The sequence below is a fragment of the Tympanuchus pallidicinctus genome, unplaced genomic scaffold, assembly GCF_026119805.1.
Source record: "Tympanuchus pallidicinctus isolate F22 unplaced genomic scaffold, pur_lepc_1.0 scaffold3, whole genome shotgun sequence".
Taxonomy (NCBI): Eukaryota; Metazoa; Chordata; class Aves; order Galliformes; family Phasianidae; genus Tympanuchus; species Tympanuchus pallidicinctus.
The window spans coordinates 62,306,301-62,365,480 of NW_026294747.1; the positions used below are offsets into that span (position 1 = coordinate 62,306,301).

The 59,180-nt window shown below is 40.4% G+C and overlaps 1 long non-coding RNA gene across 1 annotated transcript; it reads right to left on the reverse strand.

The window, feature by feature from the left end:
- Positions 1–30,326: 30,326 nt before the first annotated feature.
- LOC128086921 (uncharacterized) lies at positions 30,327–58,394 on the reverse strand. The gene is made up of 3 exons (XR_008209597.1): positions 58,122–58,394; positions 42,490–42,661; positions 30,327–31,728 (listed from the first exon to the last, which is right to left on the reverse strand). It is a non-coding gene; the product is annotated as an uncharacterized LOC128086921 (long non-coding RNA).
- Positions 58,395–59,180: the final 786 nt, after the last annotated feature.

A 59,180-nucleotide genomic window follows, 5' to 3' on the forward strand; every position in this document is an offset into this window, starting at 1 on the left:
TGTGCAATGTAGGCTGCAGAATATGAAACAAAACATGCCTCTGATGCTACCTCATGATTTAAATAATTCAGTATAAATAATTCTAAGTAACTAAACCATCTTCCACTAAGGGCCTCAAGTAAGCCATTCTATATTATAAGGCACTGGATATCTTTGATCAAAGAGGGAGGGCAGCAGCACAGAACACTCAAACAAGTACTGCATCTAAAGAAACGTTGAGTGTGAAATTTCTAGTTATTACCCAATTAAGCTTGCATCTAAGTTAAAGCACTTTCATTCTTTTAATGAAGAAGACCACAAGAACACTACAAGCCAAGCTACATAACCACAATCCTAATGGTATGTGAGCACTTCACAGTCATGGAGGTCAGGATGAAAGAAGGTATCCTTACTGAAGTGGTTAACTTCAAGAGTAGAAAAATGGTCTTAATGTCTAAGGCTGCACTGGAAATCTGTAACTGGGCCTAGCAATTAACAACAGCCCTTAAAGTCATGCATAGTGGGATCTAACTCCAGGCTCCTTAGGACATGACTTCTGAGTGAAGTATCACATTACTTTTCATTTATGTGGTGAAAATCATCGGTCCTCCTGGCCTCTTGAATTTGACTCAATTAAAATAGCTGTATTTTTCAACAATGAAGATTACTGAAGATTACTCAGTGCATCTAATTTTATTCATAGTAAGGGTTTTTTGACTATATTTAGGCAACTCCCAAGCTTCCCAGAAGAATCAACACATCAGTGAAAAATTCGTAATATTTTAAATTGTCATGAAATATTTTTAAATTAAATAATAACCAATTTGCCACAGAGCAAAATGTTGTATTATTAAGAGTAATATATTCAATGCCCTTATTCTAGGAGGCCTTTTTTTAATCTGAGCTGTCTACTATTGTATGTTATTCTTGGTAGCAGTTCTGTAGGCTGCTACTATTGTCTCCAAGTTGATAAGCATTTTTTTAACAGGAATACAGATGCTCCTCCTTTTATATCCTGTTATCTTGACATGGCATGTCACGGTACAGCGGTGTGTCTTTTGGCATGGGTGCACACCCTTTCTCTTATCTGGTTCTCAAACATAAGCAAAAAGTGGAACTGCTTTGGTTCCCAACACCAAATCAATTGTTTTACTGATTGTGGTCAGGTTCTCTCCTCAAGAGTTGTGAATACAGCTGTCAGAGCTGGAGGATAGAAAGGGTGTTTGCAGTAATAACACACCATTAATAGGCTAATGCCCTTAGCATTTTTCAGATTTTGGATTATTTTTCTTGAGCTCTGATACATATTGTTCATAATGTTATGATTTCTAAAGTCATTTATCCTCTTTAAACCAATGTCCACATCTCTAAAGTCAAGCATCAACAGACGAAGACTTAGGCTAACAAAACAACTAGTCATTGACTGTTCTCCAAGAGAATTCACAGTCCACTGTGAGCTGACCTTTTATTTCCAGTGTTCACATCATACAGCTGGCTGCTTCAGCCAACTGAGGAAACGCCAGCCACAGACATTCACTTGCTGCCTTCATTGCCAAATGCTTGGCCTGTCAACTAGAAGCTCCTTTGCCAAGCTCCACTTGTGATGAGTCCTCTGGCACTGATCCAAGCTGAAAATAGGTGCATTTGGATCCGTAGGCCTCTTTCTTTGTTTTTATTTAGTGGGGGAGGAGAGCAGGAGAGCAGGAAACGAAGATGAGTTTTATGCAGACATTGTTAGAGTCACAGGAGGACCTCCAAAAGACTGGAAGGAGAGTTTGACTCAGACAGGAAAATCCAAGAATCCGGATGATGAAGCCAGAAGCCTTTGATCTATCAGCATGGAAAGTCTAGGTCAGCCTTTCAGGCTCTTCTTTTTCAGTCCTGTTGGACTCATTCATCTTTGGGTATTTCTGCTTTTCAACAGAGCTTATAAACAAGGAAGGCAAAGAGTAACTAAAATGTCTGAATGGTCATTCAATTTCTGGGTGTCTTCTGAGATTGTCTCTGATTTTGTAGCTAATTCATCTTATTTTTTACACGGGGTTTCCCAGGCTGAAGAAGAATAATAACCATTCTAAAGCCACAATACAATTGCTGAAAAAGTGTAATGTGTTAATTAATGAATAGAGTTGATGGATGAAGAGAAAAAGAGCAAATGTCATTACTGAGACTTCTGTAGTCATAATGAGGGATCAAAGATCTTTATGCATGATCAGGATTTGTATTCCATTGGAAAGGATGATGGTAATCCATCAATTGTTATTTCAGAGACCTCAGTAATAATTTAAAGGAAAAAAAGTCTGTGCTTAAGGGATAGAAAAAGAAAGAGAAATGGAGGGAAGGAGGGAAGGAAGAAAAGAAGGAAGAAGGGAAGGAAGAACATCTGGGATGTGAGAGATGGGGTACAACACTGTAACACAGAATCATAGAATGGTTTGGGTTGGAAGGGATCTTTAAGATCATCCAGTTCCAACCCCCTGCTATAGGCAGGGACACCTCCCACTAGACCAAGTTGCTCAAAGCTCCATCCAGCTGAGTGCTTCCGGGGAGGGGACATCCACAGCCTCACTGGACAATCTGTTCCAGTGTCCTACCACCCTCACAGTGAAGAATTTCTTTATAATCTCCAGTCTAAATCTACCCTCTTCCACTTTAAAGCCATTTTCCCTCATCCTGTCACTACATGGCTTTATAAAAAGACCCTCTCCATCTTTCCAGGCCCCTTCAGGTACTAGAAGGCTGCTATAAGGGCCTCCTGGAACCTTTTCTTCTCCAGGATGAAAATTTCCACTTCTCTCAGCCTGTCCTCATGGTGGAGATGCTCCAGCCTTCTGATCATGTTCATGGCCCTCCTCTGAACCCACTCCAACAGATAAATGTCCTTCTCATGTTGGGGCCCCGTCACAATCATATATCACATGATCTAACTGTGTGTATTGAGACAGAAAACAATAAGGTGGCCAAGATCATCAGAGATTTCACCATAATTCTATAGTTTCCATGCAGATAGGCTGATTTTCTTCTTTCAGCTGAGGGTAACAAAACCAGAACTGAAAGAAGAGAAAGTGTCACTCAAACTGAAAGAGAAATCATGTAATCTGCCCCAAATTAGACAATGTCTTAGGAAGAGGTGGCAAGTAGAGAAACTTGTATTGATCTTTCCTCTACCACTCCAGTAGGTTATAGTTTTTGTGTCCTGCATGACAGGTGGGAGGTGAGATGCATGGGCAAGACAGTTCTGAGGAAGTGGGAAAAGTGTTCTTCACATGGTCTTCTCTTCTCTAGCTTTTGGCTTTAAGTCTCTGGAGTTAAGCATCTGGACACAGCACTCCAAGTGAGGTCTCACAGTCAGAACAGAAGGGCTGGATCACCTCCCTTGCTCTGCTTGCTACTCTTCTTTTGATGCAGCCCAGGATACAGTTGGCTTTCTGGGCTATGAGGGCACATTGCTGGCTCAAGTCCAGCTGCCATCTACACTACCACCCATTCTTTTTGGCAGGGCTGTGCTCAATCCACTTAATCCACCATTTTCTAGTAGCATGGTAGCTTCCAACTCCTCTTGTTTACTTCCCAAACTGAATGTGTTGGTGTAGAGGCTTTTCAGCTGGGCAGCTGGCCTTGTCACTTTCTTGGAAGATAACTCATTAATTCATTTGAATTATTTCTCTTGTGTTTCCCTGATGCCTTCTCCTATTTCCTCAGCAGTCTCTGGTTCACTGTCATAAGATTTTAAGTGTTATAGTGTTGCTAGCACATCTCAAGGCAGCAGGTTGGGGGCCGCTGATAGCACCTTGTCCATCAACTCCTTCAAACTTAGCTTGAAGCCCTGACAATGAAGGGGAGGGGAGGAGAGGAGAGGAGAGGAGAGGAGAGGAGAGGAGAGGAGAGGAGAGGAGAGGAGAGGAGAGGAGAGGAGAGGAGAGGAGAGGAGAGGAGAGGAGAGGAGAGGAGAGGAGAGGAGAGGAGAGGAGAACAGTGCATTTGGAAGGACCTTTAAAGATCATCAAATCCAGCTGCCTGAGCATTTCATGGCTAGTCAAAAGTAGAAGTATGTTACTGAGAGCATTATCCACCTCATTAGGAAGCCTATTCCAGTGCTTGAACATTCTCAAGGTAAAGAAAATTTACCTAATATTCCCTGGCAAAGCTTTGTGCCATTCCCCTGTGTCCTTGTCACTGGTTTCCAGGAAGAAGAGACTGAAATCTCCATCTCCACTTTTCTTCCTCAGGAAGTTGCAGAGGGCAATGAGGTCACCCCTGAGCCTTCATATCTCCAGACAAGATCACCCAGGGTCCTCAGCTTCTCCTTGCAATGTGCCTTCATTTTCTGTTTCTGGAGAATTAAATGAATTATTCCTATTCAAAGTAATCACTTGAAAGCTTCACCTGGTATATTTATTCTTTATCAAAATTAAGCATTGTTTTCTCAATGTCTTGATCCGAAGAAGGAACACAATAATAACAGGTCTCCAGACTCAAGCATCCTTCAAAAAACAAAAAAAAACCCTTCTTTTAATAAAATGCTGAAAAAGAAAGAAACAAGAAAAAAAGAAAAGGTCAGACATTGTCCAAATAGAAGTAGAGAAAACTAAAAATCCTCAGTGAAGGGTTTTGATTTAACTGCCAATTGTAACAAAAACAAATGTTCATAAGACTGTGCTTGTTTTCTTGGATATGTTTCTACAGTATTAAGTCAAATTTTCATTAACTGCCAGTTGGCTGCCAAAGTTATTTCCAGAAGTTCAAGCTTCTCAGGGGCTGCACTGTAACATTAATGTGTGAGGAGTTTACCCAAAGAGCCTCATCAGAGGAAGAAGGAGTGGGTTGGATCTTAAATTACTGCACTTATAAGGTCTTTAAGAGGAAAATTATGTATGGGGAGGTGGTGGAATGTGTTGAAAAATTAGCCCAGTGAGAGTGTGCTGATGACATCCAGGATTGGGATTAACAATGGGGCCCTGTTGTAATTTGGAAACACTCTACTTCACTCTACTTCAAGTAGCAGTGAAACTAAGGAAGTCTGGCTTACAGTGGCTCTTTCCTGTGTAGATTCTCCAATGCTTATAAAGGTTAAGATTATTCTACTTTACGCTAGGGAAGTTATTAGTGATATTTCTCTCCACTTTCTGGGGACCTCTGGGCAGTCAGTGTCTTTGAGATTACATCTATCACATTCAGTTGTCAGTTTCTGTTGTTTTTAGGAAGCTGTTGCGCAGAAGGATATAGAGGTAAGATGAAGAGACATGCAAACAGATAAGCAGACACAATCAAACAGTGTAAATGGGCACTTATTCCTAGGAAACTGGAAAAAAATTGAAGTACTGCATGACAGGTAGTGTTCATCTTGTGTTTTGTGTGAACAAGCAGACAATATACCTGAAAAGTGTACAAAGTACTCTGCACAGAGATGCTACTATAAGCAGTGAAGAAAGTATGTAAGTACTGTCTGCCTTAAAACAGAATTGTCTTTTGCTCTGGATCAAACAGTGCCACCTGACGTGCCCTCCCATCACAAGGAGCATTTGTCATTTCCTCAGGGTATGATGCAGAGTTTTTCAAGCCTTGGTCGCCTCCAAAAGCTCCTCAAGCAGAGGGACGTTTCATGGAGAAATCTGAGGTAAGGTGCCAAGGAAATCTAGCATTTCCCTGTTTTTAGTAGCAGGGACTTGATCCCCTTCCAAAGCATATGGCTATGAATGTGACGATTGCTGCTAGTTCCTATTTTAGAGCAGTCAATCCCAGATTGAAAACTGATAGGATGCAAGGAAATGGTCTCAAGTTGTAGCTGGGGAGGTTTAGACTACATGTTAGGAAGATATTTTGGTCAAGCATTTGAGTGAGCTGCTTAGGGAAATGGAGGAGTCCCCAGCCCTGGATGTGGGACTCATTTGGTAGGTTTATGGTGGGACTTGATGACCCTTGTGAGTGCCTTCCAACTTGGGATACTCTAACATTCAGTGATGTGATGATTCTATGACTGCAAGGTGATGCTACAGGTGACGCAGGTTTTATGTTGGAATTTATAACTATTTAAGGCCATAGAGGTTTTAAGTGATATTTTTCTCCTGGAAGCCAGGGGGTGGAAGAAGACGACATTTTTGGATGTAGAGGTGGAGACTTAACTGCAAGATAAAAGAAATCCCCACTTATCAGCACGTTGCTCATAATTGCATCAAGGCATTTTCAGGAGGATGTTGCTACATGGAAGACTATAATCCCAAGGTAGGGTAAGGTTTAATGGCCAAAGCAAGACTTGCAGCTTCCTCGGGATAGGATTTATCAAATAAAGATATGAGACCCTCAGAAAGGAAACATAAAGCTCTGCCACTTTAAGGGTTCATTTCAGAGAATAACAGCCATAGCAGGCTGTTATTTTTGTGCTCATAATCCACATTTTAATAGTCTGATATGTCCGTGTATGCCAGCAGGAATGCTGCTGCATTAGTCTGCCAGTCCTATTTAGGGGTACAAAATCCCCTTCACTGATGGGACAATCATTAGCAAAACAATTTCAAATGCTTCAGAAGATTATTATTATTTTTTTTCCATAGCCAATCTAAAACGGAAAAAGCATCACTAAAGAGATTGGATCAGATTCCTCACTCAGCAAAGGAAAAACAAGATGACATCCAAGCCTCTTAAGTCTTTTCACACATGGAAGGCCAGGCAGCCAAAATTCTCCTTCATCATTTCCACATTCAGCTTTCCACACACAAAGCATTACAGAACAGCACTTTTTACATAACAAATATCCCTTCTCCAAAGGAAAGAAAAAAAGAAAAAAGAAAAATAGAAAATCACGTACATCTGCCTGTATTTTCAACAATTCCTGGTTTCTTTTTAAGCTTCTTGGAAAATAATTCTATATGAATATGAAAAAATGGCATTGCCTCATGTTGTCCAGTTACCTGACCTTACCCCGTGTTCACTGAGTGAACTTCACACAGCCTGTATATTGTACCAAATTCCATTCTTTCCAGTTATTTCATTTATACTGGCTAACAGGCTTCAGAGTTCTCAGTATCCTTATATTATCCCAAATAATTTCATATTTGCATTTTAACGATTCAAAGCCTACAAATTCTTCACATCTACACTGACATTTTTGGAGTATTTTAAATGATTGGCAAAAGCTGAGAGAGCGTAGAGAGAAGATTAGGCCTGATGTCAAATGTGCTCATTTGTTATTCGTATCAAATGATTTCCAATGAAGTGACTACTATTTTTTGTCCTCTGACAGCCTGATTAGAATTGCCATTATATGTCATCAGCAATGGGCAATGGAGTGAGTGAGAAAGGCTTTTGCTCAACATCTTATTGCAAGGAGGTTGGTTCTGATCCAAATCAGCAGGAATCCCACGTAGATTTATAACAACTGACAGCCTTGAATCTTCACACAATAAAAACTTCTCAAGTCCCAACAGAAGAGGTAGAAAATTTGGATTGCTTGAGTAGAATACTGAAGTCTGAGATGAATCCTTGCAGAGTGGGTAATCATAGGATCGGAATCATAGAATAGTGTGGGTTGGAAGGGACCTTTAAGATCACCCACTTCCAACTCGCTGCTATAGGCAGGCACAGCTCCCACTAGACCAGGTTGCTCACAGCCTCCCTGGCAACCTGTTACAGCGTCTCACCACCTTCACAGTAAAGAACTTCCTTCTGTAGTCTAAACCTACCTCTTTCAGTTTAAAACCATTTCCTCCTGTCCTGTTGCTACACGCCCTTGTAAAAAGTCCCTCCCCATCTTTCCTGTAGGCCACCGTCAGGTAATGTTTCTTCCCCCACCACATTGAGGGGATACAGCATACAGACAAGTTCATACATCCCTCTGCAAACGTTTGTCAGCAATGAAACAACTGCAAAACTCAGCAAGCAATGACTAAATCAATGGCTCTTCAAAATTAAAAACATATTTGTAACATTGGCCAGGCTTTATAACAAAACTTAAATTCATATTTAAATCTAAGAAGCTTCTGGAAAATCTGGCACGGCTTGTAAATTGGGATTTATTGTACTTTCTTTTTGAGTGTGTGTTTCAGCATTGAATTCAATCACCTTTACATGTTCTTTCCATGGATATAAATCTCTGCTCCCTTCTAAACCCAAAGAGATTGGTAAGCTTCAAAAAGTTCAGCTTAGACTGACAACAGCATTTTTTGGAAACTTTACAGTATGTTTTCAATCTTGAGAAATCATCCTGTATGTTTTTGCTCTGAGAAATCATCCTGATAAGCAGAAAACACTGATAGATTTGGAAAACCAAGCTGGTATTTAAAGCACAGAACAGTTAGCAAGCTACAGTAAGCTTTTGTTGCTTTTCCCATGTTGCCCAGCACTGTGTTGCTGGTATTGATGCAATTTTTGTGATTGTGGCACCTGCTATGAGTCCTGGCTGTGTTCTTCTAAGCAGGAAAACTAATGCAGTGCCTGAAATAGAAATAGATATTAAGTTAAGCAGCATTTTTGGATTTTCTGTGCTACATCAAAATTAACTCTCATGAGAAATGTATCCAAAGCAAATCAAAGTAGCTTAATTGGAGTGCTAATGACTCTGAAGTCACTGGTTTAAATACCAGAGCAGCTTCTGGGTATATTTTCAAGTGGCAGATCTGACTGCAGAACTAAAAATGCAGAATATTTTACAGATTATATCTTCAAGAACATTTCAGAGAAAGATGACAAAAGGAAAAAGGCATATGCTGGAGTTACTTTTTGATTAAGGAACTGTAGTTAAGATGTCTTCATGTATCAGTGATATATGAGGTTCAATTAGATTTCAGATCCAAATAATACCACGAGCAGAGCCAGCAGTGATTCAGTTCATTCATGACTTGGCATTGAGGCCACGCAATTTCATACACACAGATATTTGATGGTACTAGAAATGCATCAATGTACCTGAGATGTCACACTGAGTATGTACACATGACACCACACCCTACCAAAAGGAAGCTGGAGATCTGACAGATGTCCTAAAACTTTTCAATTAGTTCAGGATATCTTTGTTTAGGTAAACATACTCTGTCAACCCTGTCTGTGATATTGCAACAGAGCTCTTCGTTTTTGCTTGAATAAGTTCTACTACTCTGCTCACATCCTGCTACATCTCATTAATGTATTATGCTGGAAATGAGTTGGAATGGCTGATGGATTTCAGTGGAACACTGTTTCTGTCAAGTGAAAGCTCACTATGAGCTGAATGGTTTCCAGGCTCCAACTGCTAATAATAAGCATTTTTCACCAACTTAATTCACTGAAACAAGGACCTAAGACACAAAAGAAGTTGCAGCATAAAGAAGAAAATCTGTCTTCCTTTTTTCTTTCTGCTGGAGCCTTCACATCTTCTGTCACTGTTTTTTTTCTCTATGAACTTTGATAATGGGGTGAGTTTGGAACAACGTGAACACTCAAAGATCAGCAGCCCTGAGTGAGCACAAGGGTACAGCAGGGAAAGCAGCCTGAACCTGCAATTAAGGGCAGTGCCTAATCTGGTGCCATCTCTTTCTGATAGCTCCTGATAGACATGTCAAAAGCCCTTCCTGTAAATAAAGACTACTTTGCTGAAAACAGTCTGACCTTTGTGAAAGGAGTAACTTCACAGATGGTCCTCTTGCCTTGCAGAGGCAAGAGAGAAACAGCAAAACTTCTCAGAGAGGAGGAAAAATCCATCTATTTCTAACACGTCACGTATCTACCTCATTATTTCTGTCTCAGCTCTCGAGTGCTTGACTCCTGTTGCTCGCAATCAACACAGGAAGGAAGGCACACAATGGGAGCAGAAGGGAAAAACACTCTCAAATCTGTTAAAATTCTAGGTTTGTGCCTATCATTCTTCATTTTTCAGCTTCTCCAGAGAAGTTACTTCGTAAAGCAAAATTGAAGATGATTCTTGAGGCACGAAAATATCTTGAAAAGGTCTTTATGAAGGCTGAGCCATTAGATATAATCCATACATAAAAATCCCAGAAGCAACACTTCCTTTCCCAGCCTTGGAGTGCATTTCAACGCAGTGTATTTTTGTAGTGAACATTCAATTTTTTCAGTCTCACCATTTATGGTGAAATTTAAAACCCTGTCTTCTGGACTCAGGTGGTTGGAAAAGAAACTCAGACTCAGTGTCAATACAGTGGAGCATACAGAACGAAATTAACACCTTGGCTTCTAACACTTGCTTTATTAAGGAGACTAAGTGCTTTCTTGGATCTAAAATTAATTTTTAGGTGTAACCAATGCTGCTTGGCAATATGACTTTTTGAAACTCAAAATCTAGAAGCAAAAATAAAAGCAAAAATAACAGTAAACAATCATCATATGAGGGGGGAAAAAAATAACACAAAAATGTAACATTTTATTTTTTACATTCACATTACTTATTTCCCAGAGATGATGGATGACAGCATTGTGAGAATTTAAGATAATGAGCCTCTTTTATAAAGCTGAACACTTTTATGCCACAGTGCTATTACTATTCAAAATAATAACTTGAGAGCCACAAGCAATGGAAATGACTGGATGACATTTAAAAAACTCCAAGGTAAACAGATTTTTCACTTGGATCTGTTAACTTTCTCAGTTTAAACTGTATAGAGCTGTACTTCAACCTGACAACCACAGCAGTAAACCAAGAATTGGGCTCTAAAACAGAAAGGAAACTGAAAAAATGCAGCTTTCATCTGGGACCTGTATTCTGTGCAAAAGCAAATGTTGCAGAGGCCCAATGTGCTGAAAAAAAAAAAAAAAGCACATCATAAACATTTCACATCAAACATTCTTCTCTTCCACTTCCTCTTATCTTGGGAAATTGTCGACATTTTCTGTGCGTGCTGCAGTCTCCACATATCCAACATTTAATAATGCATCCTTTTCTTTATCCACCAGTTAATGCTAATGAAGTACTTCAGATATCATGAGTCTGATGTTTCCTTTACAACTGGGGAGTGAAACAAGAAAAAGCAATGGGTCACATCTGGCTTGGAGCACAGCTTCTTGAGGTAGAGCAAGTCAACATATCAACTCTCTGTTTCTAGATGGGTGAGGTACAACTTTTTGCTCCTACAACCCCCCACTACCCACCCACACTACTGGCCACACATTCATGCCTCTTACCTTGCACTAATCTTGCCTTTATCAGATTCCTCTAGATAACACACAGAAAAAAAAGTCAGAAAATTAAGCAGGAATGGAAGAGATGATAATTACTGTGCCTTGTTAGTGAGTTAAATAATCTCAGCAGAGAGCTGAAAGCAGCAGCAAGGATGGAGATGACCAACTGGTTGACATTGAACAAAGGAGCTGGGTTAGAGGTGCATAACCACAGCAGTGAGTGTCAAGCAAGTCTATAGCTGCAAGATCCAGGGTCATGCCAGGAAGCTATCTCAGCATGCCAGTGTCTGGGTGAACATTGTATATGGTCAGACACATGCCTACAGTGTTGGCTGAGGTCCCAGATAAAATTGGGATCTTGTGGATGAAGATGGAATCATAACATAAAAAGGGTTTTTTTCTGTGGTATTTCCGGACTTGCAGAAGTTTGATGCTCCATCCAGTCACATGAGCATGGCAATGTGGTCTTAAGCTAAATGCTCAACTTAGTGTTCTCATCTTTCATTGCGTGTGCTTTTAAAAATTGTCATTGTACTGAAATGGAATATTTCTGCAGACTAATGTGATGGAATTCTTGCAGTTCCTATTAAATCTTCAGAAGTGAATTCTAAGGAAATAAAAGAGTAGACCAAATGGAAATGACAGGAGAGAAAAGGAGAAAGAGCAATCTGAATTCAAGCAGAACGTTTAAATTACCATTGAATGGATGATAATTTAAAAGAAAAGCCAAGCAATCAATAAGAGTCACAAATAAACGGCAGAAAGGATCATTTCACGTCATCAGAAAAGCAGTGAGATGGTGGTGCTGTGTTTTGTGTGCGTTTTCACACAGTGAATAGAAGAATGTGCTGAACAAGCCCTGTTCTCTGAAAGCTGGTGCGATTTGCACCCGTAATTCTCAGGAAGGATCAGTCCTGGTACTGGCAGAGCAGTGGGATGAACTAAGGCCCCTGGTATGTCAGCCCCACCTGTTGGACTGACCATCAAGGAAAGTTGCCAAAGCCTTACCAGAAGGGTGACTAATCCATGCTGGAAGCGTCAGATAATTTTCCAGGCTGTGCTGTTTTTTAGTTGCAGAATGGGAGTCGGTACTGTATACATTTTTGAGTTGAGATCACGCTTAGTGGAGACTCTAATAAAGTACACAGGTACACAGAACATCACATCAACAGAAATTTGGGCCTGGCTTTTTCCCATGCATTTAGAGTAAAGCAACCACCTTCTGCTTTTCTGTCATCCTTTCATGCAGTATCATGTCAGGCCAAAGAATGGGAAGATGTCCAGAACAATCAACAAATCTATCCAGAGAAAGAGTGAGATGCCAGCAGGGAACATGCCATGTAAGTGGCCACTGCAACCTGATGAGCAATCTGTGGAGCACAAGAAGAAATGGGCAGTGTGCCTTTCCTATCCAGTATGTGGTCTATCTGAGGTACCAAGGCCTAAAAGAACATACAAGTGCAACAGAAAGGCCTTTGCTAAACTTCTGAGAGAGAGGAGCCACTGTCCAGATGCTTCACTTCAGGGAGGGGATATGAAGACCCAAAGGTCACTACATTGGAGTGATGGACAGCAAGGAATTGATGTTCTCCTACACTATGTACGTTCAGTGAAATAATATTCATTTTCTTGGTTTTCCTCATTTCTTTAATTTATCCTCTTTGAGTAGCTTCAGAGGAACAGCTTCCCTCAGGAATACAACATTCTTGGAAGAACGTTCTCAAAATGATTCTGAGCTAGATGGTGTGCCAAACATACAGGCACTGAATGGAACACCACTTCAGGTCCCAGAGAGCACTTTTTCCCACTTCTGCCTCTGCTGAAAAGTCAAGATGTGCTTTCATTGAAGTTCTGCAGGCTCACTGTGCCTCTGCTCCCTTTTAACAGCCCCTCTTCAGGGGTTATCAATATAACCTTGAAGTATGGAGGCAAAGACAGAAAATAGTACAACACTGAGACACGATGAGGGGCAGAAAATGTTTGACAAGTACTGAGGAAACAAGATAACTTCCTCAGCTGGATTTGACAGGCACAGGCCAGATGACATCCAACCAATCCCACTCTTTTTAATGGATTCACTTAAATAACATTAAGACCTTAATAATCAGACAAATGATGGTATCACAAGTGGTTATAGAAAACTTGCTCTTCTCTTGATATTTCCTGTATTTTTGTGCCCACATGTATCTATGCAGTTGGCTTGTCAGTATAACACATGTTCAGGGAAAACTGTCAAACACAGGCCATGAATAATCTAGGGGGAAGTAAAGTAGACATAGATAAAAATCAGTGTACATTCTTGCAACTAAACTGATCTTTCATTACTTATTTTAGAGTTGCATTCCTGCTCTCATCTCTCACAATTCACATAAACTCCAGAAAACTCTTGGATTCGTACTTCTTCTCTATCTTAGACATTCCAAAATGTGGCTTCCTGCAGATTGCTTTGGCGCACCATGATTTATTTACTCCATGCTGGCTTTAGACATGTTTTCTCTATTATCGACCATTTTGCCACTATTGTGTGCGGGGTTACAGAGTGTCAGCTAAGCCCTAAGAAACAGACTGCGCATCTTCTTCATCTGTTGCAAGCATAACGCAAGGTCCATTATATTTAATTATATTTTAAATATTCTGTGTTTGGAATGCACACACTAAAGCTTGAGAGAACATCCCAGTGAGCTGCTTCTCGTGAGATAATGCACAACTTGTGGAGGTTTCTCAATCATATGTAAAGCTTGTGAATATAGATTCTTTGTTATTTGGAGGATATGAAGTTGGGAGAGAAACACACAGCTGGTAAAAGACTAGTCTTAGAGTCTGAGGATGTGGTGCTTGCTATTGCTCCATCAATCACAGCTTATAAAGTTTGTTGGGTCTCTTAATACTTTTACCCTTGACTACTTTCACCCATAAAATTAAGACAATGGTATTCATTCATGCATTGTTGCAAAATATTGGAAGACCTTTCAAATTAAATAGTTGGGTTACTGTCTCAGCGAGACGACAAATACAGCTGTCTCCTCCTAGCCCAGAAAAGAATATACAGTGCTTACACATAGACTAGCAAATAAAACAGGACCCAGACATAGGCACAGAGATGATTTTGTGAACTTATGGAAATCCCTTGCTCAAAAGGTAGCAGGAGCCAGGAGCAATTCCCAAAGGACAGCTTGGATGTGGCCTTTTTCTTTATAAGATGGAGACGAGGGAAAGTTTCTGTGTGAACATGAATCATCCTGTGTTACTTGGCCTCAGGGAGTAGGGCCTGACATGTTTTAATTTACTGCATAATGAAGTGGCAAAGGGAAGGAGAGTGGGTCATGCATGAGAACTGAATTCCATGGCCTTACATTACAATGATGGTGTGATTGCATACTGCTCTGTTTCACTGACCTTTCCTGTGACAACAGCTTATGTCTACATTCTTCCTTCTGCACTTTGTCCATCCCATGTCTTGCCTGTCTCAGAGAAGAAAAGCTGGACATTTAGCAGCTGAGTCTAAGAGCCTCCATTTCTTCTATTTACATCCAATAACTCCCGTGCTCTCCTTTCCTACCAGAATGGCTTGTGAAGGTGCACAGTGATGGAAGACACTCTGAAACTGTGTGTTGTTTCCCAGTCCCATTTTGACTCTTCTTCCTCTCATCCCCTGCACTCACAAATCTCCACACATCACTCTACTCCACGCATATAAAAACAAAATTATTTTCCAGATTGGTTGTTCTTTGCTTTGGATGCAAACACTCTCCAATGCACATTTGCTTGTCTCATCATCTAGGAGGAAGTTTTTCACACAGAGGGTGGTGACACAGTGGCACAGGTTGCCCAAGGAGGCTGTGGATGCCCCATCCCTGGAGGCATTCAAGGCCAGGCTGGATGTGGCTCTGGGCAGCCTGGTCTGCTGGTTGGTGACCTGCACATAGCAGGGGGTTGAAACTAGATGATCATTGTGCTCCTTTTCAACCCAGGCCATTATATGATTCTATGATTCTATGATCCTCTCCTGTAGGGCTTCCTGCTGTTATAGGAAAGCACACACAGAGGTGTAGGATGATATTTGGGAATGACATTCTCCTTTCTTCCTTTTGGGAAGATACGATGCCTCTTTCCACGCACCAGCAGAAACTGGCAGAAATAAAAAATATCTTCCCTCATCCAGGACCCTTTCTTCCTCCTGCCTTCTTCTTCCTTATTGCAGCTTCTGGTATATTCCTAGATTTTTATCTTCCAGCAGGAATAAACACTGCATCCATCCAGTCAGAACGGATATGAAATCAATTCAAAAGGGGTTCTCTACTTGCTATTTATAAATCAGGCAGGGTATTATTATTATTATTATTCCTGAGGTTGAAAAAACAGAAGAAATTATGCCCTATTTGTACAGCTCTGCTGTCCTGGAACCTTTTGGGTGTCGTTCACAAATCCTCCCACATCCAGCAGACCAAGCCTCCTGTGGCTGCAGCAGAAAGAAGAGGCAAGCTCAGTTAGAAGTCAAGTCATGATAAATTTTCTGTTGCCATTGGCTAGCAGACTTGGATGGGAGAGCCAGCCAGCCCCAGTGCCAAGAGGAAATCTGACACAGATGACAGTCTGACTTCCAGTACCTAGAAAAAAGGGGCCAGCCAGCACTGTGCGTGCATGTGCTTTTTCTCAAGAACCCTTATACGCTTAAAGTGTGGAATCCAAGCCCTACTGCATTTTCACTTCTGTGCATAGGAACAAAACAGAGCACTATCTCCTGCTGCTGGCAGGGCTCAAGTAGAAACACTTCAGACACTCTGCTGTAACCAGGATCCCCTTGTACACCTGCCCAGTCTGCCTTTTTTTCTTTTTTTTTAATTTTTTGCATGAAGTGACCTGAGAAGAACTTGCCTGGTGATGCTATTTTCCCTCTCTCTGAGTGCATGGCAGATTTACAGTGGCTCGAGTTAGACTGGGACATGGTGTCTGGCAACTGTTCCCAGCTGCGCCATGTTCCTAAAACTCATGTCTGTAGCTGGATGCTATATTCCAGGAGCTGTCTGATGTGTCTAAAGCTATTTCCTGTCATCATAGGTTATCTGCTTTCAAAACTCCTTCAAGGCTCAGAGCCCAGGGTCCAAGCCCCAGAATATGGGGCCAAGTTTCAATCCTTGTCCTGTCTGAGTAACCCCAAAACTGGTGCAAAGACAAATTCATTGAATAAAGATCAACTTTTTGGCAGTAAAGAGGAAAATGTTTGACTTGAAGTATTTCTTTATTATTTTACTGAGATGTTTATGGCTCCCATTCAGAATTCTGAATTGGTATTGCCAGATGCAATACCAATATATAAATAGAGCATTTATAAAACGTTATGTGTACATTTATATGGATGTATGTACGTATGTAAAGCTAGCACAAACAGATCCACAGATAGCTAGATATATCTCCTACAGACATAATTTTCTTTCCTAGTAGCTTAACCTAGAAAAAGCTGCAATGAATGGGAAGGGTGAGGGTTTTTTCTAGATAGAAGATTTCTGGGCAGAAAATGCAGTCCTTCAAAATTAGTACATCTTGAAGAAGATGATGAAAGTGATGATGAATGTTTTTGAGGTAAACCATATTGGAACATTCTTGTTTTGCCGATCTGATGTGCTTTGTTTCCAATCAGTTCAATAGTATTGTCCTATCGAGGCAATGATTTACAGGAACTGTAGTTCAAAATCTCATCAGTCTTGTGAAATGAATAGCCTGGAAGACTTTGCTCACCATGTGCTTACTATAAGGCATGCATTCTTTTCAGAGTTTTACTTGGTACATGACAAGAGATGTAATCTGACCATACAGCTTTCCTCCTACAAAGGGAAAAAGATTTAAACCATTTCGGAGACTGTAGCCCTAACACACCACATCACAGAAACACAGCTCAATGATGAAAAAGCCTACAACAAAGGTTCATTTCAGCAAGTCCAACTAGAACATTTCAACTGGGGCAGAGTTAAAATATTACTCCTAGTTAAATTCTTGAGGCAAAACAGTCCTATATTTTTCATTGAAATTTCTAATAGCTTCTGTGACAAAAAAGAAAGAAAGAAAGAAAGAAAGAAAAAAGAAAAAACCTCAGTTTCTTCTCTTAATAATGGCTCAAAGCAAATAGTGAATGGAAATCTCCAAATTTCAATTTGAGGATTCACTAAATGAGAATAGATCTTTCATGTAAAATAATTTATATGCTTGAATGGCTTCATCACTGGCGATTCACCACCAAACAATGGAAGTACAGTTTCTGTTTATTTCAACAGAAAAGATGCTGTCTCCCCATGATGACCATCAAACACCCTATAGAATGACTGCAAACCATGCTGTTAAAACTGTGAATTCATTTGGAAAGTTTGTTTTTGTTTGTTTTCCCCATTAAGGTTTGTAGCCTAAACATAATTATCCTTTCTTATTATTTGTTTCTAAGCAGAATGGAATTGGAAAGAAAACCATGCTGAAACTTAAGAGGAAATATAATCCCTTTTTGCTTCTTTATGCTCTTAGTATTCATTGATTACTTTTATCAGATGCCCACTTATTTACAAGCTGGTGTCCCTAATATTGTTTAGAGTTTTGTATGGAAGATTTCCAATTAACAAACCAATTAGCATCTTAAACTGCCTAAAGAGAAGTGCTTGCCGTCGGTAAAGAGGATCCTCCACTTCGAAATGCCAGAAAAAGAGAGAAAACAGAAGAAATGAATCCTGAAAAATATCAGCTTTCCTCTTAGAGCAGAGAGTTTAGGATCCTCTCTTAGATGAACGATAACAAGCAATTTGCAAATATTTGATAGGGAAGTAAAAGCATTATTCTACTCTAGGATATTTGTCCACAGTGATAAAAAATAACCTGGCAAAGAAGAGGCTCTGCCTTGCCATAAACATGTATGGGCAATTTTAGAGTGATTAGGCTGTGAACATTGTCTAATTGCCTTAAACTAATTTCCTTGTTCCATTAAGTACTAGAGGCTGTAAAAGGCAAGGCAGTCTAATCATTTCCTAGAAATACAATGGAGATTGAAAACTGTACTTAGCCTCACAGCTCAAACAGGTGCATTAACAATTTGCTGACCAGCATCCAAAATGCAGCTGATCTCCCTCTGGGTCTCCCTTGATCTGCAGGGAGATGAGCCCCTAAAAGGCCTTATTTTTTGTTGTTCTTTTTGTTTGATTGTTTGTTTCTTTTTAATGGTAGGCCTATAATTAATTCCTCTGATGTAGAAAGAGAGCTAGAGAGTAAGCCCTGGTCATGGCCTTCTGCAAGGTGTAGGGTCTCTGAAACATGTAACGTGATCAAAAGGTGCTTGACTACATCTCAGAGGAAGGCAAGATGAAGGCAAATGAATGCAAATAAATGCAAGCAAACTAATAGAAGAAAAAAAAAAAAAAAAGACTTTTACTGCCAATCTGAACTGGAAAGAAAACACCTTCTTGATTTCAGATTGCTTATTGGCATGATGAGGAACGTGTAAGCAAATTCTGTTCATCAGGTGACTGCAAGGTGTTAACAGTACTAAGTGCATCCCATGGTTATCTGTAGCAGTTCTTCAGTGCTTCAAGGGAGTTAAAACTGACGTCTTTCTTCAGTCAAGAGCCTATGGAGAGGAGGTTGGTCCCCTTCTGACTCCTAAAGGGAACAAGTGGAATCCTGGGACAATAAAATTAATATGACAGTCTATGTGACAAATAAATAAGGTTAACAAAAACCAATGTGATCACTCTTCAAAGTCTACACCAAATCAGATGGTTAAGAAGTTTTACCACAGATATCAAATAGCATTCTGTGTCTTCCATAGACTTTTCACACTCCTTTTCTAACACACTGCAGGCAGCTTGCCCCTGTTATTCCCTACTACTTCACACTGCTAGTAGCTGCAAACCTAATTTCCAGTTTCAACCTTTCTGATGGTTTAACACAGGGGTCAGTGGGTCCAATGTCATCATTTCATCTGGGAATCATGAATGTTTTCAAAACAAGACCCAACGATCTAGCTGTGGAGCTGAATCCTGATGTGTAAAGAAAGTACCTTCATCAGAATTCACTTTGCTTCCAGGTACCTGGGCAGATTGTCACGTTTCACACTGCTTTTTTGAGGTGGCATGAATGCAGTGGAGATCTATGTGCTCCACTGAACAAACACTAAAGGGGTCATTGCTTCTAGCACCATCAGGGAGCTGTGATTGCACATTTCTCATCAGTTTCAATTGAACGCCAGCACTGATTAATTACACAGGGGAAGAGCCATGCATACACACTGCCCCAACATGTGTTATGACTGAAATAAGGAGGAGAATAAACATTTGTCCTTCCTTGCTTGTTAGGAATGAGCTGGTTTGTGTCACATAGCACTTGGCTTCAACCACAAAAGCAAGGTCACCATTGTTCCTATCACTGTAATGGTCAAGATATCTTCTATGGGAGAATGAGTAGCATTCATGCAGGTCTCCTGGGAATGAAGCAGTGTGCTTTCTCATCTGAGTTAAGGTGAACTTCAGCAAGACACCCTGGAAGAACTGGGAAGTAACAGGTATAGAAAACCATAAGGAAGAGAACAGCTTTTGCAGCCCACTCCTCAACTCCTCATTTTGCATTTGAATTACTGCAAAGAAGAGGTAGACAACTTATTACGTAGGAATTTCCTAATAATTTCTTATTGGTTGACATGTCCAGGGATCGTAAGATAATTGTATTTTATTTTATTTTTTTTCCTCTCTCTAAATTTAAGAATAAAATTCAGTTTATTTAATCAGTGGAAGAGATGTACTCAGGCACCATTCTCATGTGATGATATGCAGATGTACGTATTTGGGTTTCTAAGCCTAGACATTAATCTTAAGTGATGCATTTCTCATTTTCCCACCTGCTTCCAAGCTGAAGCATTGTATACTGAAGTTGCATCAAGCTCATCTATATAGAGTTGCTGTATAAGCATGTGTGACAGTCAAGAAGAATTGCTGGTGAGGCTAGACCCTGTACTGACAGGCACTGCAGCACCCATCCTTTTTGTAAATTAGTCATACTCCATTGTAATAATACTCAAACTTTCTGCCCACACAATGCAGCATTTCGCTTGGAGGCCGGACTCATTTCTATGTCAGCAGCTGCTATGGCAATTGGACCTGTGGTTTTAGCACCTGAGTATGCCTCATTAGTAGGTGGCACACAGCCTCCTGGAAGCAAAATGGACCTTGGCAAGCAGAAAAACAGTCCATCATCCTTACACAAAGAAAAATGATCGTCAAAACTTCAACTTGTCAAATTAATTCTTGTGGTTTGAAGTGCTAGGCCCATTACAGCCTATTCCAGACAGTATTTGCTTAAATTAAAAAAAAAAAATCATAAAGTAAGTGGATCAGAAGAAAAACAGTCAATGGCTTCAAAGTCCTTTAGCCAGAATCTGGTTCATTACATACATCATTTCTTTTATGTCTAAAATCTTTTACAATGCGTGTCATATAGGACTTACAATTGACTGCAAATTTGTTAACATCTGAGGTACTACTATTAAGTATTCTGGCTGGGAACATGGGAAGGATATTACAATCTGGGGATCAGTTCTGCTTGCAAATAACGCTTATAACCAAATAGTGTGTTCGTGTGCACCTACAAGACTGGGTCAGTTGAAAATGGCCAACCTCCTGATATCCATCCTCCAATGAGTCCTTTATATCTTCAAAGTCAGACTGAGATACTGAGGTACACTGCATCCAAGATCTCCTTAATTGTGATTAGTTTTCCTGAACCCTTCTAATTTACCAGAAGAAGGTGTCTGGACTCCAGAAATGGAGATGTGGATTTGCAAAGGTCAGTTACAGATGGATTACAGTCCTCTCTGTAGCAAGAGGATGTCCTGATGCCCGCAGTACACAGTTACCTTAACAAATCAGTTCAGTGATCAGTGACACTTATCCAAGAGAATAACAACAAAAATAATTACTACTAATATTAATAATCATTAATCTAAATTAAGTCTTTTATGCTTTGGCAGGATGAACTATGCTGAACAAAGAAGAACAGTGCTTACTGGGATTATGTGAAGTAGGAGAATAATTTAATACACATGTTCTGGGTTTCTGCCCTCTGGTCAGTGGTTTCTGGGACAGAGAAGGAACACAGAACACATTCTCAGAACTGACAGAGTAATGGTCTCCCAGTACAGGCTATTCAATTTATTTAATGAACTGGATGGCATAAATAATATCCTCAAGAAAGAGAAAAACAAATACGTCACCAGCTTGAGATCAATAGCAGCTGATGAAGTGACAATGATTCTTCTAAAAAAAAAGATGCTGGCATGGAAGCTTTCCAGGTATGGGTTTATGGTACAGGTTTGAAAGTAACTCACTGGTTTAAAAGGACAAGAGGAGTCTGAATTATAGTATTAGAGAAATCACAGTATGTGTTGGCTAGTCTAGAATTAAAGCTCATAAAGACTAAGTAGACATAAATCTGTGGACATTTTTTTGAAAACGTTATGCTGTAGTGATGTTAGCCCTTAATAATACCTGGCTTTTCATCAGTAACATTCAAACCACTTTACAAGGGAGTTCATTCTCATTATCCGCTCTTTATAAATGGGGACTTTGAAATAAAAGGATAAGAAGTCATTGCTCAAGAGGAATGCAAAGACGACCACATATCCTGAGTCCATATTCAGTACACTCAGAATTTGCTGTTTGTATAAAAGCAGAGATCAAATTTTGGGTGGCTCCAGAAATACATCTGAAGACAAGCTTTAGTTAATTACCAGTTATAGAACTGAGGCATGAAATTCTCTAACTCCACCCATTAATCTGGCCTTCTCCTGACCCAGGAGACCAGCGCAAGATGCAGTTCTCAGTGCAGTATGTGAGCATTCCAGTCACACATCTGTACAAGATTGGCTCTCCCCCTGCAGATTTCACAAGACAGAGGCAAACAAGATGTACTTGATTCTTTAATAACAATGTAAAAGTTGTGTCTTTTTTGTGAAGTTTCTCCCAGATACTTTTTTTTTTTTTTTGGAAGTGATGAAGCATATTATATCAAGGACAAAACTTGTATTAAACTCCAAGTTCCCTGGCCAAGCATGTGGCCTATCTGTTGGCTTACTCCCTGACTCTGGCCTGGAGAGAATCAGTTGGCTTTTCAGGCTGCCAACCTTAGGTGGAAGGAAGTTGATTGGCACTGAAGTCTTTCCATGCAGGGTGTAAGTGACTTTAGCCATTTGGAAGTAGGAATTGTCCCTTCACTATTGTGTTGATATAATACCTAGAGATATGTGAGATGTTTTACTGTCTGAGTTTATAGATATACTTGAAGTTGAGTTGCTTGAATGACCAACCATGTATCGAGGAGAAGGACAAAGAAAAGTAATACAGAAGCCTTACCTAAAATATTATCATTTTTTGTTTCTTAAGCACTTGAGCCAGGGAATCTCTGCACAGTCAGCATTGCTGACTCTGCACAGTCAGCATTGTCATAGTCATCACAGTTAGAGCTTTCAGCAGGAGACCTGTTACTACGATGAGTGTTTTACCAACTAAATTAATATCCTGCTTCCTCATACTCATTCCCCTTCATGTTTCATGAATTGTCTCAGCATGTAGAGAAGATTGCACTACTATGCAGAAGAGTATAGAGCTTGGAAAGTTAAATTCCATAAAAATCAAGAGGCTTGAGTATCTTCTCCTGAAGGATGTGCTTATACCCCAGAGATCCAGTTTTTGGGTGAGTACTCTAAGGACCACCAGAAGTTTGTATTCATTCCAATTAGAATACCTCCTAGAATTTTTCATGATAATAGTGTAATTGAAATGGAGAATCTAAGTCTGTTAAGAACAGTGTTCTGCAATTCCATAGAGGTAGTTCAGATGTCTAGGCCACCCTTGAAAGCCTCTCTAATATCCTGTGAATTAAGGTAGTTATCACTTTTCTGCTGCAGTTATTGCTGCTGAGTTATCTTGAGCTTTCTCCAAGTCTACTTACTTCACTCCTCACCTCAGGAACACAGGAACATCTTCCCTGCTTTTGTTGATGGCATGTAGGCGGGAGACAGACTTTCAGCTATCCCAGCCAAGGAAAATGGCAAGGACTGAAGAAACATTCAAACTACAAATGGCAGAATTGAGCTGAGATCAATGATGGGTGATGAGATGGAGTCTGGAGCATTTATTTAAACTTTGGCAACTAAAACCTGTTTTAAACTTGTTAAAAGCTCTTTAGCTCAGTAGAATAGGAACCTGCTATCTAAAAACAGAAGAAGGTTTGCAGAAAGCCTGGCTTTTACTTTGAAATTTGTTAACAAAGTCCTCACTATTATCAGTGAGTTTTCTCATGATATCTGCTGACTTTGATGTGTGGGTTCATGAGAGCAGATTGCCATTAAAAGTGTCAGGTATGGACAATGCCTGCTAGTAGTAAGTAATGGCTATGCTACAGCTGCTAAGGTCCTTTTGTACTAGAAAGTCCCATGTAGATGTCTTCAGAACTGGCTTTACCTCCCAGATTTATTTCTAGACAGCTCAGTTCAGAAGGAATGTGCATCCTGGCACATCAGCCCTTTGGCCTCCAGCAGGCAAATAATGGAGATCAGGTTGTACTGGGTATTCATATCTGTACCACACACTTTGCAGTGCTACATGGATATGGAAATGTTTGTACACAAATAGATTTGCACCTCTATGGCAGATTCCTCATTTTCTCAAAGACCACCTGGAAGAGATTAGGAACAGTTAAGCTTTTTCTGCTACCCTCACTTTTAGTAACTGGGAAAAAGGAAATCTTCCATAGAAGAATGAAAGAGGAATGGTTTGTTTAGTTCAGCAGAGGAAAGCTGAAGCAGGATGTAACTGCTCCCTGTGTGTGTACTACAGAAGAAACAAAACAAACAGAGAGAGGAAAAAAATAAAGTAATGCAAACATGCACACAAACACACGTGCAGTAAACACACATAAAAACAAACCAACCAACCCAAACAAACGAACAGCAACAAAAACACGTAGACTAGGAGGAGGAAAGCTTTCTGGTCTGAAAGGCAGTATTCTCAGAAGAAAGTATAACCAAAAGTATAACCACAGGTTAGACCCAGAAGACTGCAAAAATGAGGTTCCTGTATACAGTGTGTCATAACAATATCTCTATAATAGCCAAAGGTGATAAGATTTGCAATAGACCACTTGTCAGCTCTGACATAGGCTTCTAGGACCAGCAATTATTGACAAAATATAGGACTTCATAGTGCCCGCTCCTCCCAAAACCAACACAGATTGTGCACTAGTCTAGTCTTTAGCCAATGAAATTCTCTCTTGGTTTCACTTATTTGGATGATTAACATCTTCCCAATTCCAGCTGACAGAGGAGAAAACAGTTCACCTGTTAAACCTTCATGTAAGCATTTCTGTGCTGTGGACATTTGGGCCAAAACCATCCATCAGCTCCTAAAAATGACACTGTAATGAGTTAAGTATTTCAGAACTCTCACTCATGACATGCTTGAAAGATCAAAAATCTGTCTGTCCAAACTCGTGAATTTATTCTAGGGGAAAGTGGCCATGAAAAATAAAACAGGCACTATCTCCTCTGAGATCTGCTGCTAGCCGTTAAAGACGGAATCCTAAGTCAATTATTACACACCTTTTTGAGATTCATAGAATCATAGAATCCTTAGAGCTGGGACCTCTGATGGCCATCTGGTCCAACTCCCCTGCAATGAACAGAGACATCTACAGCTCCATCCAGTGCTTAGTGCTTTGTCCAATCTGTTAGAGAAAAACTGGAACATCGTAAGAGAATTTTGACTTTTCCTGGCTAAACTTGTAAAAGCCAAAATTGCAGACTGCAGCCTAAAGAGTGGGAATTTACTTTTGAAGGTAAAGAAAAAAAATCTTATTGTAGCTTTAAATGATAACCACTTGGCCTGTATTGAATTGAGAGTAAAAGGAGGCATAGAAGAGACAGCTGTAAATAGTAAGAGATCTGGGATTAGACTGTCCAGGCAACAGTGCATGGAACTTTCTAATACATAAAAAGAAGTTCAAGAACTGAGATATTATGATGTTAGTCAAGATACAACTTACGAAGCCCACAAATAGTGGGTTAAGTCATTCTCCAGTAACAGACTCTAAATGACATCTCAGGAGGACAGGAATAAAATAATCACAGAGGTTTGCAGTTGGAATGGACCTTGTAAAATCATTTTATCCAGCTGTTCTCTGAGGCAGGATAGTTATTTCCAATAGATGTGCCTGTGACCTGTCTCTAAACAGTACCAGGAAAGTGTTTAGAGTACTGTCAGAACATAACTGGACTTAGCATTAATATTGTAACTAAGAAAAAATATTGTTTTAATATATTTTTTAAGCTTCTACTATATACTCCAAGGGCTTTATCATATCCAGAATGTAGCACCTGATGAGGAAAACAATGCTAGAAAAGAATTTCCCATTGGGTTACTGTTCTGCCTGCTAATGAGCCCAAACAATCATCAAGTGTTATTTATTCCAGTGTGGATTTATTTAGTCCCAGATTTGTGTGGTTTCCTACGGATCCACTCAACATGTTCACTGTTATGCAAGGTCCTGATCAAGGGGCATTTGCTAAACAAAGTGTTTCTTCTGAGTTTGAGAAAATAATACCTTTTTCGTTTTAACAAGTATGCCTTTAGAATGTGAGAAGTCCAAACTGAAAACAAAACCAAACCAAAATGAAACAGAAAACACCTTTGCAGTGAATATCATCTGGGAACTATAAACAATCTTAGAGATTCCAGGACACCAGCAAACCATGATTTTATTAAAGTGACATCATGCTTCAGCACTGGGCCAGAACAAATGCAATATTCTTCTAATGTTCTGTTGTAGTGAAGTGCAACCATAAATTCACAGACTTTAAAATCCAGAGTGAAAGAAAGCTTCACTCATGGGACTCCTGTGACAGAGCTGTTCTGGTTGTTGATTTTATTCAGGAAGACATGAACTTTTTCATTTCAAGAACCCCTTCGTATTTAAAGTGACATCTCAGAAGTGCTGCTTTTGATAGGTAGGAATATTACTTTAGAACATTTGCTTACTGCTTGGCATCCCTTCTAGAAGCACACAAGGAACAAGGCAGAGATCAAGAAAGGGCACAGAGTCAATGCTAAGATTTTTGCAGTGACACCTCAGGCTGCATTTAACTCCAGATTCTCATATTTTAAATAAATTATTTAATAACAATAATAAAAAAAAGTAGCCACAATGTCTGTGTCTGCAAAGTGAGTTAAGAAAGGAGGGTCTGTTACTTAAACAGAGGTGCCTGGTGCCATCTGAAAGGACCCAGGGCATCCTGCTTGGATTGCAGCTGCCAGCCCAGAAGACCCAGAAGACCTGTGGTTTGTAGGTCCTGTGTCATATATGCCAGAGCTATGCAGCTGTTTCAGATATTCTAGCATGTTCTACCTAGCAGAGAAGGATCAAATAAATCCAAACTTTGGAATATGAAGCTAAATTAATTCAGCTGAGAATTGAGAAGTGATGCTGATTTACCACTGGAACAATCTATGAGGCTCCCCTGTTTTGGGACTGAGTGACTTTATGACAAAAGTTCCCAAGGCAAACACCTGTTACTGGATTCAGGAGAAGGGTGACCATTTAAACTTTTATGCCATGATTTCCATATCAGATAATAAGATTTAATTGTCCCTTCTGGTCTTAAAACTCTTATGAGCCAGATATCCATTCTAGTCCCCTGAGTCCCAGTTCATTGTCTTGGTTTCCAGATTATGACAGTTTTCTCATTCCATCCAGAAAGTCTGTTCTGGAGCCAAAGATGAAGTGAAATATCTTTCATTGCAGAGCTCATTGTAACATAATCAGTCTCATATGGTTGTCCTGCTGTTGTTGTGACTGTAGGGGAATAGCACTCTGTTTCTTGTAACAAATGTAGAAATCCAGCTGCTGAACCTCAGGGGGGATCAGACCTGGTGCTTGATTATCTCAGACTTCTTCCAGCCATCGTTCACCTGCATTGATCCTTTTTTAGAGAGCATTCTGTTCTATGTACCTTTCAAGTATATCAGAACTTCTGCAAGCTAAATTCTGTTTCTAAATCAGAACCATCATAGGATCTACTGAGGGAATAGGTAGGATTGAGTTCGCACTAAAACAGATCAGCTATGATCTCTCACAGCTGGCATCTTGATTCAAACTTGAGCCTGGTGTAGTCCAACACAAACATGAACAGAAAAGAACTGAACTGAACGCACTGATATTACTGTGGTTCTCTCCTAAAGGGGAAATGCCACCAGCCCAGAGCAGGTCCCCAGCAGAGTTAATGGGTATGTCTGATCAGGCACACCAAACAGTTGACAGCCACCAAAAGCTACCTGTGTGCAGGTATTTGTCTTCTCAGGTAGCAGTTCTGAGAAAAATCCATCAAATAATAAATATTCATGAGTCAAGAGGTCAAAGAAAGGACTCTGTAAGCTGCTGGTTAGCCCATTCAGCTTGGCTTCTCAGCTCTGCTTTACAAAGCACAGAATCATTAAGGTTGGAAAAGACCACTGAGGTCTTCAAGCCCAACCATTAACCCACCCCCATCATGTCCACTAAACCATGTCCCCAAGTGCCACATCTCCATGGTTCTTGAACGCCTCCAGCAGCTGTTCTGTGTCTATAAACTTCTTTATGTCCATAGGCAGTATCCACAGCAAAGAAGGGGAGACTGATTGCATGCTCCCTTATTCTGCACCAGGTACATCACTCAGGTGGCAGTAAGTGTTTAAATCACTGTTTTATCTCTGCTAATCACTGTTTTATCTCTGGTACAGAGAATTAGATACGTATTTTCAGAAGCCTCACCACTAGATTGGATATTCTTTGTTCCAAAGAGTTTCAGTTGCACACTGGGTGCACTTGAATATGATGCAGTGAACTGTCTAAATCCAGTCTTTCAAGAAGCATGAAAAAGGAATTCTGACAGGATCAGCCTGAGCTTGCAAGCTCAGTGTAGAAGGAACTGCCAACAGCTTTTTCAGGAAAGGAACAAAGAAAGCAAACCTGCTCACTGATGGAAACTCCTTTAGTACAGAGTTTCTTACAGCAGATCATGCACAGAGACGTTATAAAAAGAAGAGTCTGAAATGAATCAGAATGAGAACTTTGTGACTTGTTTCAAGCATAAATTTGTTTTGTTTTGTTTTCCCTTCCTTTGTTCTCCATCTCTGCCTTTACATTTAAGTGATTGCAATTTTTGTGTGTTATTCATTCATCAGAGGGAAGAGCAATGCTGCTGACCTGTCCTGGAAAGTATAGGAGGTACATAAGGAAAAGTGGGAGAGGACAAATGAATAGAATACTACAAATTTATGTGAATAAAGAGAAGAACTGAGGGAAACAGATCTTACAAAAACAGCCCAGCCTATCCTAGAGATCATCTGTATCACAGAATCATAAAGGTCAGAAAGACCACTAAGATAATCTACTCCAACAGCCAGCCCATCACCATCAAGCCCATTATCTGTGTCCATTAGTGCCACATCTATTTGTTTCTTGAATACCTCCAGGGACTGAGCACAAGTATGCTATGGAAAAAGCCCCTTCCAAGCTATTCATAGGGATTGCTGCATAGGACTCAGCCTCACGAAGAGTATCTTGTGCCTTGTGGCCAAGCATGGCTAGCGAGGAGACCTCTAAAAAAGCTGTTTTATCTTAGGCACAGCACTCAGTGGAGAGGCATCATACAGCTGCAGATCAGCAAAAAACAGATGACAAGATGGAAATGTGAATCATGGTCCTTCATTCTCTGTTAATTCTCCACTCATCAGACTCTACAGACCAAAACCTTTGAAGTTTTCAGGATTTCCAAGAGCGTGGATGTCCCAAAAACAACAACATGATTGACCCATCTATTACAGGATGGTACAATACAGAGACCTTGCTATGTCATTGCAGTTGCTCAGCCATGCCATTTATCAAACCAAAGGATTCATGCATTGAATTAATTAGTTTCTACATTGTTCAGACCTTGGACCTCGTGTAGCAAGTGACACAGAGGTCAGGGGTGACTGGCTGCAGTTGCTAAAAGCTGTTCTGTATGCAATCAAGAGTAGAAAAAAAAGAGCCAGAGGACATGTTTCATTCAGCTCAAGCTTGGCTCAGCAGGAGGACTAGAGGCTGGATCCATGAAGGACTGTAAATTCGATGGAGATACTTCCAGTACTGTTTCCTGAGGATCCAATGTAAAGAAGGAAATGAGGCCACTGGACTGCCTCCATAATTTCTCATGGCCTGGGGATAGAGGTAAATGTTTTAGGCAGCCCTGGAAGGCTTAGCATACACTCAGATATGGGATTACTTCAGTGTAGCTCTGTGTTAAGTAACCTGCAATAGGAAAGCTGTACAAATTTGGGCTCCTGATGTTTCCTGGGACTCCTGTTCCAAAAATAGGCATCTCCACCAGAACTAGTGTTCATTTCCTTTTAAGTGGAAAAAAACTTTTCATTTTAGAGTGCAGCTTCATTCTTAAAGCAAAAATATCCTGACAGAATGAAATTAATCCTTCAGAGAGACCAAAACATGGCTACAAAAGGAAGGAAACCAGTTATCATGTGTCAAGTCAATTGAATTTGGTATCATAAACAAAATAGGATATCTAGATTTGGATAAAGGACATTCTGGTTGTTCTCAAGAACAACTCTGATTTGGCTGCATGAAGCCATGTAAAAATGATAACAAAGAGCTGTAACTTACAATATCGAGGTGCAGTTTCCTGCACTAGCATAGGATCTATGTGCAGCCTTGAGATAACTCAGATGCCTACACACAAGTTAATCCAATACCTTTGGATACCTTATGCGGGTGCCCAGTACTGCTCTGGGAGGAGGTAGATCTCTTGCAAGACTTGTGTCATATCTCCCATACTACGTTGTGTCTAAGGCATTTTCAATAACACTAGATTCCTTTGTATAGGTAGTTGAGCCCCTACTTTTTGCATTTCTTGTCTTATCTTTCCTATAGGTAGGTAAGGAGCAGGAAACGCTGGTGGAGGGCTTGTTGCAGGGATGCTAAAGACAATGACTGAGTCACTCATCCACAGGAGGGATTCCTGTGCTAGACCTACTGGCAGATTCCCTGTTCCTTTATCCAGGTAGAAGCCATGGTAATACATGAGCAAAACACAGGTGAGGTTCAGTGGCATTCAGAAAGGAAGCACAAGAACTATTACGAGATTTGAGCTGTGGCACAGCACAATGAGAAAATATCTGAGCCCCAGCAAATAGTTTCAGATGCAACTCTGTTTATTGGATGCAGAGGAAAGCATTGGAAGGACAAGGAGTCAGTGGCATTGCTTAGAAACACAAGTCCCTCATCCCAAGATGTGCCTGTAAAAGAGCAATAAAAAACAGAATAAACAAATAAAAAACAGTATTCTTGCTGCACTGAACCAGTTTGCCTGATGAACCTGGAGCTCCAGATAACAATTCCACTTGAAACAGGCAATGATGGTTAACAAACAGCAGCCTGGTTACCCGAGACAATGCCGAGGGCGGCGTGCGAGTGAAGAAAACAGCCTGATTATGTTTCTCCTCTGACTTTTCCAGAGCAGTTTGCTGCCAAAGAAGAGAGAGAGAAATAATATTAGAGGGCAAGAGAGAGCGAGGGTCTGGAAAGAGAAAAATGACAGATGCAAGAGCTCTAAAATTGTTTTACAGGGGAGAACTGGGGGAAAGCAATGTTTTGTTGTTCTGTCCCCAGTGAGACAGATCCAAGCCTTTCTGGAATCACTGGATAGATTCTCTTTGACTACACAGACCTTGGGTCTGACCCATAATGATGGCTAAGCCTGATTTTGCCTACAGGGATGCCTTTAGTCTTAGCAGAGCCAACAAAAACCTTGTCCTCCCAAGACTATTTTTACTACATTTGTAAAGTTAGCTGCTGGAACCAACAGAGCTTCTTCACATCTGGACTGATGTCCTAGCAGCTACAGGCTGCTTTGCCACATGACAACCGCATCAGAGACTACTTCTGGACATCAGGATACGTGCAATTATTTCCGCATTAGGTGCCATGTCAACACAACTGAAAGCATGCCACATCAAGAGCTGCTCAAGCTTCCCTAGGGCAGACTATTTCATCTGATCCTGCCTTCCTGAGCTGTGGTGGTGGCAAAAAAAAAAAAAAAAAAAATTGCCAAGAATGTACCCTCCAGTGGAGTATTTCCTGAAAGCATATCTTTATCTCCGGTTGCTATTTCAGCAGTGTTCTCTGTTCCCACTATTTTAACTGCTAAATTAGGGGATGCTGTGCTTTTATATGGTTCACTGGTTCCCTCAGACCATGGTGTCCAAATGGCTCAAAATTCAGCTGTTTCCAAAGCACACAGTGGATCCTCAAGAACAGAGCCCAAACCACATCATCAGGCCATCTGCTGTTGCTGCAGCTATTCATTAGGAGACAGAAATATAGCCCTTATATTAAGGAGAGGAGAAAGGTTAGAGAGGCCTGAAAAGGAAACGCAGACATGGAAAGCAGCTGAGTTAATTGATACCAAAACATAAAGAAAGAAAATAACTTCCCTTTAGTCTCTCTGCTCAGCACCAAAGATGTTATTCAGCATCCTTTAACCTTGATTTCAGTTCCCATTTCTCTTCAAAGAAGACGACTGGTGCTTGCAATCTTAAAAATAAAAAGAAAGAAATGTAGGTGGATTCCACGTGGCACATTTTAGACACACACTTTATAAATCAATCACTTCTTGACTGAATTGTCACAAACTATAGAAGATGTTCTCAGTGATCAGCACACGTGGAGACATATACATACAAAGACTTGAGCAAATTCCACCCAATTTGTCAGAAGACGTAGCAGTGGCTGCAGCAATGTCACCAGTGCTTGGACAAACAGAAGCTGGAGATCTTCATTGGGAAAACAGGAACCTCTTTGTTGCTCACCAAGTGAGACACGTTTACAAGTCATGAAAGTTGTCTCAACCCTTTGGAAAATTTTGCTCTTTTTGCTTCAGTGCTGTAGGAGAAGTGAAGAATTATTCCCTGCATCTCAGCTTGACTAGATGGCCATGCCTACAGTTCATTGATCAAACTTGGAAACCTCTCTCATTTTATGCCTAGAAATGTTACAATCATTAAGAGATTTGATAGAGAAGACATCAGGTAAGATCTCAAGAATGCTCAGAGCTTGTAAGAAGTATCTTTTTTTATACAGACTATATTCTACCCAAATCTTTCTGTGAGATTTTCAACCCTTGCAAGGCTGCACTGCTCCACAGAAATTGGGGAAGTCAGATTCCTATCCTAACTGCAGTGAAATCACTGAAAGAATTTGACCCAAACAGACCTGAGAGTTCACTGAGATCAATCAAGAGCTTTTCATTTGGCCACAGAGATCTGACCTAAAAAATATCAATAATTCTCATGTCATACATGTTGGTATAATTACAATGACTTAAAACTGCTTTGTAAACAAATAAACTTCTCCTGATGTGTTTTTAGCCATGGGAATCCTTGAAAATGTTATAAACATTCTACTAGGATTGAAGGCTGTGGGCCTTGAAAGTTCGCTTTCACATGAATTTTCTCTTCCTGGAGGCTGTTACAAAGCTGTGTCTTTCAACTATAAAATACGACAATTGCAAAAATAATTGTGGAGAAAAACTTCAGGGAATTCTTCAGTGTTTTTAAAGCTGTTATTTTCATTCTGATGGCACTCAGGAGCTTTCAGAAGAAAGTCAGCTGAAGACTAACTCTGGCCACCAAGTATGTGAAATAGGGCTGAGGAGCAAAGGATCAAGTGCAACTGGTTCTTGGCTGTTTCGTTCATCTCAGGAAGAAAGCTTTCAAACTGCAACACCCTTTTCCCCACCATTCCCAGTCAAAATGCCTTTGTTTTTTTAACCAGTCCATTGGTAGTCTCTATTCATAGTTGAAGCTGGTGGTCCCAGATGCACAATTTATGAGCATTTTGTCATCTGTGAAGCCCTACTTCTGTCAGAAGTTAGAAAAAGTCACTGCCGCAATGGGAGTATTTGGTAGATTGAAAGCAAGTTGGGATGTCAAACACACCAAGTTACAGTACAGACCATAGGATCCACTTATGCAGTGTTTTCATGTTGAACAAAAGATCATAATCCTTAGTGACACTGTCAGAGCCACACAGAGCATGTTACACTTTATGTTCAAAGCATCTCTCAGTGGGGTCTTTATTTCAGCTGTTATTTCTTGGTGTTAAAATAACTAGTAAAAATGTAGAACTGCATTCCAAGCTTTGTCTTGAGTTTCAAAAAAGGCAAACCCAAAGCAAAATGTAGTCTGTCAGTTTTGTATGTTATGCGTGTGGAAGAGGGGTTATTATTACTATTACTTTTTTTTTTTTCCCTCTTCTTTTCTTTTCTTTTCTTTTTTTTAAGCAAAGATCATCCAGGAAATGAACATGAATGAAAACAATTGAAATTTCTAAATAAATAATTGTTTTCAATTTTAGAAAGGAAGAAAGAAAGAAAAAAAGAAGACAAAAATGCTCATTTGGCTAACGTGCAATTTCAGGATATTACTTCCTTCTTGACTGGTCCTAGCAAGACCATTTAGCTTAGTCAAAAGTCTGAAGGAAGCAACCAGCCAGATGGGCTACAAGGGCCAAGGAATGCTGAACTGCAGTGCCAGCAGAATGCATGGCAAGGATGTGGCTTGCTCCTGATCAAATTATCTCAGATCCCTCATAGCAAATAACCATCCATCATCGAGCTGGGTGCAAAGAAACTGTGATCTCCTGTACAGTTCCTGAACCACACTGGAAGCTTTCAGATGAACAACAGCTTTTTATGCAATCCTTTTCTTGTTTATCTGTGATCTTACTCTGCTTTTGCAGGATAATAGCAGCAGAGCCGTTGACAGTACTGTAGCATTTGTGTGCAGCAGATGTTCTGAAACATCTGCTTCCCAACACAGAGGGAACTTCCAAAGATCCCAAGAATGCTCAGAGCTTGTAAGAAATATCTTTTTTTATACAGACTATATTCTACCCAAATCTTTCTGTGGCAGCTTCTTGGCGCTAGGGCTTATTTTCATACAATGAGCAGAGTGTAAAAAAAATAAAATAAAATAAAAATGTTGAGGCTAAGTCTTACAAAGAAAAAGGTCAAGTGCATAAAGGTGTGAAAGCTCCTGGAGGAGCCAAGGTATGACTGACCACAGCAGTTCAGTGAGCCAAGCTAAAAGCTAGCACGCAGACTTGACGTCATCCATTGACTCTTGATATTTTGAAGGGACAGGATGAGCTAAAGAAATTAGTCTTGTTTATTTCCCAAGCTGTAATTTATTAGGCTGCATCACAGACAGTGCGTACAGAGCTCCTCCTTTCCAAAGTTGGAAAGTTGTCATCTGTTGTATTTTTTGGAAGCTTAACTTGGGTGTAGGTAAGCAATACTACAACTAGACAGTACTTCATACACAATACACACACACTAAAGAGTTTTCTTGAGGAAGCAGAAGACTAGAAAGGCAGAACATGCATCTGTAAGACTGCAGAAAGAAGGCAATCAACCGATCTAGCAGTGATATTCATTTAGCTAATTAGTTAAAGGGGATAAAAAGAATTTCCTGAGCCTGGAAGAACTCTCAAATTTTGGAAAATTAAAGTGATTTTTTAATAGGTTTTTGGTGTTGTCATTTGGTTTAGTTGTGGGCTTTAAGTTTTGTTCCTGTCTGTATGGTTTTATTTTGTATTTCTTTTTCAAGTTGTTGTTTTAATTCCAAATGGCACAATACTTTGAACTTAACAATATTTAATGAAAGAACTAAGTTCAAAGAAGTTCACAAATAATCTATAATGATTTGCATTGCCAAAACTGTCTTGCCTGTCCTTTTACCATCACAAATACATTTGCGAACTGTGAGTGGAAAAAAAAACATTTCCAAGAAGTGCTCTGACCTTTGTTCTCTAGATTCCTGGTAGAAACCTATCTCAATCCTCCAGATCAATGCAGACTACATGCTACAGTAATGCTTATGCAAGATGGGGATGTGTTGTGGCCAAAAAACATCAGTTATTTTGCTATGATCCCAAGGAAATCAATTCAGTTCTTGTTCTGGATGCATACTGAAGGCCAGCCTAACTCCACTCAACTGGTCTGTGGGTTATGTAGGCTGGAAAGTCCAAGAGTAAGTAGTTGGTCTGTTCACATACACAGAACCTACTTACCTAACTGAACATCAGAGTCCTGGGAAGTCATCATTCTAATTCTAGTTGGGCTCTCATCCATGTGAGGAAAGTGTGCTTGGCTGACCTATATTACTTTGCCTACACTGAAATCAGCAAAAGCATGAAGAATGTAGTTTACTGTTTAATTAAATAATCTGCACTTGCTTCCAACAATCTACTAAGCTGAGGAGTGATTTTCTTGTTTTGTTTCAACTACAATGAAGGAATCAGAAAGGAAGGCCAGGACTCTGGTCATCTGATAGCAAAGTGCCAAAAGAGGCATCTAGACCTATCTGAGATGCCCTAGTGCAACTGAGACGCCTAAAACATCAACTGAAATCATCTTCCAAATGGTCTTCAAGTATGTGTCCTGTAGCCAGTGAGTTCAGTATGCAGATGAGTTGATCTTGATTTCATATGGTTCATTTTTTATGTTTGTCAACAGCATATTCCCCCAAACCATTGCTATGCTTTCCAGATTGTAGAAAAACATTGAATCCCACCAGAAAAGATGGGTAAGCTGAAAAATCCCATCTCTCTTCTTTCTCTGCACCTATTACATTTCCTTACAAAGCAAGCCACTTCTTTATCCATACCAAAATGACCAGAGCATGAAAATGTCTGCAGACAGGCCTGTATTTCCTACATGCATGCTCTGAATTACCTGCTGGTGCATGACATACAGATGTCATGGAGTCTTGAAAAGCAATGTTATCTCTGTAGCTGAGCAACTAATCCCTATGAGATGTAGAAGTACAGGGGTTCAGAGCACTCACCCTAAAGGAAGTTGTTTCTATGTGAACACCTTACTCATTGAGAACAGGAGATGGAAAACACATAGTAGAAGAAAAGGAACCTGTTCTCGTATTTTCGTAGTGACATCTATAGCCTCTTGTCTGCCACATCTTTAACATAACACACAGAAATAAGGGAAAAAAAAAAAAAAGAAAAAAAAAGCACATAGCCAAATAACACTTTGCTCTCTCCTTTAGCTTCCACAGCTCTGAGAACTTTTTGAGTTTATTCCCTAATGATAACTTTAAATCACAAAAAGTCACCCTGTAGTGAACTCCTCTGCATGCTGTTTACAGTTGTTCAGGATTTAACATCATGGCTGAGCTGCTCGGCTGTATGTTATTTAGATAAAAGGAAATTAAACCAGATTAGAATCATTTTCTAAGACGCTCTGTCCTTTGAAGGTGAGAATGTGCTGTGAGTGGAAGTACACCAATGGGACATGGAAGACTACAGAGAGTCTTACACATAAAGGATCCCTCTAGAATCTTGCTGGATATTAATGGGGCCGGAGTACTAAAACATGATGTCCAGCATGATCCCTAAAAAGTCTCTGCGGAACATTCAGAGTACAAAAACCATGCAGGAGGTCCACCCTTGGAAAACAGGCTCTGGTACACATAGCTTTAACAAAAGCTATGTTTATTTATTGGCTGGTTTGTTTGTTAATATTAAAGTTGCACTGTGAATACATGAAGACCTGTGCATAATGCACTCTCATGGCATCACAGTTGAACACATATTAATTTACAGCCAGGAAACTGGAGATGGAAGATCGAAGAAAGTAAAAGATCCAAATTTGGAATTTGAAGTTCACTTGCGAAAGGAATTTTTCTGTGTGTTGGAGCCCTGCATTCTAGAAAAGGTTTCTGTGTGTTGCCTGTGGGAATCTCCTCTTTGACATGAATTTATTCCAAAAAAAATAAAATGCACTATTAGGGGTTATCTTTCCTTATCTAATCATAAAAAATAATACTTTTAATCTTTAAGTCCTGTTATTTTTTTCAGCCACAGCTGTCCTTGTTAGCAGAAGGAAAATCTCTTACATTTATCTCACATCTGGGCACTGCTTGCCCACTGTGTTTTTCCTTTTGCTCCCTTTTTTACTAATGTAATTCCATAGTTGTAGATGCCAGCGTGTTGAAACAAGGTGAGCAGACACTGAAATTATAGAAGCAGTAGAAAGAAACTGTATTTTGTTATATTTTGCATATTTTATTCCTTCTCCAGTTTCCTCACCACTAATCCATGCTCTGTCTTTTGCATGACCTAGTGCCTAACCACTGCATTGTTTGCAAGTCCCATGAGAAGGATTTCCACTGGGGACCTTGCTGAGTCACTGGCTATGTTTCTCCATCTGGGAGGGAGTGTGTGCATGCAGCTATGTGTGTGTATAGGTTCTATGACTGAAGCACTGCTAAGCTCTGCTCATTCTCCATAATGACACTGAGCTGTCTAGTTATTCTCTGGAAAAAGCTGAATGTTGCAAATTTAACCCCATTAAGGCCAACACACAGGACTCTGTCTAGTCTAGTAAACAATATTAACCTACTCTTGGATGCTGGCTATACAAATAGATGATTTCTCTACCACAGACCCTAAAATAAGTGGCCACAAGTGATCTTTCTATTGCGAGCAAGCTACTCTGTGCTCTTCTTCAGCTGTTTTCAAGCATTGTTTGAGCATTTGATCTTGAACACAAGTCAAAGCTATGTCAGGGGCTATGCTAACAATATAATGGGGTGGCAACTGTTGGAAGTTGCCTACATCCATGGTTTAGCTCTGTTTAATTTTCTGTATGGACATCCTGACTTCAGCAAAAATAAAATCTAGCTGCAGAAGAATAATCTATGCAGTATCCAGCTACAGTTCAACTATCAGGCAAGCAGGAGTCCTAGAGAACTTGGTTTTTTTTTCTTGATTCCATATGAGTATTTTTCATAGATATAAGTGTTTATACAATTTAAGGGACAAAAATAGCTTTTAAAATGTAGGCTTTCTTCATGCATTTTGTGCTAATAGATCGGTAATACTCTTAAATATGGAGTCACAAAACACATTTACTTAAAGAATTTACTTCTTCCAGATTTTCTGGTATGTCTCAAGCCATTTGAAAAGCTTTGGCACTATAAACTGTCCTTTCTATTTAAGTAGGTACAACACAGTGATTTGCTGCCATTCCATAACTTCCAGATCAGTTCCCAGCTTCATATTGTGAAGCCCTTGCTCATTTCTAAGCAGAGATTATCCTCTTGGTTTTAATGAATTTGGCTGAGGCTGGGGAATAGCTACACTGAAGTCACTCTGATTTTGATATAGAAAAACCTATGAGGAAGACATAAAGATTCACATCTCGCAGAACAAGAACATACTGAATTCTTTTTTGCAAAAATCATGGAAATCTGTATGTGTTGTTGGTTCTGAACATCAGGTTTCTTGTGCAGGGAGAGAGAAGTGAACCTTGTGAAGGGGAGTGAACCTCCAAATGAGGTTTTACAGAGCTGGCTTGCTGAACTTCCAGCTGAGGTAGTAGATCATCAAATACACTGTGGGCCAGTGCTGATCTGAATGCACAAAAGGGCTGAAACACAAAATTTGAGGCTTGTGGGAAAAGCCTCCTTCTGTATCAGATATACAGCTGGAAATCATCTCCTGAATTTCTTCACCGAAGCCAATCCAACTGCATTCATATGATAAGGACCTGTGCGAGTTCTGGTTTCTTAACTGTTATCTGGCAATGGATGAAGTATGAATCAATGTTTGGAGGAGTTCTATAAGATTGAATCTGCTACAGCTGCAGACTTGCCCAGCTCAAGACCCTCAGACCACTTCATAACCAAGGGTACAGTAGTGGGGCATTCTGAATAATCTTATGTCTTTCCAGAAGTCATTCTCAGCTTAAAAGAAATCTGGATTTTGGCATAAGAATTGTTGTATAATGATCTCTAAGGTGTTGGCTTTTTTTTTTTTTTTTTTTTTTTTTTTCCCAAAGCTTAGAATTTCTTGATTTTGGTTTCAAAATATAGAATGACTCTTGTTTCTTATCACTAGAGAAGTGGACTACCTGAATGTGTATAAAGGATGGATATCTACCTTTCTCTTGCATACCCTCAAAACTAGAGACTTTTCTCCAACCCCAATAATGTACTTTTAGTACTCATCATCCTTAGTATTTTCATCATGGCATCCAACTAAATCTCCCTAATGGCAGTTATGGTCCAGGACCTTTTTTTTCTGCCTTCATTGGAGATGGAAACTAGCTTAATCTCTGGCAACAGGAACCATTTACAACTTAAAATAGAATTAGTTCAACCCATTGGCAAGGGCTCTGAAGTGAGATTCTTTTCCCATATTAGTGTCATAAGTTCAAGGAGCGCGGCAAAGAGCTGCATTCACAAGGAAGAAAAGGGTTAAGAAGGATAAAGAAAGAGGTTAACGAAGTCAGTATGTCTCTATCTAGAGACTACGGTAAAAGAAACACAAATCAGAATCATAGAACCAGAATCTTTTGAGTTGGAAGGGACCCTGAAAGGCCATCTGGTCCAACACCCCTGCAATGAACAGGGAAACCCACAGCTCCATCAGGTGCTCAGAGCCCCATCTGGGCTGACCTTGAGTGTCTCCAGAGATAGGGCATCACCATTTCTGGGCACCCTGTGCCAGTCCCTGATTGCCCTTATTGTAAATAACTTTATATTCAAGCTAATCATTCAACCAGTAAGTCAGACTGAACACAAATGCCCATAGCTGAAGATCTTTTTAAAACAAAAGGATCATTTAGTACATCAGGATCTGTGCAATACTCTTGACTTGGATTATCCACAGCTTTGTTATCAGAAGCGCGTGCTTAGACTTCTGTAGTGAATCTGTTAACTATTAATTGCTTTGGGATACTCAGACTTGGAAATGAGCCAGAATGTGCATCTCAGACTTGGCTTTCTCCAAATTACACGTAATTCCATTGCAAATGCTGGAGAAGTATTCAGTGAGACTATGATATGGCACCTGCAATGCTGACAGTGCTGAAGCACTGACAGAAACAGTGGAAAGCTACTACAATAGTCTTCCAAGACTATTTTACTTGATTTGTTGGTTGGAATTTTTAATGCAGTGATTTTTTTCTAGCACAGCAGTCCTTCTTCTGCCTTTCAAAGAAAGTTACCAAAATTTTTATTGAAAATAATAAAACTTCTTAATGCTTTGAAAATATATATTTTGTCTCTCTGTATTTCTCAGTCTCTTTTTTCCCAGATTTTGCTGCCACTAGTTTCCTTTGCTTTCACAAAAAAAAAAAAAAAAAAAAAAAAGGAAAATAGAAAAAAAACAAATGGAGAAGAAAGACTGTATTTTTGCTTGAGATCAAAAAAAGAAACTAAGAAGGATGTGACTAAAAAGATGCTGAAATACTGCACTTTAAAAAGAAGGGCATTTTCATTTTTACAGTTGTTTGTAGGGAAGAAAAACACAGTAATTCCGGTGGGGGATAGTCACGTCCAAAAAGAGTCTGAAACCAGTTGGTTATAAACCTCAGAATCTGCTCAGGAAGTCATAAACACACATTCTCTCAATCATACACAAACGATAGCATCGATCTTGCCCTAGATGAGATGCATCTTGCAACCTGATCTCCTCCACCTCCTGCTTTGATGGCCTATTTTGGTTCCTGACAAGACATGTGTCTGGCCAATTTGTTCTTGATTTTCTCCTTCCAGCACCTGCTCTGTGTTAAAAACTCAAGCTCTGCAAGTAAGCATTCCAGAACTAGACGTGAATATAACTCGGAGCTAAAATGAACATTCTGCTCCATTAACTTTCATAAATGGATGATGCCCTTTGTTTTTGAACACTGCCTTTAATGGCCCCTGTTAAGGATGAAGCAGTTTTGAGTTTAGCTGTTACTGGATCCCCCTTCAAACTAAAGACTGACAAGTTGAAAACAGTTGGGTTTTTCATTGATGTTGCTTTCTTGAAAAGTGCTTCCAGAGTTGTTTTCCACCACAAAAACGAGTAAGTAAAAAGTGGAAACAAAATGCTGGAAGACTCCGTAAAGCTCATCAGGCTGTGAGTGGGTTCACAGGGTTTACGTTATCTCACGCTCAAAACCAAGAGCTGCAGCACTGTGTTGCACTCAGCTTTAAGTCTGCAGTAGAAGGAACAAAGTGATGCACTGAGAAAGATTTCTGAACTGCGAGTGCTCAAGTTCTTCATCAGATTACATCTTATCAACTTCTCCCTTCTCAGTGATCCACGGTAAAATCCATGCGTTCTCTTAACCTGTCCCAGCTCTGAAACAAAATGTTGTCTGAGACTCTCCTTCAGTGTCTATTTTAATGCTAGGCAATTGCTTAAGGCAAGTTACTCAGTGTTAGGGAGGTACAGCTTAGAAGTGTGCTTCCTGTGAGATACTGCAGAACTTCTGAGAAATGTTAACCACATTCACCAAATGATTAACTGAGTAATGCAGAACTCGAGGTAGTTTCAGCTTGCAGATTCAAACTCAAGTGTTACGGGAACACATGCAAATGTCTGCATGTGAAATGGTTGTTGTGAAAGATCTCGTTTCAGTTAGCAGGAAACCAGGCAACTCAGTCAGTGAAATTTAGAGCACTGCTCGTCTCAGAAGCTACCAGGGAAACAAAAGGGCAATGGGAAATGATGGGACCTTCCTCAGCATTTCAAATGAAGTTTCTGAACGTTGAAGCTCAAGATTTCCACAAACAATGACATCAGTTCTCACACTTGTCCCACATGTTGCTCCCTGTGTATGGGCACACATCTTCAAAATGAATTAATGCCTGAAGGAATAAGTCCCTTAACACAAAGCGTTTAATGAAACTGAAAATACCATAGGTTCTCTTATCTGATCTCCATCTGAAATATGAGAAATGCATAGCTCTTCTCTGGATCCTGTGCCATGTCTGACAGCCCAGCTTGTATGAAATGATGTTTAAAGCCAGTGCTAAGCATTGAGTAAGGCAGCAATAACCATTAAGGTTATCCCTTCCCAAATTCTCAAAGATTTCTTTCCCTTTCAGAGATTCCTGTCTACTGTCACTAATGATAGGGCTTTCTGAGCTGCAATTTAAAGCCTTCATAGCCACTCATTCAAATACAAGGCCACCACCTAAAAGGACTTGCAACTCATGAGCAGGCAGGGATCGGCACCTGCAAAGATAGAAGAATATACAGAGCTGGAGTATTGACTGAACAGAGCCAAATAAGCTGTGTTTTTGCAGGAAAAAGTCATTTGAACATCTCTGAGGTATTTGATATGTAACTAAAGAAGTTCCAGCAATGAATGTATTGGAGAATAACTCACATAATTGACTGAGGAGATTCATATTTTCCTGGTATTTCCCTAAGAATTCTCTAGTGATTTCATCAGAAGAGAATCCATGACATCTTTAAGTAGGTTGGACTTCTGCTTACCTGCATCTCAGTACTGAAGACCACAGTTTTCTTTACTGTAAGAAAGCCAATAACTTCTTTTCCTTCCTCTAGTGGGTTCAGTGAATCATACTGTATTTTGATTTGAAAGTGAACTTAAAAGGCCATCCAATCCAACTCCTCTGCAACAAACAGGGGCAGGAACACCAGATTCCTAGAAGATTTATGCCAAGTTTATTGTTAGATCTGATAAAACGTGTATATTCATGCCTTTATTTCTTAACCAAATCTTTTTTCTGTTTAAGGTAACAGTAGATGTGCTTTCTAGTGACTTTCTCAAGAGATTCAAACTAAGTTCAAATCCCATTTTGTGCTGCACACATTTCTATAATGACAGGCACTCAGGGTCATCTGCACAGGACTGAAAGGTGTGACACGAGACCAACACATGATCATCTAACTTTATAACTGGAGATCTAGTGGGATAGCTTCAGTCATCTAAAATGTAATTTGATTTCTGTGACAAGACAGATGAGTCATTTCTGAGTAGATGAAGAAATTATTATAGCTTTGTTTTGTAGATGGAGAGGAAAGGCCAAGGGAAATGCCACATCCAGCACAAGTAATGAATTTTCTGGTAAAGTCAGGTGTCAAAAACAGAGCATTGGAGTCTCTCAGCTGTGGTTTGGCCAAGGTTTTGAAGCTGAATTGTGTATCCCAAACACAAAAATTTGTGCTCGGGTCACTGGCAATAGAACTTCATTTCTACTAAGAAAAAAGGTTCATGTTCAGTCCGGTTCTGTAAGTGCCTTGTGCTTCACCATTGTTTCCCCTGTTGGTTGTGCAGGGATCAGAGTGAGGGAAATTGATCATGAGATAAAGCCAAAAATCTGAGATAGTAAGACAGGTGCCTAAATTTACCTTCAGTACCATGGTAAGTGGTCTGGAAATGTATTACTGCTCACAGCTTGCCTAAAATAACCTACATAAATCTTGATTATCCCCTTTATAGTAAAGTTCATGTGGGTCACTATGATTTTGGGGTTAGCAATTAACTTTCCTTATGCTGTCCTCTGCAATTAGTATCAAATACATGTTTAGCTTCAGAAATATCTGGAAACAGTGTTGCGAGGGTAATTGCAAAGGCATCTGTAGACATTTTAATAGGGACCACTGTATAAAACTTTCCCCTGTTGCTGATTTTGGCACGCAGACCTATGTTTTCTCATGTTCTTTATAAAGAGAACTGTTCTAAATGGTTTGCTTGCTGCCTCGCCTCTCTTTCCTGACCTTTTTCTTATTAAATGCTATAGCAAGGAGTCAGTCATTAAAAGTTGATTTGTTTACCTTGATGAGACTCAGTTCTTAACACAAATTTCTTGGGGTATCTGCACAATAGTTAGATAAGGCATTAACCACCCAAATAAACACTACTTATGAGGAACGAGGTGTTATTGTGACTTATTTTCTATTTAGCATCTGTGGTTTTAATAGATGTAAGAACGAAGAGATATGGTGCACTAGAGAACACAATAAACTGAGCATAAAATGTATATATATATTTCAAATACATCTTGACAATAAAGTCTCAATCAGGGCTGTTCTCAAATAATATCAGTAGCCATCATATGAACACAACGTTCCTCCTCCTCCCATCAGTCTTAAACTTACTCCAAGGCAACAGTGTTGACTTCCCAACTAAAGAATAGAACATCCTACCAGCTACCCAGAAGGTCTTGTGATTTGGAGTGCGAATGTGGTTTCATTTGGATAAATGAAAATGCCTCCACTGGAGACTGTAGTCAGAAGAGCCTAAGGAAATCTGCCTTAAAAATAAAGACAAGTACTGGGTTTACACTTAAAAGCCCTGTCTGTTTTTATGAAACTCAGGGTTACTAGTTTGTAAAGAATTCTGAGATAATATAACTGCAGCATTTGGGGATGCAGATCATTATCTCCTCAGAGCTCCACACAGTATCAATGTGAATTTGAGTCACATCAGGCAATCTTTATGCTAATGACATGCCAGGTAACTAGATTTAAATGAAATCAGCAATAAGGCTCAGCATCGTGCTGCTCCATTTTCTTCTTTGGTCAGTTACGGTGTTGATCATCATTAGGCATCCAGATAGGGTCTCTTTTTTTTCTCACTCTTAGGGCAACAGTTAATATTCTGGGACGTTGACAGTTCCATGGGCTGGAGTGGAGTATTAACCCTACCACAAAGATTTCAGTCATTCTGAATTCAATTGTCTGTATGCAGTCTGTACATTAATGGAGTGCCTTGAATCTTATTATAGTTTAAGTAAACCTGGGGATAAAATCAACTGCCAAAGTAGAGGTACTTACTGCCATTTCCAGCAGTAAAACCAGTGGGTTACCTAGATTTTTCCTTTGTTCCCTGTCATTTGTATCCTAGAAGGTAAGATACTTAGCCGAGGGAATCTCAGAAGACATCACATACCTGCAGTGAGGAAACTGAACTGGCATGAGATTTTTCTTGTGCTGTGAGGGGTGGTAGAACACCCAGTGCACAGACTGGGTGGGCGAGTGTCTAGATATGGATCTAAATATGACCCAGGTATTTACATTAGGAATTTAACCTTTCTGAGCTCCTTCTTTAATTGGCAGCTAAAAATTTCCATGAAAGGACAGTTTAGAACAGCAAATTGGATCCTTCCTTTAAATCACATTTCAATAGAACCTATACACCTCCATTGACCACAGGGTATCTAGGCTCCTAGTGCTACTCCAATTTAGGTGCCTGACTTTTGTGGCATTACAGCTGTAGTGGTACATATCCAAGTTGATGCATACGTGCTTAGGAAAGCCTCTACCAGCTTCCCTCCCTGGGGAATGGAAAGTTCTGTTCTTATTTTAGGTTTGTTCCCACCCACTGCAAGGATGAGGTATAAAACTAAGTACATGTTTGGCTGTAACCTCTGTGCTATCCAAGACTGATCCAAACCTCATCAATCTCCAAGGCACATACGTCTTGATTGAGGTGGCTGTTGGATGAGGCCTACAAGATCAAAGATAAAGGGGAAGATAGCCAAAGTCAGATTTAGAAATATAATCAGCTTGCCATAGCTACATTCTCAGTTAAATTGCTACAGGCCAACAGCTGCTCTTTAGGGAGTCTCTAAACTCCAACACATGCCCGTATATTACAGTAGTAAAACCGAGGAACAATTTTGCTCAACAATAGTTTTCCTGTGTGCATTGAAATGGCCTAATATACTTTCAAGCTTGAATTTAGTGGTTTCAGGATAAATATACAACTGTGAGGTTTTCTCCTTTTTTTTTTCTTCTCTATTTTTTTTCCTGCAAAACCCAAATTAGCAAACCACAAGAAATCTGTATGACATTTCCCCTCATCCTCCCCACTCACTAACTGGTGCAGCTGTGAAATCTAAAGCACAGCTCTTCTCCACAAATACACCTCTCTGCAGACATCAGTACCACAGGCTCTAAACCAGAGCAGATGGCAGAGATTAAGAGGACAGCAATGGCCTCTTTGAGAAGGAGCTACCCATACTGAGCCTTGAGTGCCCTATCTATTCCAAAGGGCAAGGAGCCACATCAAAGGAAGATCAAGTGAGAAAAAGACAACTGAAAGGGTTCATCAGACCCCAGAAGATATCACTCAAGACTTCTGCAGTGAAAGCACAAACACCAAGGTTGTTTGTGACCCTACTTCATATCAGGAGGACTCAGCCTCCAGCTCAAGGCAGGGTCAGCTCTCAAATTAGACAGGTCGTTTTATTCAGTTTGATCTTGAAAACAGTAAAAGATAGAGATTGCACAACCTTCTCGTGTAACTTGTTCCACCACTTGGCTATGCTCATTACAGTAAAAAATTCCTCCTTAGAGCCAGTCTCAACCATCCAATTCACTGCTGTCTCTCAGCAGTTGTTGCCTTCAACACTAAACTGAGAGAGAAAGGCCTTGCAAAGGCATCCTGACAGATTGGAGGGCTGAGCAATCACCAACTGCATGAAGTTTAACAAGAGGAAGTGCTGGGTTTTGCAGTCTGAGACAGGGCAGCCCTAGCTCTGCATGCAGAGGTATGAGAGTCTGGAGAGCAGCCCAACAGAAATGCAACTGGGGTATAGGTGGATGGTTGGGCTGGATGATCTTGGAGGTCTTTTACAACCTTGGTGATTCTATGATTCCAGTTGAGAACACATTGGATGCCAGCAGCGTGCCCTGGAGCCAAAAGGGCTCCCGTCCCCTGGGATGCACCAAGCTCAGCACTGCTGGGTGAGGGTAGAGACTGTTCCCCCTGCTCTGTGCTGTGGCCTCACCTCAAGCACTGGGTGCAAATTTGGTGCCACAGTGTAGGGACATAAGGCTGTTGTTGATGAGGAAGGGTCTGAGGACAAGGAGTATATCAACTGCTGAGGAGGCTGTTGAAATAGACAGACACAGCTCCTCATGATGGCCTGCAGCTCTGCATGGCCCTTCATCTCGTCATGGCAGCCTGTAGTTCCTCATAGCGGCCTGCAGCTCCTCACAGGGAAGTGGAGAGGCAGGCACAGATTTCTGTTCTCTGGAGACAGTGACAAAGCTTTCCTTCACTGGCCTTTACTACCAGTCCCTACCCTCCAGTCTCCCTTCTAGTGATTTATCTGAACTGTATCTGGATATCTCTTAGGATAAAGTGAATCAGATAAAGGCAGATTGCTTTTAGCAGTCCAAAGTTACTAACTATAAACCTTTTTTACAGCATCCCAACCATCTATAAATACTGAGGAACAAGGAGAGAGCGGTGCATTGCTGCAATAAATGCTCTAGAAATAACGACACTGTCCATAGATAATGCTACCCTGCAATCCTATGGCAAACTGAAAAGTCTGGGGATCTGGAGAAAAATACACTTATATGCCAATTACATTAAACTGCATGGGCTCTCAAATATGCATTCAGATTCATGTCTGCCAACCTCACTCCATTCCACGCTTTCCTTCTCTATTCCTTTTGGAGAAAGCAGAAAATTTCAATGAGGAAAGGAGGTAAACTCCACCAAAGCAACACACTGTACATTTGAACTCATGAAAGAGCTGGTTATTTCATTCAGAGCTAAATAATGGAGGATTTGTACATCTCTCACATTTCTGAATGACTTTCTTCCTATTGACAAATTGGCCTTTTTACAGATTGTACTTGAATATGTGTATTAATGTGGATGCATACGAGTGTGTACCTTAAACAATTTTAGCCTTGGGTTCATGTTTTAAAAAAAGCAGAGTAAAATAGCAGAGTTATTTCTGGAAACAAGCCAAATAAGACTGAGAAAGTACTGGCATGCTCAGACACGGGGGTTTTTCAGAGGTCAACTAGGTAAGCACTGGGTGGCCAAAGGCAGTGGAAATGTCTCAGCAGTTTGGAGAGATTCAGCAAATCAGTTCTGTGATTTATACATAACCACACTGCTCTGCCTTGATTGTAGGGTCACAGAGCTGAGAGAAGCTGTGGCAACATGGTACAGCAGCAGCAGAAAGGAATTTCATCATCCCAAGTCCTACCTGGGATATGACCCACAAAAACATTAGGGAGAAAGCAATCTAAGAGGTCAGCATCAGCTAGCTGTAAATAACTTCTGGCTGCTACCCATGGCTTTCTGCAATGCAGACCTATGCCAGTGGCCAAACCCGTCTGGCTTTTGGGGGATTAACATCCCATATTAAGCCCTCAAATAGCAGCAGATGGTGAACGGAGCCCTCATGCCTGCAGTGTCAATACACACAGCTGAGCTAGTCTCTCAATAGCCAGCAGAGAAAAGTAAGAATTGGAGGGAAAAATTAATAAGCTCTACCTTCAGCATGGACTTTAGGATGAGAAGAATCAGGCTCCAGTTTATTAACTGTATTGACCACCTCTCAGGCAACAATAAAAAAACATTCAAGCTATCTGCTCAGGTGGAAATGTTGACACTTAGCCACGGAAATCCCCCAGCAAATACTTCAAGGAAGATATTATGTCCTTCTGTCCTACAGGATTCTGTCCAAGGACATTTATTCTGTATTTTGCAATCCTGCATCAGATCTGACAAATGAGATCTGCAGAGTATTAAGGGATATTATTCTCAGAAATTGCCACATTTGTGCTGGGGGAGATTCATTGCTGCAGGTTTAGAAGGCAGAGCAGTCCTTCAGTGATTCTCATTACATTTCTTGTTCACACAATTGTTCACAAGATGCTGATTACAATTCCTGTCTGCATCTTTCATTGCCCAGAGGCAGAACTGGGAATCACTGAAAAATTATCAATCCCTTAAATGAACCGACATCTACTGAAACTCAGAGATGTGAGGAGAGGAAAGAAGCATACCTGGAAAGGACATGGCAAGGAAGAACATGAATACAAACTGGCTACCAGTATGAAATATCAGTGTCACATTCCCTCAGACCTTTATCAACATAGGTCCTATGTGAAAATCAGTAAGAAGTCAGAAATTTTGATGGTACTAATTTACACTTGCAGTCAGTAATGGTGTATATTTGGATTTTTATTTATATCAGCCTTCAGAAGACTTCACAGGGAGGAAGGGACTCTAACAGCATCTGATTCTTAATCACAGTCCAGATAACTATGCAATGTTCAGACAACCATTCAATACGTGCTCAATTCTAAAAGGAAAGGAGAGGGAATGGAAGGCAAGGAAGGGGAGGTGAGGCAAGGCAATGCAAAGCAAGGCAAGGAAGTTGTCTTCTTCCTTTCCTTTTCCTTTTCTCTTCTTGTCTAGTATTAAATGTGGAGGTTGGTGGCCCTGCCTTTGGCAGGGGGGGTTAGAAATTCATGATCCTTGATCTCAACCAAGGATCATGATAACCCTTTCCAACCCAAGCCATTCTATGATGATCCTATGATTCTATGATTCTCTTTTGTTTGCTCCTTTTGCTCCCGGAGGGATTTATAAGAGAGCTCACACCCTGGGGAGGAAAAGGAGTGGCTGCTTTTTATTCATGCAGTGTCCGGTCCAAGCAGGCTGGGGACAATCTGAACATCTTGCACTGTTAAAAAAAAAATCAGCCAAAATGGAGCCAAGATATGTTTTATGGTGGCACTGAAAGGAGGTGGTGGAACATTTTTGGATGTCTTCAGATCTGTAGTGTTTGGCGGTGCAGCCCCATCTCTAGACACTTCTTGTCTTTCTGAGGTTTTGTTAGTTTACGGAGTATCTGTGTCTGATTTGAGTCTTACACTTCCTTCCCACCTGGGAAATCTGTTCTTGCAACAGTCAGCAAAAGAGAAAAGAATGAAGAAAAAGAGAATCTGAGGCTCCTTATCCCAGCTAACCACCACTGTGTGAGACCTCCAGAGCAGTCTTTCCCCAGAGCAGTTTTTGGAATTGATGATCCCTTACAGATTACAGAAAAATTATTTCTATCTGTCTTTTCTTTCTTTTTTTTTAAAGTTTTCCAACCCTGAATATGTAGCCTTCCCCGAGACCCAGCTGCCTTCTTTTGGCCAAACACCTTCTCTTTTGAAGAAGGGAGGTCCTGGGACCACCCTTTGGCACAGATCCACTGTATGAAATGGGAAAAGAGGCCTGAGATGGAGCTCTTGCTTTGCTGAACACCATGACTGGCTGATTGCTTCCTATAAACTGTTTTGCCATGGTGGGTTTCAGAAAGCACATCTTGTTCAGAATGTACATTGGGCATTATATACCTATGTTGGCTTTACCATCTCTCACCAGAATGACAGATAGACTAAAGGAGTACACACACATATGGTCAGATGTTGATTTGTGCCCTGTAAGCATGCTTGCAGTAGTTATCAACAAACTCTCATTCCTGCATGTCTTAGTGTGAAGAGAGGCACAGACCACAACACAGACGGAGATACGTCACATCCCTTGTCTTCCAAAACATATCTTACCCACAGATGTACACCACACCCAGACACATGCAAAACTGGCTGCAAAGCTACATGTAGTCACTTTTTTACAATAAGGGCAATGAAGCACTGGCACAGGTTGCCCAGAGAGATCGTGGGTGCTTCATCCCTGAGGACACTCAAGGTCAGGCTGGATGAGGCTTTGACCACCTGATGGAGCTGCAGGTGTCCCTGTTCACTGCAGGGGAGCTGGACTAGGTAGATGTTAGGGTCCCTTCCTACTGAAATGGCTCTTTGATTCTAGTTATCTATATTCATGTGAATCACTGTCATCACATTCAGCTAAGCACAAGATGAGTGTGTGAATACTGTAATAGGTGTTTCTACCTTCTACTTCACTTCATCTTATTGGTATGCCCTAAAACAGCCCACTGGTGATCCATTTCCTATTCACCCATCACAGGTTTTCAGGCAGTAAATGAAGCCAGCTAGTGAAGTCGTCACTGAATTAGTGTTAGAAAGGTCTGCCTTGTAATAACAGGGCACCTAATGCAAACCCTTCCTACTCCCTACAGTGGGAGGAATGCAATGCCATCCTGGTTACCTGTGATATAATTAATGGGAATAAAGCATCCTCTGATCTGGATTTCCTCTTTTATCCTGCACCTTCTCCCCATAGGGCTCATGAACAGGAGCAGCCCATTAGATGTCTACTCCTAGTTAAAGCTGCACTACAAAACTACTTGACGCACATTGTTCTGATGTATTCAAATAAATTGTGGTGGTATTTTCATCCTGAGAGAACATTATTTAGCTTCCTAGACGGTTGCTGTATTTTAGGATTGGCTGGGAGCAGCATGAAATTTTACCTCAGTCTGGGGCACATGCTCTGCCACCCATGGATCAACATGCCCTGAACCAAATCTACCCTTGCAACTTCTTAAGACAGTGCTTAATTGTTTATTAATACTAGAAATACAAACCAGTCCCCTGTGGCACAAATTTTCTGTCTTCTTCCATGTATTTACATTTCAAATCTTTTCTTTTATGGCTGTTCATTTTCCTTTTTCATTTCAATTTTTGTGTACAAAAACCCCAGGTAGTTTAAGCAGGCAGTATTTCTTAAATCTTTACCTTGGCCCCGAAACATGCTCCAACTTTGATCATGGAAAGAATCACATTAATGCACCCCCCCTGCCCCTCTCTAAATAGCAGCAATTGGAAATTGGCTCATGTGTGATGTGTCAGTGCCCCATAGCAAATCTGCTGGCTCTCAAAATCATTTATAAGCGCTATATTTCTAGTTGTGGAGAAAGAGATTCTGAGCTCAAGAAGTCTGTCCCTTCAGGAGGAGGACAACCAATGTGGTATCATTATACACATCTCTGCTCCAGCCCTGCGCTCAGCGCTATCTGCATTGACACTGCTGTGAATAAGCACCTGCTATTTACATTAGCAGAGGGAGCTAAGATCATCTAGACGTGATGCCAGATGCATCATCCCCTCTGTGCACGTGGTCAAAGAGCAAGCTTCATAAGCTTGATGTTTAATCTAGATTTCATTCAAGTCTGAAATGCTGCATCTCTCAGTCAAGGCATGATTGCAGTGGGAAAGAGTAAAGAGGGAACTTTGAGCAGAATGCTTCATCTCTTTGCACAGGCCTTACCAATTTAGAAAAATACAAATCAGTTTTGCTTGTGTGATTACTCTCACAGCTCCTGCTGGCTCAGCTGCACCAAGCAATGGTCACACCTATTTGTGCTATCAAGCAGCTTATATAAAGGGAGAAAAGTGAAGCAGTTTATTTCACCAATTCTGAGTATAAAGCAAATCCCTTTAGCCCAGTGGTCATGCTTATTCTGGAGGGTGAAATTCTCCAATATTTCTTTCACTTGAACCAAGCCTGAAAACCACCGCAGTCTGTGTGGCACTGAGAAATAACAGGCTCCAATCCTCTAAGAGATGGCATTCCAATCTGTGGGTTGGCATCAGAGTGCTTAGGAGAAGGACCATTGTCCCTTGGGAATGCTTCTAAACAAGGACTTTGAGCATCTGTTTGAGGACTGTGCAGTTTCCAGCCTTTCATGCAATGTTTCCTTGATGTAGTTCTTGCATGACTCCACACTTTGCTGCGGAGCAGGACGTGACAGCGTAAGTCAGCTGCAATGTGAATGCAGAAGAGATGCAATGAGAAATGCCAGAAAGCAAAACTCCACCTTATGGGGACCTTTGACAACTTTTCTCACTCTAGAATTCATCCACGTTCTCCAAAACAGCAATGTGAAATGACTCTACCACTCACTCTGCTCACTTTTCTGTGTGACAGTACCATGAATCACTGGATAAAAACCATAAACATGCATTTAGATGAAAATAATAGTTTTGAAAGAAACTAGACTGTAAATATCGCAGTGAAGAAACTGTCTTTTTGTTCTGTGTCAGTCTAGCATCAAGTACGCTGTGTTTCCAGTCAATGGCTGCAATCCTTGCCAAGAATTATGATTATTAGGAATCTAAAGATTAGTAGAAATTAATGATGGCCAGTAGTTACTAATTGCACTTTTCTTTGTGGGATTTGCCCATCGTGCGTGTGGTACTGGAAATTATCAATGAAATGTTTTATCTTTTACTAGTGGCTTTCATTGTTCTTTTCTCTCTACTTTCTGTTTTTTCTAACATGTATGAAACTCCTTTTTTTTAGACAGAGAAAAGGGATCCCTTTTGATCTTTTGGAGAAGACTGGTAAACCAAAGAAGATAAATAAATCTTTCAAGAAGGCTGGAGGAAGGCAGAGATCTCTGCAGCCCGCTGCCATGCTGTTTCTGTAGATGTTTGCCTACTTTTGTTAACCTCATATTCCTACTGCTTTCAGTCCAGAAATTCCCACAGGCAACAGATTGAATACAGTCTTACTGTGTTGTCCCAGAGCTATTCCACTTATCCCAAGATCCACTTTTATGCAAATAGTTATAACACTGCTGTAAAATTTGCCTTTTAAACTTGGGCCACACACACACTGACATAAGTAGACACACTTCCAAGACCCAGTTTCCCCTCAGCAGGAAACACCACATTAGGCCAGTCCATCCATATCAAATAACCTTGTACCAGGTTCACAAGGCCAAAAAGTCAGCAGAACATCTTAGCAACCTCCAGGGCTTTTGCTAGTGGAAATATGGGAGATGTTATATATCTGGGATCTGCGAGACATTTTATAAAATGTGTTTAAGGTCAGGATCTAGGCAGAAGGTTGCTTTGGGTAGCTGTGTTCTGGAGGCAGTAAATTACTTGTCCAGACTAAACCTGGATTTTGGTTTCTGAGTGCGCTACTTGAAAGTCCTCTTTTTCCTTCCATTTTCATTCATAACACTACAGTGCTGGACAAAGGTAACTTATTAGATCCCAAGAAACTTCAGGCTTTCAGTTCAGCAAAAGAATAATGTTCTGGACAATGACAGAAGCCAAATTTTGTTTACTGTTTTGGAAGAAACAGAAAAGTGGTGAACACATGCCATGTTCTCAAGGACCTGTCTTTTTAGATGGAGGTAACCAGAATAAAAACCATCAAGTCAGTTGTGGGCATCTACAGGAAGAAAAGTCCACACACCTGTGCTGTAAATTCTTTTGGGGGATTTAGGATCCCAAACTGCTCATGCACTTTAAAAACATATGCATATGTTTTTCCTGGGGAGATGGCTGTGAACACAACACACTGCAATTAAAATCAGCACTAGCATGTCAGAACCCCACTAACAGCACAGAGACATGAGATGGACTGAGGAAGTTCAAAAGATAAATCTATTGTTTTCTGCACCATGAGCATTTCCATTCAAGAAATGCTTGATTCTCAGAGATAGGTTTTGCATGAACTTAACTCTGTGAATGTTTATGGACTCTTGAAATTCACTGGCACTTCCCAAATATCTTTGTTCCTCTTGTTTACCAACACTCAACATTTACAAATAGCAGTGCAGAAGAACTGCTTGTGAGCTCAGTGCTTCTGGAGAATGTTTTCTCTGGCTGAGTAAACTTGAAAAAGATGGGTTTTGTTTGTCTTTTCTTCTTTCTAAAAGGGTTCATTGCTGGGTTATGTGCTAAAATACTGGCAGTTCAGTAGGAAGAAGATATGACTAAGCATCATCAGATAGTTAGCTCCTCAAAGTCAAAATGATTAGCATCATTCTCTAATCTTTCAGTTGCTGAGCATAGATAAGTTGATACATCTTTTGTACAACATCTGTGAATTTTTACTCTTTGATGGCACCAGGGATGGATTCAGATATGTCTATAGATCAGGATAGAAGCCTCCAGACTGCACCACAGACTTAAGACTGGCTCCTTTTCATCCTAAATTTACCTTTTTCAGTTTCTCTACAATGAGAATGTATGAAACAAAAATTCTTTTTTCTCCTGGCTGGTGCTTCCACTATGTCTGATCTGTCCCTATTAAGGTATTAATACTCAATTTGGTCTGTGCACAAGTGAATCCTCAAGCAGACTGAAGGTTTGAAAGACAGAACAAAACGTGAATAACCCTATGAACAAAAGGTGCCTTCTGGAACAAAGGTTAAAAAAAGGTCATATCAATGAGCTTAGTGGACTTCAAGAAGCATTTGGACAACATTCTCAGTCATGTGGTCTGATTTTTGGGTGGTTCTGTGTGGAGTCAAGGGTTGGACTCAATGATCCTTATGGGCCCCTTCCAACTTTATGATTCTGTTAACCTTTTCATAAGTTTTGAGCAGATTTGAAGACACACAAGGAGTTTACACTGGAGTACTTCATGTTGCATGACTGTTGTATTATTTTATGTTATTTTTTATCTGTTACTAGGCTCCCAAAAGCCTAATATCATCAAACAAAAAAACTTCTTTCCAGAAATGTCAAACCACATCTTAAGAGACTGTTGTTTTTTGCACATACTCCTCGTACACCCATTGGTTCCATCTGATGGGAGCAGAAATCCAGCTTCAAATGCTAGCGCTGCCCCAAATGACACTGACCTCAGTTCAATCTAGATCTACCTATACACATCTGTACTTTTCTTTCTTCATTTTTCCTGTCTTTTATGTTTGGCATACATCATAACTCTCCCATGACACTTTTATTACAGGAAAGTGAAGGAATTCACAGAGCAGCTAGTAGAGAAAACCGGCACTTTTGGGTTTATAAATGAAAACATTCATTTTACTGCTCTGCTGGACTTTTGACATATTTCAGCGACATTGCTGGATAAGAGTGAGAAGAAGGATAGATGAACACAGGCTACATAACAAACTTCAGGGAATCCGAGGAATTTTCCATGTTAAATGAAACTGGAAGAAAAGTAAAATGTTGTATCACCAGGCATTTGGTGAATTTAAAGGTCATAAGGCCTACATCGAGCTATGTAGTTACGTGCCCATGCATACATGGACATATATTTAAGATTAGTAGTATGATGTTGGATATTGAATCTACCTGTAAATTTGAAACTGCAGATATTTTCACATCGTTACTCTTACAAAAAATGCTGCTACAACAATCAGATACAGAAACCTCTTGTCCTAACTTGAGTGAGAAGGGGATGAAGTGGTATGAAGGCAGTGCTATAAAAGGTCTATGAAGAAATAATTTATCTCTGTGAGCAAATCAGCGAGGCTTGCAAATTGAATGAAATGAGTCTCATCTATAATAGCTCAAACCAGAATATTCAGAAGATAAGCATATATCTAAGCAACAGCTAGAACCAGGGGGAATGATCTAGAGCATTGCAAATGACAAAGCACACCTCTAGTTTAGCCACGTTCAAATTCAACAAGCCTATTCCTGAAGCAGCTGCTTGGGGTCATTTCAACCTTAGGGGAGAGAAAAGTGTTTCTTAGTGGCAACAAAGAACAAATCTATGAAAAATCAAACAGATCAACTGTGAAAATTGAACCCCAAATACAGTGCCAGAAAATACTGCACTTTCTTTGGACAGTGACATTATGCAAGAAATTCATGCTTAGAATTGGGTGTAGTTTTCACATCATGTTTGGCCAAAGAAAAAATCTGGGTTGAGAATGTTGAAAAATATTGAAAATGTAAAACTGTTACACCTTAGGATGATACAGATGGAGCATTTTGATTTTCCACTACAAAGTTGTAATTCGCTATATTAAAAATAATTTGGAGAATGTTAAATATGACAAAAAAATTGAGCTGCATCACATTATTAGAGGGCAAAGTATTTTTGATTGAGTTCCCAAATAAAACTTCTGATGCATTAATTTGTTTATTTGCTTGTTAGCATTATTGAAAAAGGATTTGCTTTCTCTTTGGCTTCCGTATCAAAAACCCCCACGCTTTGTACAGTGCTCTGATCCTGGCTTGGGTGAGTTCAAGGAGAGAGTGATGAAATGCCAGCCAATATCCTTACTCCATCTGAAACCCCTTCTGCATGAACTGGGTGTTGCAATGCAAGTTGCTGCAGGAATGTACGATGTAATTCTGGCAAGAAGTCAATAGGCTCAAGCTCCTCAAATAACCAAAGCATGGTGCTAAGAAATCAGTAGAGCAGGGAGCAGCCCAGACAGCCAGTCCATTAGCAGCTTAACCACAGCAGATGTAAAGTCACCAACAGAACTCCCTACGGAGACTCCCAAAGAGCCAGATGCTACTGCTATAAAAAGATCTTCAAGAAACTTGGCGTGTCTCCTGGCCACATTTTTTAAAAAAAATTCTCTGGATAGGCTATTTTTTTAAATTCAGGGTTAGGGGTTGGGGAGAGAAGAAGTAGAAGGGAAGGGGAAAGAAAAACTGCTTATTTATTCCGGTTAGCTTGTGTGTGAATCTCATGCTTCTGAAAACAAAATCCAGTGATGGCATGTCCTGAGACACAAAGGGCAATAGGCACTGCTCCAGCCTTCGCCCACACACAGCTTTGCTTATGCACCTTGGACTGACCTCTGTATCCTTCCATGAGGAGCCCTGCCAATGCTCTTGGGGTGAAACATCAGCTGTTATTTTACTCTGTGCTGCTGCTAGTAAGTCTTGCTTGCCTCCAGTGCTGCACTTTGGCAGTTCTCTTCCCTAGTGTGCTTGCGTGGTGCACTTTAACTCAAATGGATGCTTAGCTTGGTGATCTTTGCCCCTCCTATTGCTCTATCACAGGACTTGTTCACCCATTTTCAGCACTACCAGCCCTTGAAGTCTTCCTGGAATACCTGTGATCTCATATACTCCAAGCAGCTGGATTCGTGTCACCATGTGGATCAATACAAAGCAATATTATCTAATAATGTGTAAACCTTGCAGTACAGATACCCCCCGTGCTGCTAAGATAAGCACTGAATACAACACAAGCATAGGACAGACAGATGCACCAACTCGGCGAGTATTGTTACTTGTATGGATGAAAGTCACCCCTTTGCCCTGACAAAAAGCTCACTTGCATCTGTGAACGTGAACAGATGTTATTTTGGGAGTGTGGGGTGAAACATTCTGCAAGGTTTCAGTGTAGTACCTCAAGGTGACTGTTTCCTGGGGTCTGAGAGGCAGATAAGGCGGTTGCATTGTGTTTAGCAGATGAGAAATAAAGCAGCTGATGGCTCACTGGAGAAATTAGGATTTCTACCACACCTGAACTGCACCTGGTGTAGTAATTTCATCTCTCTGTAGAGAATTCAGAACAAACACCCATGTTTTGACATTGACACCTTTTCACAGGTCTGGGCCTGGAATAAGTGATGTGGGACTCTGTCTAATGAAAATAGCCCAGTTTGGAGTTGAGTTTTAGTGACTATAAAACAAGGTATGGAGGAACGAGAGGAGAAAGTCACAATGAGCCAATAAATTTATGATGGTACCTGGTAGCAGAGTGTTTTCACTAAGCTCTCATAATGCAGACAAGTCCTGAGCTCAAGTGTTTTTCAGACTGGATATATCCCTTGAGGAGGTGGGAGACATTTCCAGGTGATACGCTATGCCAGCAGGAAAGGCAGACATATATTTCAACTGCTGTATTCCTTTAATTTAAAACAAAATTAAGCTATCATTAGGGTCTACTATGAGTAAAGGCAAGGTGCTTTTGAATAGTGTTTGCCCAAGGACAAACTAGGACTTAGGAACTCTCAGGAGCCAACAGTTGAAGGAGGAAAGATTTAGGTTGGATGTTAGGGGGAAGTTCTTCACAAGGAGAGTAGTTAGGCCCTGGAACGGGCTGCCCAGGGAGGTTGTGGATGCCCCGTCCTTGGACGTGTTCAAGGCCAGGTTGGACGGGGTCCTGGGCAACCTGATCTGAATGTGTGTGTTTGGTGGCCCTGCTAGGCAGAGGGGTTGGAACTACATGATCCTTGAGGTCCCTTCCAACCCGGGTGATTCTGTGATTCTGTGAACAAGTGAGAAAAGAAGGGCTGCCCTGAGGAGATGGCCCATTGGAGGTGGCTATCTCTGGTGTCTGATCTCTACACACTAGTGCAGATCTAGTTACTACTCTCCTAACTGGCCTGTTCAGTGCATTTCTCTGTTCATGACTGATGCTCCAGAGGTAGATTCTCCATAATCAGTCATTCACAGTGGTGTTATTTTTCTTGCATCTTCATGCACAGTTAAACCAGGCTGGGTATAAGATGTTTTTGCGCTTATTAACATCTTTCTTCTCCTCCATCTCCATTATCTGTCTGAATTTCCTTTAGCATTTAATTGTTATTGCTATCAGCTTACATTATTTCTATAACTGATGACTTGCTCTTGTGATTACTCAATGGTACATTTTGTTACAGCTGGTATATTGGTGAGTGTGATTCTTCTATGTTCTCTCATTCATAACAGTTCTTCTTCATAGACATGACCAATACTGTAATTTCTAAGCAGTATAATATCACTGTAATATCAATCTACACAATACGAGTGCTCTGGTATAACAG